The sequence below is a fragment of the Podarcis gaigeae genome (assembly GCF_964106915.1).
Source record: "Podarcis gaigeae genome assembly, chromosome: 16".
In the NCBI taxonomy this organism is placed as follows: Eukaryota; Metazoa; Chordata; class Lepidosauria; order Squamata; family Lacertidae; genus Podarcis; species Podarcis gaigeae.
The window spans coordinates 14,664,108-14,718,821 of NC_139693.1; the positions used below are offsets into that span (position 1 = coordinate 14,664,108).

The 54,714-nt window shown below is 46.7% G+C and overlaps 2 protein-coding genes across 2 annotated transcripts; both read left to right on the forward strand.

Moving 5' to 3' along the window:
* Positions 1 to 7,018: 7,018 nt before the first annotated feature.
* On the forward strand, positions 7,019 to 27,664 carry LOC310833716 (solute carrier family 22 member 6-A-like). The gene is made up of 10 exons (XM_083716478.1): positions 7,019 to 7,644; positions 11,060 to 11,163; positions 13,186 to 13,340; positions 15,908 to 16,076; positions 17,153 to 17,276; positions 18,228 to 18,343; positions 20,451 to 20,665; positions 21,433 to 21,541; positions 22,751 to 22,954; positions 27,258 to 27,664. The coding sequence occupies exons 1-10, from the start codon at positions 7,243 to 7,245 to the stop codon at positions 27,343 to 27,345; spliced, it is 1,686 nt and encodes a 561-aa protein (XP_083572604.1). The 5' UTR covers positions 7,019 to 7,242; the 3' UTR covers positions 27,346 to 27,664.
* A 6,815-nt stretch (positions 27,665 to 34,479) lies between these two features.
* On the forward strand, positions 34,480 to 48,533 carry LOC310833717 (solute carrier family 22 member 6-A-like). The gene is made up of 10 exons (XM_083716479.1): positions 34,480 to 34,924; positions 37,336 to 37,439; positions 40,094 to 40,248; positions 41,271 to 41,439; positions 42,155 to 42,278; positions 42,985 to 43,100; positions 43,999 to 44,213; positions 45,256 to 45,364; positions 46,445 to 46,648; positions 47,632 to 48,533. Exons 1-10 carry the CDS (start codon positions 34,541 to 34,543, stop codon positions 47,720 to 47,722), a joined length of 1,671 nt encoding a protein of 556 aa, XP_083572605.1. The 5' UTR covers positions 34,480 to 34,540; the 3' UTR covers positions 47,723 to 48,533.
* The last annotated feature ends 6,181 nt before the right edge of the window (positions 48,534 to 54,714 follow it).

Consider the following 54,714-nt stretch of genomic DNA (forward strand, 5'->3'; position numbering starts at 1 on the left):
CAAAGCAGCCTTTAGCATCCTGGTACCTCCAATAGATGGGAGCTGTAGACCACCAACATCTGGAGGGCATCAGGTTGGTGCAGGCTGCAAAACTCTAGGGCTGAATGCTGCAACTACATTTGCTGGGCCCAAAGGGTCTCACTCTGGATCCAAACTGAGGCCCACAAGCTGGATTTGGCCTCCAAAGAATAAGAAGGTTTCTGCCCAGTTTGGTTTGTAGGGAAGAGGAAAAAAATGTTGCTAATGCAGGAAGGTTTCTGCAATCCCTTTCAGCTATAGGCACCCAAGGCATCTCACGAAAACCTCAACTGTCTACATAAGAAGAGGGACCCTGCTGGATCAAAGACCAGTGGCTCACCTCGTCCAGCTTGCTTTTCCACAGTGGCCGATCAGATGCCCAGTCTGGGAAGCTTGGATGCAAGGCCTGAGTAGTCCCTTGGGGGTCACTGGAAGGAGGGCTCACATGGGATCATATTCAGAGGCAGAAAAGGCTTTTATGTGCGGGTGTGACTAAGTGTGTGTGTGTGTGTGTGTGTGTGTGTGAGAGAGAGAGAGAGAGAGAGAGAGAGAGAGAGTTGGGGTTTGGTCTTTCCCCTTTGATTTTCAGTTATTGAAAGAGGGTGAGCAGGAAAGCCCTCCTCAAGGCCACCCCAATACATTTTGGCACCTGAGGCAAACCACAAAATGGCGCCCTTCCACCATGGAAGAAGCTGGGAGTGAAGAACTACCTCAGAAACAAGGGGTGGGGGGAAGCGGCAGCAGGTGATGTGTTCCTTAGAGGCCGGATCCTGCCATCCCTGTGGATCCTAAGGTGATTGCCTCACCTTGCCCCATGAGTGGGTCCGACCTGGCTCTCCTTCACACATTTCTGCCTGTTTTGTTACTCTTATTTAGTTATTGAAAGAATTAACATATCACCTTTAAGGTATGGGTGGGTGGCAGCTTTCTTCACAAGAAAGTTTATCAACAGTGAAGCTTACAAATCAGTGTGAGCCCAGGGAGATTTACTCTAAAACCACTCCTATGGAGTCTAGTCCTGGTGCTTCTTGTTTCTTGGATGAATAAAAATTCTTGTTGAGGTGTTGTTTTTTTTAACTAGGGGAGCAGTGAGAGGGAAGACCAGTCAGAAACTGTTCCTTACACTTAGCTAAACATCCCCTTCTGGTTAAACAGTTTATGGAGCAAAGGAAAGAAGGACAGTGTAGAGATTTTATATATATATATAATCTATTTTGTCTGAGGATTTGAAATGAATGACATTGACAGGCGGAAACCTCTTCTAATCCTTGCTTTTTAAAAGTGGCTCAGAGAACATGATTTTGTTGGAGAGCTTCACCACAAAATTTGGAGAAGTGTGTATTTTTGAAGGCCATTTGAGTTTTGGTTGGCATGTTACTTTTAACCCTTCCCAAGACGAATTCTATTTGCCAAGAAACAGACTGGTGATTTTTTATTTTTATTTTAGTAGGTAGCTTTGCATTCCTCAACTACTATTTTGGCATTAAAACCTGCACATGGAATACTTGCTGTGGCCAGCAGAGGGTGCACAGATATTACACATGCAGTGGATTTTGAAGATTACTTTATAAGACAAGCACTTAGGACAACTACAAATGCCACACACCAACTGCAAATTTTCTCTCACATGCCGATTGCAATGGCATGTTCTAAGATGACACTTGCGGCAGCAGATATCTGGAGCATCTGAAAACAAAGAAAATAGAATTTCAGGCTTCAGAAATATTGCTTTTAGGTAAAGGGAGCCCTGACCATTAGGTCCAGTCGTGACCGACTCTGGGGTTGCGGCGCTCATCTCGCTTTACTGGCCGAGGGAGCCGGCGTACAGCTTCCAGGTCATGTGGCCAGCATGACTAAGCCGCTTCTGGCGAACCAGAGCAGAGCACAGAAACGCTGTTTACCTTCCCGCCGGAGCGGTAGCTATTTATCTACTTGCACTTTGACATGCTTTCGACCTGCTAGGTTGGCAGGAGTCCGAGCAACAAGAGCTCACCCCGTCGTGGGGATTTGAACCACCGACCTTCTGATCGGCAAGTCCTAGGCTCTGTGGTTTAACCCATGGTGCCACCCGCATCCCTAGGTAAAGGTAAAGGTAAAGGTACCCCTGCCCGTACGGGCCAGTCTTGACAGACTCTGGGGTTGTGCGCCCATCTCACTCAAGAGGCCAGGGGCCAGTGCTGTCCGGAGACACTTCCGGGTCACGTGGCCAGCGTGACATCGCTGCTCTGGCGAGCCAGCGCAGCACACGGAAACGCCGTTTACCTTCCCGCTGGTAAGCGGTCCCTATTTATCTACTTGCACCCGGAGGTGCTTTCGAACTGCTAGGTTGGCAGGCGCTGGGACCGAGCAGCGGGAGCGCACCCCGCCGCAGGGATTCGAACCGCCGACCTTTTGATCAGCAAGTCCTAGGCGCTGAGGCTTTAACCCACAGCGCCACCTGCGTCCCCTCCCGCGTCCCTACTCCTGTGCAAATTCAACCCATAGATCAGTTATGGGGAATGTCAGGGATGGGGAACCTCAGCTTCAGGGCTGAATGTGGCCCTCCAGACCTCTCTGCCTGGCCCCTGGAACTCTCCCGATGCCACGCCCCTCAGCAGCTCTGCTCCCCAAGAGTTTTTGCCAGACTGGAATGTGTCCTCAAAGTGGATAGAGGCATGTGTCTAGAAAGCTTTGACTGTTGGTTGGCTGGAAGACACCACTGCTTCATCTACTTGTTGTCTTTGGCCCCCTGCCCACCTCTGGCATGATGTCAGTGCAAAGAGGCAACACAGCCCTTGTGGGAGGACAGTGGCTCATTAGCAGAGCAGGCAGAAGCCCTGGGTTCAGTCCCCAGTGGCATCTCCAAGAAGGGTTTGGAGAAATCCCACTGATATCTCACACCAGGTCCTGGGCGCCACTCAGTGTGAAGTCCAGGGTTGCCTTCCCTCTGGTTGGTTTCTGAACCAGCTGTTCAAAAGCACAGTCATTTAGGGTATCTAGAAATCTTGCCTCTTCGTTGTGAGCGGAACACCCGTGTAGCCTTGAGAGTTGCTGCCAGTCCGTGTAGACAATACAACAGTTTCCAGTGCTCCTTTGGGCTGAAAATGCTCCCCATCTTTCCTCTCAACTTTGACCCTGGGCATCGAGGAACTAGTGACCCGATTTAAACTCCAGGATTTGGGTGAAGGTTTCCCCCCTGCCTGCGTGGTTTCCCCGAACTTGATGTCTGTCCCTTCATTGGGTACTTAAATTCTTATTCCACTGACGTTGAAGAGCAGAGTCCAAACGCTGGTCAACGATGCAGACAACTAAGTCATATGTCCCTTGTAATGGGAGCATGCACAAGTAATGAGGATGTAGTTGCAACATTTTGGCACTTAATTGAAATCGGAACATTTTATGTCTGGCTCTCGAGATCAGTGGAACCACTGAGTGCTGCTGCTGACCTGAGGAATTCTTGCTTGAGCTGTGCAGACACCAGAACTCTGGAGATGCTGCACACAAGCCCGCAGAAGCACTCGGACTCTTGCTTTTAAATCACAAAAGTGTTGAATAATAATAAATTATTATTATTATTATTATTTGAAACCCTTGAAAGAAGCTCAGAAGGGGATGCTTATCTCTCATCAAGCATAGCATTAAAGCAGGGGTTGGGAAAAGCTTGTAACCCAAGGGCCACATTCACTTCTACGCAACTTCCCAGGGGCCACACTCCAGTGGGGGCGTGGCCAGAGGCAAAAGAGGGTGGAGCTACTGATACAAATTTCTACACAATGATGTCTACACAACCGCCACACACCTGCCTATCATCCACCTAGACCAGGGTATCCCACACTTGGTTCTCCAGCTGCTGTTGTACTACATCTCCTATTATCCTTAGCTAGCAGGACCAGCGCTCAGGCATCATGGGAATTGTAGTCCAAAAACAAGTTTGGGAAACCCTGATCTAGACAAGTGAGAGGCATGATCAGAGTTCAGTCAGGCAAGAACGTTTGGGATGCATAGCAAGGCCAGCGAGGGGTGTGGCCTACAGAGAGGGTGTGTGGCCTGAGGGATAATTCTGAGGGTCAAATAGAAAGCCCTAGGAGGCCACATTTGGTCCCTGGGCTTAAGGTTTCTCACCTGGGTCAATGGCTCTCCAAGGTTTAAGACAAGAGCCAAATCGGGAGTCCTCATGGATTGGCCACAGGGCCTTCTGCATGCACTATGGCCCTTTCACAGCAGATGGAGCTGTTGGCTCTGCTCGTGTCTTTCTTGCCTTCTGCTAGGGGCCACCTGGCCGAACTTATGGAGGAGGGTCTTATATTTGAAAGGGCATCAGTTCCTCTGTTTTTTTGGGATGCCTGCTCCAAATCTGTTTTAAATAGCAAAAGAACCTTAAGGAAGGATAGCAGAGATGGGGAGCAGGTATTGAGTAGGCAGACTCCAACATCCCACCAATCAAAATCAGGATTTGGTCCTGAGCTCTCGCAGGAACCAGCTGACTCATGAGAGAGACCCAAAAAAGGAGCGTCCTTTGGTCTGCTGCTCTAGTGGGAGTCTGCTAACTCGTGCCAAAATACCAGACCAAGAGATGGATCCAATCAGAAGCCAAGATGGCTTCTGTAATTCCAGGATGTCCCATTCAAATCAGGACGGTTGAGGGGTATGAAGTTACCTGGTCAATATCTTGCTTCCACTATGATGAAATTGGGGAGGGGAGGGGGACCTTTCTCAGCTCACTTCCAGGCGCCACATGCCCTTGGGGGAAGGAAGGTACAAGGAGAAGCAACAAATGTCAGTGTACTCACACGTCTCTCTCTACCTTCCATCCAGCAGTGGGCGGAGTCAAAGTGGGTGGAGCAACGGGGCTGGCTTCTACATGCACGGACCCCTTGTACATTTCTCCATCCTCCAATCGGGTAAGCAAGAGGCAGTGTCTGAGTTCAAGGACACACCCCAGCCTTACAAAAAAGCAAGAAGAAGCAGGGCTTTTGAGAGGCCTAGTCTGAGGATGGAGACATGTCCTGGAAAGAACACAGAGGCATATAGAGAAGCCATAGAGCACAGCCTCCAACATTTCTCCAATGGGAAAAGGGACATCCTATTCCGCAATAATAATAATAATGTTATTTTTTTATATCCCGCCCATCTGACTGGGTTGCCCCAGCCACTCTGGGCAGCTTCCAACATATGTAAAGCATTACAGTCATACCTTGGGTTGAATATGCTTCAGGTTAAGCCTTTTCGGGTTGCACTCTGTGGCGACCCAGAAGTAATGGAATGCGTTACTTCTGGGTTTCGCCGCTCGCGCATGCACAGAATCTTAAAATGACGTCATGCACATGTGCAGAAGCGGCGAATCACGACCGGCGCACGCGCAGAAGCGGGTTGTGTTCACTTCAGGATGCGAATGGGGCTCCGGAACGGATCCCATTCGCATCCAGAGGTACCACTGTAAATGTTTAAAAATATGTGGCGGCAAATATGTTCCAGCAGCCTTAAGGGTTTTCAACGCAAAACCCGTTTCCCAACTCCTGTATGCAGCAAATGTCTGGCATAATGGGGACCTGCCAAAGCTAGATGCTTTTCAGGCAAAATTTCTACGATCTCTGCTGCAGGTACCCAACTGCGTCCCCAACTCCGTACTTCTATTAGAAGCTGGTGAATGCCCAATTTCAACTAAAGCGTGGTGGGCTGCCCTAAAACACTGGCTCAGGATTTCAATGTTTAATCTAGAGAAGGGTTTGTACCAACACCTGACCAATGAGGAATTTGTCAGCAAATGGCAGAAAACCATGGCTAAAAAAGCCACCTCTATTGGTCTGTCTCCCCCCCCCAACTGTATTACCTGGGTTATGAAGGCGCCCAAAAGATGTTAAAGCAAAGATTATGGGATAATGCACACAGTGACTTTCGATCTCGATCGCACGCAGTCTATAGTCCGCTGGCAGTAGGAGTACAATATGGGTATGTCTTTAAGTTAACATCTTACATTAAAAACCTGACAGTACCAAACTATCGAAGGCTTTTCACCAAAGCCAGACTAAATGTCTTTCCTTCTGCAGTGTTGGATATCAAGAGGTCTGGGGAGGGGGGCTGCACCCTCCCCCTGGCCTGAGGTTCCTCACCCTTCATTTAAATCCATGCATATCTATGAGCATATGGGGAAGTTATGCACACCCAGGTCCTCTCTTGCTCTTTCTTTTCTGCTGACTCACTTCTCCTCCAGAAACTTGCATGCACCCAGACCCCCTCTATGCACCATCATACTACATAAGCAATGGTTCGGCACTTACAACTTTGAAGTTTTGTGCCACACAACCACCAGATCCACAGCACTGCGGAGCATCGACTGTTCCGCTAAAGAACACCCTGGTTAGGCAAATCTTCAATCTACACTGTTTGGGTGACCAGTGACCAGCAAGCTTTTTGTGGGGTGGGGCAGAGAATGAGGGGTGGTCGCGGCACATGATTGACACATTCCCAACCCTAAATGAGGACAGTTACAAATCTCTGCCGGCTGTTGCTGCACTTTCTTCCACATCTCTCTGGCTCTCCACTCGCTTTCTAAAACTTTTAGTTAATCCCTTAAAACAAGAGTAAAACTTTAACGGAGTGAGCTGCTTACTGTTTTACATAAATAATCCACTCAAAGACCTGGTAAAGGGGAGAGCCAGTAAGATTCCCTGGCAAAAGTGAGGAGAGAACATTATTTGACCTGTGGCTGCTTCTGAAGTTTTCCTCCTTCACCAAAGAGTGGATTCCTCTTGCAGGATTGAAGAATAAACACCAAAAGAAGCCTGAGTAGTACATGGTGAGTGTGAGAGAGAAGACGCACAGACTTCTAGCAAGTGTGTGGCTCCATTCCCAGACTGGCAGAAGACCCACAGCTTCCCGGAGAGATAATTTGAGCCATTTTTGATCCAAAACGATCCCGCTGTCCTGTTGAAAGCTGTTTGTTAGGTAAATTAAGACACTCCCTTTAGCGAGACGATTTTGTTTGTCTCCTCCACAAGCGAGAGAGCCATCGCCTCCAAAGGTCCTGCGGTCACAACCAGGCTCATATTAAACCAAATCTTTCCAGCTGTGGCGGATTTGCTAAGCTGATCTGCCTTAATTTTCCCACCACAGGGTTTTGAATCTTGCCTTAACGCCGAGAGAATTTGCTTTTTGGGCTCGCAAGGTCTATCTGCCTGTCCATCGCTCCATCGATCTACACAAGCCGCCTGCAACTCCCCAAAGCAAGGAATCTCTTGGAACGCCATGACTTTCGCAGAGTTTCTGGACCAAGTCGGAGGCATGGGCCGCTTCCAGTTTATCCACACCATGCTTCTGTCCATCCCCATTGTGCTGATGGCAGGTCACAACCTTCTCCAGAACTTCACCGCTGCCATCCCAGGACATCGCTGCCAGATCCACATCTCCACCAACAGCAGTGGGTACCCCAACACCACTTGGCCTTTGGAAGCCAGCGACCTGCTCAGAGTTGGTATCCCCATGAACAGCAAAGAGGAGCCGGAAAAGTGTTGGCGTTTTGTCCATCCCCAGTGGCATCTCCTTGATGCCAATTCCACCAAGGCAAACCTGACTGAGGCGGAAACCGAGCTGTGTGCTGATGGATGGGTGTATGATACGACCACATACACTTCCACCATTGTCAGCAAGGTGAGAGGGGAAGAGGGGAAAGGCTAGCTTGGAGGAATGGAAAAGTCGGAAAGGGAGCAGGGACGTAATGAAGCATATTATATGCCAAATGAATGCATATTGATGGAGGGCAATGTTGCTCAAACTTGGGTTCCTCAGCTGTTGCTGGACTACAGCTCCCATCACCCTTAGCTAGCAGAACCAGTGGTCAGGAATGATGGGAGCTGTAGTCCAACAACAGCTACAGACCTAAGTTTGAGAAAGACTGATGCAGGGATTTAGTCTGAGCAGTTCTGGAGTGGTTTCCAGTGCTGCATCTCAGGGTTTCGGATAACTGCATCAGAAATGGGAATGGGAGCAGAAATCACCACCCTTCGCATGTGCGCTCGAGGTCAGGAAGGGAAATTATGTAAGCAAATTGCTACTGTTGGGTTTATTCGGTCCACAAATGTTACATAAATAATCACATTGTTTTCTGCATTGTTTCTGACATCCCCCTTCTGCTGAAATGCATGGAAGTTTGTTATATAGCCATTTACGCAATTAATTATGTTGGTTTCGGCCACAGCAGATAGAGAGACAAATAGCACTGGTTTCAGCAGAAGCTGAGCTGCAGCAGGACAGAAACGCTGCTGATTGCGAGGAACATGGAATGGGACGGAAATGTCTGCCTCCTTACATCCTTAGTTGGAGTTTGGAAAGCAATAATAACAGCATAGCAATGTAGGTGTCGTATGCACAGTTGGGCCACACTGATTGGCTGTGGCTCTCCAGGGTTTCAGGCAAGGAACTTCCCAAGCTTTCCCCAGAGACGTTATTTGAACCCAGGACCTTTTGCATGCAAAGCAGATGCTTTACCACTGAGCTACAGCACTTCTTCCCCCCTTTTTTAAAAAAAGAAAAGGGTAAGGTCTTCATGGTTCTTCAGAATGGCCAATGGTCAGGAATGATGGGTGTTGTAGTCTAGAGGAGTAGTCTGGAGGCCCACCTCTGTGTCAATTGCTGAGCTCCTTTGGAGAGGCCTTCTAGGTTTGAGACTGTCCACAAAGTACCTCACATTATTTTTAAATGCCTTTTGAAAGCCTCGCTGTTTCCTCACTTGTCGCTGTGTAGCTTTGCTTTAACCATTGTCCAACTCCCCCCAAGGTCATAACTTTGCTATTCCCCTCCTCTCCTCTTGAAGTAAACTTTTCGGGTGGTCCCGTCTCATCTTGTTTTAGGGCTAAACAGGAGCCAGTGTGGGATTGGGGCTGGAGGAGTGGTCTTTTCCAGCTATGTTGGCGATTGAATTTGGGGCAGTCTGCACATGCTCCGACCCTTCTCTCAGTCAGCGCCAATGTTCACCGGGTGGCCTTGGGCCAGTCGCTGTCTGTCAGCCCGACCTACCTCACAAGGTTGTTGCAAGGTTAAAATGGGGTGCCTTTTGCTCCTTGGAGGAATGATGAGATGTAAATGTAATTAAGAAAGAAGTTGTTCTCATTTTACAAATAGGAAACTGAGGCGGGGAAGAAAGATGGGGTGAGGTGGGAATAGATAGGTAGATAGATTTGTGCATCAGAAATGAGAATGGTAGGATTTAAATCTGGAGCCAAGCCCAATATAATCTGTCCAGAAAACCAAATGTTACTTTATTCATTACTCCATTTATATCCCATCTTCCAAGGAGCTCAAGGTGGTGGTCCTGGTTCTCCCCCCTCTCCATTTTTATCTGCACATCAGCCCTGTGAGGAAGGCTGGGCTGAAAAACATGCGCCTGGCCCAAAGCCAATCATGTCTGAGCGAGGATTCGAACCCTGGTCTCCCAAGCCCCAGCCCATATCTCTCACTACTGCACCACTACGGAGCAGGCGATAGCCGAGAGCCTCCACTGCTGGATCTCATGAAATCTAGTCCATCAACCTGTGTTCTCGATCGTTTGGAAAGCCCTCAAGCAGGGCAGGCAGTACTCAGTGGTACATTGCTCCTCTACATGGAGGCTCTGTTCTATCTTGAATAATAATAATCAGTAATTGGCCATCTCCATCATTTCTGTAAGTGGATGAGAAATCTCTGTGTGTGTGTGCCTTACAGGGTTCTGTGGGCTTCAGCTTCCTTCAGCCCAGAGCGTAGAAGAACAATTGTTTCAGAGCCCTCCAGGTGTGGTGGGGGGGGCACCTGTATCCCTCCAATTGGACTACAAATCCCATAAGCCCCAGCCGGCATGGCCAATGATCAGGGACGATGGGAGCTTAGCAACATCTGGAGGGCCACTGATACCCCACTTCTGCCCCGCAAGGAAGAGGGAGAAGGTGGGAGAGAGAGGGAAAGTGAGCCTTTGGGACATTCCAGCAAACAAGGGGTTCAGCCACAGGATCCGCATGGGGTGTTTGCGTCCGGTGGATAAACAGGGTGGTAATTGACAGCCCTGCTGGAAAGAGAATAATTCAAAACCAGCAGGCACTGCTGCTGGCAGTGATCTTGAGCCAAGGGAGCAGCTGGTTTTTCAGGAGACAGCAAAATTTTTTGTCCTGCATTCTAGTCCTTCAGCTCCCCCTTCACCCTTGTCATGTTATAACAAGCCACAGGGGTGGGAAGGTGGGTGCTGGAGGCGATTCTGTGCTCTGCCAGGCCTTCTTATAAAAACAGATAGATGTGCAAGCAATCCAGCCAGACTCAGCATTCATTCAGCCTTGCATCTGGGTAGCTTTGCACACCAAAGTTTGTTCTGTACAGAAATCACTGCTGTTATTTGGTAACTAGGGAATGGCCCTCTGCATATGCTCAGAAACACACATGCAAAAGGCTAGCTTCTCAGGTTTGAGAGCTGAGCACTGGGTGTGGACAGAAGCAAAGGGTCCCTTTATCACATACACAGCCCAACAAGACAATGACAAAAATCCACCAACAGCATACAAATCAATATGGCTAACCTGATCCAAAACACCCACCCACCCCACTCACACACGAAAACAAAGACCGCCACAGCCAGCCACAAATGAATAACCACACCCTCGGCCAGCCCCAACGTCTCTCACCACCAAAAGAACACAAGCGAACAGCAAAGAACCTGCACAAGCAACGCTGACACCAAACCCTACATATAGTACGTAAAATAGAAACATCGCCACCCGACCCCACCCTGACCCATCTCCCCCCCTCCACCTCTTTCTCCCTTTTCTTCCTAATGTCTCAACAAACGAAACTGATTTGTAAAAATGTTACATGGGGGAAAAAATACGAGAGACATTGCAAACACTTTCGTAAATCGAGAAAATCTTTAATAAAGAAAAAGAGAAAAAGAAGAAGAAGCAAAGGGTCCCATTGCCTGTCGAGGGTGCAACTGCAACAATCTTGGGTGCAATGGCAACCTTAGCCCCTCCCAAACCCACGGCTCCGTGGCCCAGGATGCTCCTCTCGAGCTTCTGTCCCCTGACCCAGTCTCCTTCTCCTACAACAGTGGGATCTGGTCTGTGAGCGACGGAAGCTTCGGGATATGGCCCAGTCGATCTACATGGCTGGCGTGCTGGTTGGAGCAGTGGTCCTTGGGGGGTTGTCCGATAGGTAAGCTGAATTCGCTTTTTGTGATAAAACAGACGAATTAAACAAGACTTGAAGGTAAAGAAATCTTGGCAATGGCTGAACTGCCCTTGAGCCCAAGAGAGGGTTTAGTCCTTTTTCTTTCAAAACGTATGTTCACTTCTAATTGGTTTACAAAAAGCATGCTCCTATCTACTAACCGCACCAGGGCAACCGATGGTTTTGAACAGAGTTTATCAATTCACTACCCTTCTGCCTCATACAAAATGTTGCTTTTCTGCTATCTGCTACATGAAGACGTGTCCGGGTCAGGAGAATTTATTGTCCTCTTGGCATGGAAGTTTCTGCTTTGGAAGGTCTACAACTTCCTGCCAGGTAATGAGTGAAAGGGCACCGCTTTGCATAGCAAACTCAGAAATGCGTCTTTTGCTCACTAACTGGGGGTGCAGGGACACAAGAAAACGGATTTTTCGATTCTTAAAATGAACACTCGTTGCATTAAGTGTGGAAAACAGATATATAAACATTTCCCAACTAACTAACACACCTGCATCTGGTTTTAGTTTCAAGGTTTTAATTAGCAAGCGGACAGTTAAACGAGGGAAAAGAGACAGAGGATATAAGCATAGGTTTGTGTGTGCTCTGGGTTCTGGCATACTTCCTGGGCCACAACATTCACCTGGGTCCCAGGTCACAACACCCAGGCGTCAGCTTGAAGTCACCGCATTCCCACAGTCTCAGTCAAAGAATAACCAACCAACTGCCAACTGCCACCTCATTTCCCCGATACCACTTATTCTTTGTGAAATATAATACAATATAAGGCAAATACAATACAATACAAATACTAGCAAGTTGGGTGGTACGGCCTGCTTGGGGTTGGCACTGTTGGGGGAGGAAGTTGGAGACAAGATGGAGTTCTGGGGAATCCAAATGATATCGTCCACATTATTAATTAGCTATAGGACTGTCCCAAGGAATCTTAGTCAATTAATCAACATATCTTATGAGGAGCAATTTTCATCCTGCTCTTTAACTGAGAAAAGGCTCTTGGAGCTGCTTAAATGACTGGTAATAAGGCAGTCCCTGCCCTCAAGCAGTTTACAGTGTGTGTGTTTTTTTTAAAAAAATCATTTTATTTATTTAGTAAATCTGGTAGTGGCTTTATCTTCACCAAGGCAACCCAGAGTGACTTACTTCCAACCAACCAACCAACCAGCCACACAAAAACCCCACATGGATACATTAAAACCAAGGGGGGGGGGAGAGAAAAAAATACATTAAAAGCATCTTGCCCATTTCTAAAAGGCCAAAGATAGTTAAATGTCAAAGGCCTGGGAGAAGAGGAATGTTTTCACCTGGTGCCTAAAGATATATAATGAAGGTGCCAGGCAAGCCTCCATGGGGAGAGCATTCCATAAATGGGGAGCTACCACAGAAAAGGCCTCTTCTCGTGTTGCCACCCTCAGGACCTTTTGCGGAGGAGGCACATGATGAAGGGCCTCAGGTGATGACCACAGAGTCCAGGTCGGTTTATATGGGGAGAGGCAGTCTTTGAGGTATTATGGTCCTGAGTCATTTATGAATTTATAGGTCAAAGACAGCACTTTGAATTGGGCCCAGAAATTAATGGGTAGCCAGTGCAATTGGGCCAGGATTTGTATAATATGCTCAAACCGTCTTGCCACGGTGAGATGGCATAAAATGTACGGCAGCCATCTTCTCCCCCATACAATGTCAACAGTTTTGAACCAGCACAGCAAGTACCACTCGAAACAGTCTAAAAATCGGCATGATTCAAGGAAGCCATCGGGCAACCTCATTAAAAACTCACCCCCGTGAATAGGAGGCAGAGATGGGGGGGTCAGTTCAATTCAGTTGTCCTGGAGGGAGAATGGAGAGGGGTGTCTGCAAGTGTGTGTAGAACTCAGCCTACTCTACAAAGGTAGCATTCTTTGCTCCACCCACCTCCACCTGTGGCCACACCCACCCCAACACCACCAATGCCTTGGTAATCCAGCTGTTTTTGCTTCTCTGTGCCTGCAGGTACGGCCGCAAGCCTCTCCTCATTTGGTCGTTTATGCAAATGGCAGTGATGGGGACCTGTGCGGCCTTTTCGCCCAACTTTATTGCCTACTGCATCTTCCGGTTCCTGAGCGGCATGGCACTCTCTGGATTTGGCCTCAGCATCGCCTGTTTGGGTAAGTGAGGAGCTAGTGGTGCTGGCTGGGAACTTTTGCGCAATGTAGAGATTCATCTGAACATTCTATATTTGATTCATTAATGGAGGATATGTCTGTCAATAATTAGTAGCAAAGCAGCCTAGACCAAGGCCAGCCAGTTGTGTGGACACTTCTCAAAGTACAGTGGTACCTCAGGTTACATACGCTTCAGGTTACAAACTCCGCTAACCCAGAAATAGTGCTTCAGGTTAAGAACTTTGCTTCAGGATGAGAACAGAAATCGTGCTCTGGCGGCGCGGCGGCAGCAGGAAGCCCCATTAGCTAAAGTGGTGCTTCAGGTTAAGAACAGTTTCAGGTTAATTACGGACCTCCGGAACGAATTAAGTACTTAACCTGGGGTACCACAGTAAACAGAGGAGTTTGGCCACAGGACACTCTTCATTTGGCCTAAATCAGGCTTCCTCAAACTTGGCCCTCCAGATGTTTTTGGCCTACAACTCCCATGATCCCTAGCTAGCAGGCCCAGTGGTTAGGGATGATGGGAATTGTAGTCTCAAAATATCTGGAGGGCCGTGTTTGAAGAAGCCTGGCCTAGATGGTATCTTGTTGGCTACCTTGGACTAGGGAGTTGGTGGAACTGAGGCAGATAGTGGTGACAATAGCTGAAGCTCTAGCCCTAATACACAAAATGAAAACTGACAAATTGCTAGGTTTGGATGGCATCCACCCAGCATTTCTCAAATAACTCAAATGTGAGATTGCTGATTTTTTAACAGAATTATGTAACTGGTGCCTCAGATCCACCAGAGGATATGAGAAGTAGCTAATGCAACACCAATTTTTATAAAGGGATTCAAGAGGGAACCTGGAAATGATGGGCCAGTTCACTTAATGTTGGTCCTACGATAACTGGTGGAAATTTTGGTTAAAGATAAAGTAGCCAAAAAAACAGAGGAACAAGCCTTGCTGAAGCAGAGTCAGCATGGCTTCTGCAAGGACAAGTCCTGTCTCCCTGGCACTCTTTGAGAGTGTCAGCAAGCATATAGATAGATGTGATCCGGTTGACACAGTGTTCTTAGACTTTCAAAAAGCTTTTGACAAGGTACTGCACCAAAAACTCCTGAGAAAGCATAGCAGCATGGAATAAAAGGAGAGGCCCTTTTGTGGATCAGGAATAAATGGAAAGTTCTCCAAATGGATGGAGAGATGCAGAAATTGGGGTCTCCCAAGGCTCATAATTGGAACCTGTGCTTTTTTTACTTGTCCATAAATGATCTATAGTTAGGGGGGAACAGTGAGGTGGTCTGGCGTGCTGGTGATACTATATTGTTCAGAGTCATTAAAAGAAAGAGAGATTGTGAAGAGTTCCGAAAGAACCTCCCCAAGTTGAATGAGTGTGCAATAAAATGGCAAATGCAATTCAGTGTATACAAGTGTAAAGTGTTGCATGTCAAGGTAAAAAAAAATATTAATTTCACATATATTCTTATGGGGTCTGAACTGGCAGTGACTGACCAGGACTGGAACCTTGGGGGTCCTAGTGGGTAGCGCAGTGAAATGGTTGACCCAGTATGTGGCCGCTGTGACAAAGGCAAATCCCATGCTAGGGATCATTAGGGAAGAAACTGAAAACCAACCTGTGACTATCATAAGCAGTTAGACAAATGCATGGTGCAACTGTGTTTGAAATTAAACATTAGGGAGAACTTCCTGACAGCAAGAGATGTTAACCACTAGAACAGACTACAATGGTGCCTCGCTAGACGAAAAGAATTCATTCCGCGATTCTCTTCGTCTAGCGGTTTTTTCGTCTTGCGAAGCAAGCCCTTTGACAGCTTAGCAGATTAGCGCTACAGCTGTCAAGCGGCTTCCAGCGATCAGCTGTTAAGCGACTTATCAGTGGAACAGCTGATAAGCGGCTTAGCGGCTTAAGAAAAGGGAGAAAAAAGCGAAAAAACCCCGCGGGGGGATGCAAGATTTTTTTCGTCTTGCGAAGCAACCCCATAGGGTAATTCGTTTTGCGAAGCGCCTCCAAAACGGAAAACCCTTTCGTCTAGCGGGTTTTTCGTCTTGCGAGGCGTTCGTCTTGCGGGGCACCACTGTACCTCGGAAGCTCGTGGACTCTCCTCTCTTCCTATGCCCTTATGGCAATGTTGAGCTAGATGAGCCAATCTTCTGATGCAGTAGTGGGAAAAGTTCAGTACAAAATGGGTGGCAAGTATTACAGGGGTTGCCAGCCTGGTGACCATGGGCACCAGTGTGCCCACCAGTACCTCATATCTTGCCCATGAAATATCTCAATGAATATCCTTTTTAAAACCTGCAGTTTGCAGAGACTGTTTTCTCTTCCTGCTGTTTTTCAGTTTGCACTGACTTGGTTTGTTCTCCATGCCTGGCCTCATGGCAGCTATTCTGTCAAAGGCACCCTTGACACTTTCTCAGAATTCCAAATCTACCACTTGCCCAAGAAAGGTCGGCAACTCCTGATGTAGGGTCTAAATTTCATACCGGAAGGCCCAGCCGGATGATCTGTCGGGTGTGAGTGGCAAGGCAAAAACCTGAAAGTGTTTTCCTTTCCCTTCCAGTTGTGGAGTGGATTCCCACCAAGTACCGCACCATCTCCATTGCGGCCACTGGCTTCGTGTACACGCTGGGCCAGATCCTGCTGGCTGGCTTGGCCTACGGCATCCCGGACTGGCAGTGGCTGCAGCTGACTTTCTCGGTGCCCTTCTTTGTCTTTCTCCTCTACTCTTGGTATGTTGTGCTGCCAGTGTGGTGTAGTGGTTAAGAGTGGTAGTCTCGTAATCTGGGGAACCGGGTTCGCGTCTCCGCTCCTCCACATGCAGCTGCTGGGTGACCTTGGGCCAGTCACACTTCTCTGAAGTCTCTCAGCCTCACTCACCTCACAGAGTGTTTGTTGTGGGGGAGGAAGGGAAAGGAGATTGTTAGCCGCTTTGAGACTCCTTCAGGTAGTGATAAAGCGGGATATCAAATCCAAACTCTTCTTCTACTTCTTCTGCTCAGATCAGACCCCTCCTCCTCCTCGGGGTGCTGTGTTGGGATACAAAGAGATGCTGGAATGCTGTTTTCAAATAAATAAGCTTTATATATATATAACAAAACAATTGAAATGTATCCTGTGCTTGGCCTTATGCTCTCACCTGCTCAAGATTACCCCAATGATGACCTCTTGGTCTTTCTATTGACAGCTGCCCATATGGAAATAGCCAGATGTTGGAAAACTGGCACTGGGCTTAATAGCGATTTGTGGTACACCAGTGTATGGTCAATAGAACTGGCTGAGAAATTGACATGTCAAGTCAGAGTGGCAAAGGGCAAGCAGGATCCCTATTCCTTTTATAATATATGGCAAATGTTTACCAAATACATAAATTGTTCGGGCCGTGGCAGGAAAACACCCAGCGCTCATGGAGAAAATGTGGCGTGATCTTTTAGAGTGATCAAATGGAATTTTATTACATAGCATGACAAAAGTCTGTAATTTTATCGGGACAAGTCATTTGTGGTTTACTTTTGTAACAATTGTTTCCGCAAAAGGTGTTTTCTGTACCATGAAAAATGAATAAAAACATTTTTTTAAAAAAAGACCACAGACAGAGAACTGGATTAGAATGAGAAAACAGGGTCAATTCAAATGTTTGCAAGCAAAGTCAAGTCAGGATTCTTTTCTTTTCTTCGTTTTCTTTAATCAAATTCTCCCTCCTTGAGAAAACAACAACAAAAGGATTCAGTTCCATTTTACCACCTGAAGGTTTGTGGATGGATTTTACTGTTGGCCGAGATGACGAGGCTTGGCGTCTTTGGCACAGGTGGTTTGCAGAGTCAGCTCGCTGGCTGCTCCTTTCGGGAAAGGCGAGCACAGCTGTCAAGGTCCTCCAGAGGGTTGCCCGGGTCAATGGCAAGGAGGAAGCTGGAGCCAGCATCACCACAGAGGTATGAAGCCGGTGGAGGGAGGTGGCTCTCCATATCCAGGTGGCTGTAAATCCAGCTGAATCTATGTAGAAAATAGAAATCTTGGGAGCTTCTGGAGAGCAAAGCCTGCTAGAATCAGGGCACCTCCTGGTGAAGGTTTATTTACTCCTGCAAAACTTTAGGGGCAAGTCATACTGACCTGCTGAAATCCTGTAACTCACTTCCCTCCCAAATTTGGACTTTATTTGAGATATGAGGAATACAGTGAGGAAATGCACAATGGAAGGTGTGGGATCACATTTGCTTGACACAGTAGCAACCTAGTTCCCTGCAGGCAAATCAGTGTAAATTCTCAATAAATAGTCGAACTTTGTGGGTGGGGAGAATTAGGATAAATGCTCAATAAACAGACTATCTGGAAATTCCCGCTTTCACGGAAGGGAAGCTGCCTGTGTAAAACAGGCCCTAGAACTTCCTATTTGCTAATGTTAACCCAAATTTCCCTAGGGTAAATCACACGATCAATTCTCACCAAAATCTAGTTTTGTGCTGTGTATTGATTGTGCTTTTTAGGAGGAAGAGCAGCGGCTGATGCTGAAGGTCAGCCTTCCCCAGCCTCGTGCCCTCCTCATGTTGTTGGACTACAACTCCCATCATCCCTGACTGGCAAAGGCTCATTGGAGTTGTAGTCCAATGTTGTCTCAAGGTCTCGGGCTCGGAAAGGCTGTTTAAGGACATGGGCATAGCTGGGGGACAGAGGGGCAGCTGCTCTCCTCCCTAAATCAAGCAAATAAATAAAAATACTTAACTAACTGACCAATTACATCACCAGTTATGTCTGTTCTGCTTTCCCAACATAATGCCTACCCCCCCCTCTAAAATAAATCCTGGCTACGCCCATGCTTAAGGACATCACTGGAGCTCACCCACCTGTTTTTACACAGCCACCTCCTGCCTCTCCTCTCCCCACAGGTTCTGCTTTCCAACATGGAGAAAGAATTGTCCACAGCCAAGGCCTCTTACACCATCTCTGACCTGGTGCGCACACCAGCCATCCGGCGCATTTTCTGCTGCCTCTCCATAGTGTGGTGAGAGAACTTGTTTCATCTGAGCAGACTCAGGATGGAGAGAGTTCCATTCCAACTTTGGGAACCCGAGGAAATGGAGGTTTAGGCACTGCCTGACAATGTGGCCCATTATCAAAGCATAGACAGCAATACTTATTGCTGTAAAATAGGGATGGGGGACATTTTATGTAAGCCGCCCAGAGTGGCTGGGGAGGCCCAGCCAGATGGGCGGGGTATAAATAATAAATTATTATTATTATTATTATCAAGCCCCGGGGTCAGATGTGACCCTACAAATCTTTCTATCTGCCCCTTAAGAGTCTCCCTCCTGAACCACATCTCTTACCAGCCCGGTTTTGCACCCTCTTAGAGTGTTTTGACCTGGCTTGGAAACATGCCCTTGCTTCTTGCTTGCCTGGATGGAGGATGCAGCAGTATGACTGAGCATGTGCAATGAAATATACGCAGAGTCCTGCAGTGATTTCATGCTCGTTATTTCAGCTTGTAAAACAGTGATGAATCCCCCCCCCCCAAACCTCAGGCTTTTATATACATTCTTTACACAACGAGTCCCATCTGATTGGCTGATTCTGCTTCTCTCCTAGAGCCTGATTGGACCGCTACTGCAGGCCAATCAGTTGTTGCATTCTACTATCCTACCAGCCTAATAGGCTGATTAGCTTCCTCCTGGGGTTTGATTGGGCTGCTACTGCAAGCCAATCAGTTGTTGCATTCTAGGATCCTACTTGCCTATTCTAGGATCCAAGCTTAGTACATAACATGCAGAAACTAGTCTACTACACAAAGGCAACATTTTCCTTCATTTCTCTGCCCACCTTTGCCTATGACCCTGTGCATCACTGGTACATGGACCCCAGAAAGTTGTGTGGAAAGCTATTATTATTATTATTATTATTATTATTATTATTATTATTATTATTATTATTAAAATTTGTATACTGGCCTTTATATACTTCCCTATGTATACCACAGGTCTCAGGGCTGGACATCATAACAGAAAACTATATTGTTTGGTTCAACTCTTGTTCATAAAGCTCTGAACTATTACATCTCCAGCAAAATCCACTTGCTGTACCTTAGATCTGAGCTGTGTAATAGCTCTGACTGAGCAATCTTTATGTGCATTAAAATTGCTCAGGACGAGCCTTATAAAGATTTCTCCTTTGAACTAGCAGCTTAGGTCATGAAAGGCCAGCTGAAGGGAAGGTCTAAGATTTGCAAAACAAGGAGCTGCTTTGGAATATAGTCACTGAAGCTAGTTGGTTCACTGATTCACTGAAGCTACCGGTAGTCCCCACTGGTTGGGGAAAAGGAGCACAGACCCCTTTCTCCTCCGTGGAAGGAAAACGTGAAGGTTCATGGAAATGTCAAGGGTTACAGAATTTGTTTGATTATTTAAGAGACAGAAAATCAAGATTTTCTGGACTAAATGCTCCCCTTTCATTTAATTTATTAGTATTAGTATTATTAATTTATTACTTAAACCCACCCATCCAACTGGATTGCCCTGGCCACTCTGGGTGGCTTCCAGCAGAATATAAAAACACCATGAGACATAAAACGTTAAAAACTTCCCAATACAGGGCTGCCTTCAGATGTCTTCGGAAAATTGTGTAATTATTTGTTTGACATCTGATGGCAGGGTGTTCCACAGGGCGGGCGCCATAAATGGGAAGCCACAGTTTAGAGATTGATTTGTCAAAGGCTCGTTAAAATAGTTAATGTTTTCTGTTAGGAAGACTTTTCCAAAAGCATCCCATAAATTATCAATTCACTTATTTATTCAGCCAAGGAGGTCCCAAGAGTGGCTTACGTACGCTCAGTAAAAATAAGGCCTTTGCTGCCTGTAGGCTTGCACTCTAAGAAACATGACAAAAGCAAAAAACTGACAAGGAGGGAAAGGGAAGGCAAGCAAGTTTGGGCTCCAGTTCCTAACATAATGACCCACAGGAATGAAACTCAATGGAGCTGGTCACTCAAGAACTGATGATGTAGCCCTGCTTCACTGCAGCCTGAGGAAATAGCTGCTGTCAGGTGACAGTTAAGAGCAGGAGGAGCCTCTTCTCACGCCTTCTTGAGTCTTTCCTTGTCTCTATCTTCACGTCAGGTTCTCAGTCAGCTTCTCCTACTATGGGCTGGCCATGGACCTCCAGAATTTTGGTGTCAGCATCTACCTCATCCAGGTCATCTTTGGGGCCGTTGACTTCCCAGCCAAGGTGATTGTGACCATTACCATGAGCTACATTGGGAGGAGGATCAGCCTCGCGTCCTTCCTCATCCTGGCTGGCATCATCATCATCATCAACATCTTTGTGCCCACAGGTGAGTGTTGGCTCACTTTCCGCCAGGCTTCACCTTTCACCTTTAGATACACTGCAAGGTGTCCAGCTGGAGACATTTTGGCACAGGCTGAAAGCCCAAAGAGTACCACCTCCCACAGATATGCTGCGCCTCTGATCTCCTTCATTTCCAAGATATGCACAAAGCTAAATGTTGTCACTCTCACAAAGCACGGGGTCCCTTCCAACTCTACAGTTCTGTGATTCCGATTTATTATCAGCACTGCAGCCATTGAGTGGCGGTGCCTCTGCATCAATATTACAGTCACAGCAAGTTTATAGACCCAAAGCACAATCTTTTCGAGCAGGTATAAGGAACCTCAGACCAAGGGGCTGAATGCGGCCCTCAAGACCTCCCTATCTGGCCCTCTGGAACTCTTTCTGGGCTACAGTTCCTCCCCAGCCACATCTTCCTTGATTGTTTTGGCTGGAAATGTGTCCTTGAACTCTGATAATGCTTCTTACTTGCATGGGTGGAGGACATGGGTGGGCGGGCCAATTCATTAGGAGAAATCAGCACTAAAATGTAGGAGAATTTCTGTGAGGATAGACATTAAAATCGAAAATCGCTGCAGAAATGTGGAGAGCCGAGTTTAAGACTGGAAAAAAATGAGAAACCAATGTGTTAGTCTGTTAATTATTCTTGACAAATCTGCACATCAACCCTATAGAAAGCGGGGAGGGAGTCCCTCAGCTGCGCACTTTGTTCATGCCACACTCTCTCTGACCTACCCCACCTTTCCCCCAAAGATTTGCAGACAATCCGGACAACGCTAGCCGTCATTGGCAAGGGGTGCTTGGCAGCGGCCTTCAACTGCACCTTCCTTTTCACGACGGAACTCTACCCCACGCCTGTCAGGTGAGGAGCTGCTTTTCAACACAGTTTCCCCCTTGTTTACCCACTTCTGGGGCTCCTATGGAAATGGAGGTGGCTTTAAAGCAGGGGTCTCCAACCTGGGGCCTGTGGGCACTAAGGTGTGCCTCTCGCTACCTCCTAGGGTGCCCTTGAACGATCTCAATAAATACCTGTCATTGAAATTCTACTCAATATTGATCCAGAGCAGATTGCAATGTATAGTTAGCAGAGTAAAAACGTTGCAGGATCCCCCCAAAAATAGACAAGATGGCATTTCATCCAGCAGAGCTTTACTGATACTGAAGGCAAATGAGCATAATGGTCACAAATCCAATACATTCAGGATTGGCCCTGTCCATAAGAAATTCAGTTGCAGCAGACTTGACTTAAACTTACAATAAGACAAAACCTTAACACTATACAGTGGTACCTTGGTTCTCAAACTTAATCCATTCCGGAAGTCCATTCCAAAACCAAAGCTTTCCAAAACCAAGGCATGCTTTCCCATAGAAAGTAATGCAAAATGGATTAATCCGTTCCAGACTTTTAAAAACAACCCCGAAATCAGCAATTTAAGATGAAACCGTAACGCTATTTACAGAACATCACACCAGGAAGAAAGAGAGTCAGAAAGAGAGAGAATGAAACACAGGCTCCTCCTGGCCTCACTATTATAGTCAGCATGACCTTGACAGAAGAGATAACAGAACCAGTTGTTTGTTTGTTTATATTTTAAATATAACAGAACCAGTTTAAGCCAGCTGTGCTCAGCTTCTCAGAAGGAATAACCCAAACATCACGAACCTTCTGCTTGTTTCTTTCACACAGAGAACCCTCTTGAATTAAGTAGAATAGGAAAGATCTCTACACATCAGGTCAATACTTTCTGCACTAAGAAATGCAAACGGACAAAAAGCCTGAATGCACAAGAGGTTGGGTTTGCTCTTCCTGCTCACATCCTCTCTGTGCTGGCTCAGCCTCTCCTAGAAGGAACATACCCCCTCAGCAGATCTGGCCTGATCATGGGGCATGGGTAGGTGGTTGCCACAGGATGGCAGACTCTGGACCGCTTGGAGGTGTGTCACTGCTGCTGCGCAGCCGTTGGTGGCGATCGCATGGCAGGTGCCTTTTTCTTGAGGTTTGCCAGAGATCCCTTGACCCAGCCGTATCTCTGGCCCGCTTTTCTTTCCCTGCACCCCACCCCCATCCTAGGCAGACGGGGCTCGGTTTTGGCAGCACCATGGCCCGGGTGGGAGGCATCATCGCCCCGTTGGCCAAGATGATGGAGGACTACTCTGCCGCCCTGCCGCCAATCATGTACGGAGCAGCTCCCATCCTTTCTGGCATCATCGCTTGCTTTCTGCCTGAAACCCTCAATGTCCCCCTTCCAGATACCATTGAAGAAGTAGAGAACAGGTAAGTGACTCTGTTATTTGTGGCAAATACACTTTTATTTATATCACTGTACTAATACAGTGGTGCCTCGCAAGATGAAAAACTCGCTAGACGAAAGAGTTTTCCGTTTATTGAGGTGCTTCGCAAGACGAATTTCCCTATGGGCTTGCTTTGCAAGACGAAACGTCTTGCGAGTTCTTGCGAGTTTGTTTCCTTTTTCTTAAAGCCGCTAAGCCGTTAATAGCCGCTAAGCCGCTAATAGCCGTGCTTCGCAAGACGAAAAAAACACAAGACGAAGAGACTCGCAGAACAGATTAATTTCGTCTTGCGAGGCACCACTGTATTCACACAGATATTATTTGTTGCAAAGTATTTATTTATCTTTAATTACATTTATATACTGCCCTTTGTCTGAATGTTGTGGGTGGTTTACAACATAAAAATACGAAATGAGAACACAAAATATATACAAAAAACCCCAAGAGCAATAACCTCCCCTTCCACAAACTTTTAAAAGGCTGTATATTCTTTAATCAGCCAAATGCCTGGTTATAGAGAAACATTTTGGCCTGGCGCCTAAAGATATGCAATGAAGGTGCCAGGCAAGCTTCCCAGGGGAGAGTATTCCACAAATGGGGAGCCACCACAGAAAAGGCCCGTTCTTGTGTTGCCACCCTCCCAATTTCTTGTGAAGGGGGCACATGAAGAAAGGCCTCGGATGGTGATTGAGGGGTCCAGGTTGGTTAATAGGAGAAACATGGTCCTTGAAGTGTTTAAGGCTTTAAAGGTCAAAACTAGCACTCTGAATTGAGTCTGGAAACCAATTGGCAGCCAATGCAGTTGGGCCAGGATCAGTGTAATATGTTCCCAGTGAGCAACCTGGCCGCTGAATTCTGCACCAGCTGAATTTTCTACACCACCTTCAGAGGCAGCTCCACGTATAACATATTGTAGTAATGTAACCTAGAGGACCTATTGTAGTAATGTAACCTATCATAGCATAAAGGTAAAGGTAAAGGATCCCTGACAGTTAAGTCCAGTCACGAACGACTCTGGGATTGTGGCGCTTAGGCTATCCCTGACCAAATACGGGCACAGCTGGGCCACCAGCCCAAGCTGGTGGAATGCTCCACGCCACCTGAGCCTGAAGCGACAGCAATGGATTCAGGAGTACCCCCAAGTTGCTCATCTGCTCCTTCAGAGGTGTCGTAACCCTATCAAGAGCAGGCAGCGCCCCATCCATCTGGTATAATAATAATAATAATAATAATAATAATAATAATAATAAAATTTTATTTATACCCTGCCCTTCCCGGTTTAAAAACCGGGCTCAGGGCGGCTAACAGCAAATAAAAAACATTGATTAAAATACGACTTAAAAACAGCATAAAACAGCATAAAATGCAACATAAAATGCAGCATCAATATCAATAAAATTCAAAAATTCAGGGGTCATTTTGGGAAAAACAAAACAAAACAAAAAACAGTCAGTAGACATCAAATGATCACCAGGGCTAACTGGTCAAGTTGGTCCTACTAGGGCCAGCAAGGAGACCAGGGAAGAATTTAAATGTGGGGTCCCAGAAAGGGTTTCTTCATAGAAGAGGAAAGGGGAAAGGGAATAGAGGATCAGGCTAATTCAAATTGAAGGCCAGGCAGAATAGCTCTGTCTTACAGGCTCTGCGGAAGGAGATCAAGTCTAGAGAACTGCCCACTAACAGTCCCTCAGTTTTATCTGGATTGAGCTTCAGTTTGTTGGCTCTCATCCATTATAAGGCAATACATCAGTCCAGCACATCCACTGCCTCACCTGCAGATGTAAAAGAGAAGTAGAGCTGTGTGCCATTAGCATACCAGGTACCTCAGTTGGTAAGAGCATGGTGCTGATAATGCCAAGGTTGTGGGTTTGATCCCCATATGAACCACTTACACATTCCTACATTGCAGGGGGTTGAATTATATGACCCTCAGGATCCCATCCAGCTCTAGGATTGCTGATAACATACGCCAAAACTCTGGATGACCCCACTCAGTGGTTTCAAAGTAATCCATGAACCTCTAACAGCTCAGCAGAACAGGACAGGAGCATTTTATATCATATACGCCTCAATACAACGAAGTGTTCTACCTCATGCATCCTGATGGATCACATTGTTTCATATTCTTTTATAACTTTACCATAATGGTTCCACAAGGCATCTGAATGTGTCAAAGCACTGTCAGTCCATAGCCTGTTTCAGGCAACTATCTCTTCCTGTTATAATAAGAAATAACATTTACCCATCTATCTACTTCTCAAACAGTGCGCTAACTTAGCATTTTTGTGGCCAATTCCCACTGTTCATCATTCCAGTCTTGGACAAACTGTATAGTAGATTACCTCCATTTTTCCATATAAGGAACCCTTAGCTGCTGCTAACAGCGTGTATACTTTTGAATAAGATAATTCAGAACAAAATATTTGTGTATCCCATCCTTGGAATTTTCATGATGAAGGGTGGCAGATTAAATGCATGTTAATCAAATGCCCATCAGTCCTGCTGCATTCCTTGCAAAATTGATTTTTGCGGAGCCTGTGGAACAGAGGGAAGAAAAAGCACGGCATTTTGTGGTTTAGGGGGAAGTGTTGAGTCATCGGCTTTTGATTTCAAAACACTGGCCCTTCTGGGAGGAGAGAAGGTAGAGCTGAACTCCAGAGCTCAGTTTTCATGCTTGGGCTTGAAATCATAGGAGCAGAGGGTTTGAAGTTAGGGAGAACTCAGATTCGGTTCACATTTAAAGGTGAACTTACCTAATTCACACATTCCAGAAGACCATAAGAATTGAAGCCCAGCCTTCCTTTGGAATTCACACTTCCTTGGCTCTTGCTGTGCAGGTCTCCAGCCAAGCAATGTCAGCAAAAATGCACACAGCATCATAGAATTTTAGAGTTGGAAGGGGTCCCGAGGGTCATCTAGTCCAACCCCCATGTTAGAGTAAAGTGTGCATAAAAATTCATATATCAGTGCAAAATGCACTAATGCATTAAAAAAATTGCTTTGCAGAAAGGTGTATAATTGCATACAAAAGTGAGAATATTAGGAGAAATTTGCACCGAGATGCTGATGAATTGTCACGAGGGCAACAAAAACCACCCACCCACTGGTGTGGAAATGTGGAGGACGGAAAGTAAGATTAGAAAAATGATAAATGGAGAGAAACTGAAATTCTCATTCCACACTTTCTGCTTTATGGTCCTGTCATTTCCCTTCTTGCAAAAAGTCTGATCTAAGGGGCAGCAGGGCTCCCTTCTGAAGAGCTCCAAATCGACTATAATTGTACAACCTGAATTTGCAGATTATGTGACTGAATTTCACAGTGTTATGGAAAAATCTAGGTGCAAGGCTGCTCAGTCACCCAGCTCGTCGGGCAGAGCCCGCGGGTCCCTGCGGAATAAAGGAAGGAGTCCAGCCACCAACCGGAGCAAATAGCTGTAGACCAAAGTTTATTGCGCAACAGGTTCAAGGAGGAATTTTGAACCCCGAGGATGGGGTGACAAGGACTTTTAAATGTTTCCCACCATATCCCAGAATACAGTTCATACAGCATCATTGCTACATCATTGCTACATCACTGACATGTCACAAAAGGGGAGGGGTAGACAGGGGTTACACTAGTTCAACCTTGGCAAACATGTCCAGACAAGTCCTTGGTACAAGATTAGCATAGGCAAAACATGTCCAGGCACCTCTCAAGTACCCATCATCAAAGGACAATAGAGCTCTCTGTACATTCACAACCTGGTGCAAGTCCGGTGATGGGCTTTTGGAAACTATCTGCTCAGCAATTGTTACCCCTGGGTGGGGTGTGTGTATCGTGTCCTCGCGCTTGAGGGATTATGGCCGGGAAAAGAGTCGTTTTTCCAAAGGCAAAATACTGTTGAAATGGAGGAAACTGGCAAAGGAGTTGATTTTATATGATTGTTAAAGCTTTCCTGAGCTGTCAAGTCAAAAGGATACATTTATGCATAATATTTGTAACATTTAAGAACTTTAAAGATGTGCCCTCCCCCCAATTTCAGTAACCACACCGATAACAGTGACTGCCTGGAAGCAAATCAAGTGACTGTTCAAGCAAATCAAGATTAATTCTGAATGAACAGGAGGTCTGGAGGACCCAGAGGCCACCAATATCTGGGGGTTCTCCAGACCTGCCTTATAGCAATGTTTACATATATCTGAACATAGAGGGGAACCTTCAAAATTTATTTCTGTGCTCTAAACATGATTGGGTGTCCCAGATACTGAGCCCCATTGCTGATCTTTCTTTCTTTCCCCCCTGAAAGGTCCAGAAAGAAGACAGTGGAAGAAATAGCCCAGGAGAAGATTTTGCTCCAGAGCCCAGACAAGGCCCTGTTCAAAGAGGCTTGCTGATCCACAAAGGCCTCCGACCTTCCATTTCCCCCTGATGCTTGATTCTGGGAAAAGAAGTCTTCACGATACTTTGCTGACTGCTTGTTTTGAGCTAATCCCGGGGAATGCTTTACAAAGGGGGAAACCGTGAAGGTGTGGGAAGATTCTGGGCATTTTTGAAGGCACTTTTTAAAAAGAGAGAGAGAGAGAGCGCTAGCATCTTATAATTTTATAATTTCTCCTTTTATACCCCAGGGGGGGTAAAGGGAATAGGACTCTCTCATTTTCAGTTGCTGGGAGGACTCAGTGCAATAACAATAAAGATGAGGGTGCCTCTGAACACGTGCAGAGTGCATTTCCTCATTCTAAGGGGCCCACTTGTCATTTTAGAAAGCAGTCCCAACCTACATCTATCTCATACCTAGAAACGGAACAAACTACCATTGCTCCTTCTAGGGCCACATTCATACCATAGATTAAAAGCACTATGATGCCCTGGCTTTCCCCAAAGAATTCCAGTATTTTTAAGGGTGTTGAAAGTTGTAGAAGATCCCTACTTCCCCTCACAGAGCTACAATTCCCAGAGTTCCCTGTGAAGAGGGGTTGACTGGACTCCATTAGACTCACCATGATTTAAGAGAGTCCACTACAGTGGTACCTCGCAAGACGAATGCCTCGTAAGACGAAAAACTCGCAAGACAAAAGAGTGTTTCGTTTTTTGAGTTGCTTCGCAAGACGAATTTCCCTATGGGCTTGCTTCGCAAGACGAAAACGTCTTGCAAGTTTCAATGCATTCCTATGGGAATTTGGTTTCAATGCATTCCTATGGGAATCCGTGCTTTGCAAGACGAAAAATTCGCAAGATAAAAAACTCGCAGAACGAATTAATTTCGTCTTGCGAGGTATCACTGTAACCACTTCTAAGCTTCCCTCCAGATTAGTGTTGTTTTTGAGGGTGTTTTCTGCAGCATGTTGCTGATGCAATAAAAGCGCATTAGGGGTATTCCGAGCCATCCACATACCATTTTGTGATGCTTCCCCAATATTACCACATTATTGCTATCTGGAGGAAGGACTTTTTCTTTTTTCTTTCTTCTTCTTCTTTGGCGATCACTTGTAGCTGAGTAAGATTGTCTTCCATAAACACTGTTTTAACAATGAGTCCATAAATGAGTGTGGAGGCCAATTCCGGAACCACACATCCTTCCACAATGGGGACATTGGTTTCCGGGCGGGAGTTGATCACGGTGTGGATTTGCCAAGCATGCCTTCCTCTTAGCACGTTTCCCCCTTGCATCCTGAGTTTGAGTGTCTTCAAAACCCATGACACCTTTGGTAAAGGCTGTTCTCCAGTTAGAGCACTCGCAGGCCAGTGTTTCCCAGTTGTCAGTGTTTATACTACATTTTTTCAGATTTGCCTTGAGACAGTTTTTAAACCTCTTTTGTTGACCACCAGCATTTCCATTTTTAAGTTTGGAATAGAGTAGTTGCTTTGGAAGACGATAATCAGCCATCCACACAACATGACCAGTCCAACAAAGTTGATGTTGAAGAATCATTGCTTCAGCACTGGTGATCTTTGCTTCTTCCAGTACACTGATATTAGTTTGCCTGCCTTCCCAAGTAATGTGTAAAAATTTTCGGAGACACCACTGATGGAATCTTTCGAGGAGTTAGAGAATTCTGTGGTGACCTATGTAACATTTGTAAGCTTCTTTATATCATATTTTGTGTTTTAGCTTATATTATTTAACTCCAATTAAGATTAAACTCTTAACTATCATCACCTTCCCTACAGTAATACTCAAGAAACATGCCACAGGTAGTTTCAATGCTTTCTTTTTATTACGTTTTGAAATATGTGACCCATGCAAAACTTTTGCAACCTTGAGAATCTTATCTGTAACTTGGATAAGTGTTTTCTCTAAAAGTATAATCAGAGCTTTCCATACTTTTCATGCTGGTGGCACACTTTTTAGACATGCATTGTTTCCCAACACAGTATTTCAGTTCTACTAGCAAACTGGAGGTTAAACTAACCCCTTTCCATTTCCGGGAGGAACACGGGGAGCCTTCGCGTGACACAACTGCACACTGCAGCGGACACGCTAACGTGTCGCAACATACAGTTTAGAAAGCTCTGGTATAAATCACCTGTGGAAATATACATAATGAGCTAATGTTTCATGGGCAAGTGTCAAACTTATGGTAATATTGGAAATTGGGAAATGTGGGGGGGGGAGAGCTTTTCTGGCAAATAACTTGTGACCAATGTAACCAATGTGAAAATTCATTGACAGACACCCACAAATAAATGCCTCCAAAGAAAGACCCTGTGCGTGCGACATTTTACTATGCATTCAACAAGTTGCAGGTCAACATCAAGATCATGTGGGAAGTTTCAATGCCTGTGGCAATTTACACTTAGCTATGGCAATACCCATATGATTTGTCTGTTTTCCACCCAATTTTTATCATTTGCAGGGAAGACGAATGTCACAGAAGTCCCCATCTTTAAAAATAAGATTTCTTACTAATGAATATCATATTGGCTAACTGCTTTCTTTTCAATTTCCTAGTCTCAAATTCAACAATAACAAAGCTACCAGCTGACACAAGTACTTCTGCAACTGTTCCTGATTCTGCATTTTATTTCAGCACAATTACATTTCTTATCAGGACATTATTCTCTGTCTTAGTGGTGTTTGTTTTAAACATTATGTTAAAATTCATTCACACTTTGTGTTCAGGCCTGCCTTCAACCTTTACCGAGGTGGTATTGTTGCCTGAGGCAAGGCAAGAGGCCTTCAGCTCCTGAGGTGAATTTTTGTATCCCTAGATCAGGAGTGGGGAACCTCCAACCCATGGACCGGCCTTCCCCATTTGACCCATGAGGAAATTTGGGGCAAGCCATAAGTAACGGCAGAGCTTGACTGAAAGAGTGGCGCTAGCCCAATGCTGCTTTGTGCAGCTCCCAAAGAGCCTGACCAACAGCACCGCACAAAGCGAGGACCTAGCGCTAAGCAGGATCGATCCCCCTTCACACAAGCTGACACAAAGAAAGAGGGATCCTGTTGAGTTTGGGTGAACATCCAAACTCAGCCCTAAGCAGGATCACACCCTGCCATCAGAAGAGCAGGTAGACATAACACCACAAAATACATTGTTTGACTGCCAGAAGTTTAATGCCATCCGTTGAGCTAGGGTTGCCATATTTCAATAAGTAAAAACCAGGACACCCCAAAATTGTTGAGCTTTTTTTTAAAGATCCAGGACAAAGCACTGCCTGATAGAAAGAAAGATGCTTGATCTGTGATGGAATCCAAAGCTGAGACTAAGGGAGAAGGAATATTTGAGGGGATGCTGCGAGCCCCTCCATTGAATGCTCAGGTTATGTGTAAATGAAACCATATAGCCTAAAGACACCACAGTCTCTGCTCACCTTCATTCCAAGAAAATGTGTTACTTCTATCTGGAGGGGCACTTCTGCATGATAGCTCAACAAAAGTGGGGAACATCCCACCAGTGGCCTAGGTATTTATGTTATACAAAATCACAGGATTTCAGCTGGAAGGTACAGGAGATGCACTGATTGGAGATGAAGCTGTTTGTCTACCTCAAAACTACTGGACGTGTCTAACTGCCCTGATATACCATCATGAACACAAATGATCATGAATGCAAAATAAAAAGGATGTCTGAAGGGGCCCCTAGACTGGTCTTTAGTGAGCATTTGTTCTGACATGTTTGCAGGGCACTAATACAACAATAACCATTTGTCCTGTGTTCGCCCTAACTTGCTTGCAGGGTGTTTACATGTCTTCCTGTTAACCATTCGTTCATCCCCTACTTTTCAATGTGCTTCCCAGTCACTTTCCATAACTGCAAAAAGTCTATTTTTTCCATTTTTAAAAAGCCGGTTTGTTGCAATAGGATGTCAGAGCAACTTTAATCCATGTTGACTGCGCAAAGATAAATTTCCCATATGCTCTTGAATCTTCCCTGCAAAATAGTGACAGTCTAAAAAACACCCCCAGAGATGAAAGGGAACCTCTTCTTCGCAAACACAGTGATCGGTTATTTTATTCTGAGTATTTACTTACCACTTAATGTTCAGAATTCAAAAGCGGTGAATTGGGCATGATAAATTTGTCCTTCAGGACCAAAACCTTTATCCAGTGCTGGAGATCTTTTGGAAGTTTTTGCTAGAGACCAGGCTTTAGAAACAATTATAACTCAGGAGAAATAGCATTCTGGCCAGTAAGGTAAAGGTAAAGGTACCCCTGCCAGTACAGGCCAGTCGTGTCCGACTCTGGGGTTGTGCGCCCATCTCACTTAAGAGGCCGGGGGCCAGCGCTGTCCGAAGACACTTCCGGGTCACGTGGCCAGCGTGACAAGCTGCATCTGGCGAGCCAGCGCAGCACACGGAAACGCCGTTTACCTTCCCGTTAGTAAGCGGTCCCTATTTATCTACTTGCACCCAGGGGTGCTTTTGAACTGCTAGGTTGGCAGGCGCTGGGACCGAACAACGGGAGCGCACCCCGCCGTGGCGATTCGAACCGCCGACCTGACCTTGCAGCACCATAGAAATAAATATTGGGTTAAGATAAGGGTTTTTGTTTTGTTTTTTTACAAGCACATCCCTGTTTTAATCTGTGAAATGTTGATGGGTAAAAAATGCTGCCTGGCCAAGATGTTTGCTTCTGTTAATACTGGCAGAAAGCAGGAATCTTTATCCTTAAAGGAAGCACTGTTGTTTTTAAAAAAACACACACCGTCCAGCTGGTTTCTCCATTCTGACATAAAGCACTGCAAAGGCTGGCTCTGAAGGCCTGTGTCCAACGCCACCTGTGTGGCTTAAGGAAGGATGGAAGGAAGGAAGGATAACAGGACTGCTGGGTTGGATTGCAACAGTAATAATAATAATAAACCCACACAGAGTAAATGCTTGTTGCTCTTTTCCAAAATTTGGAACCAGTTCTCAAGTCCCCTTCCCAACTGCAACCTCCTTTCCCTGCGGGTAATTACATCTCCCATCTCCATAGCAATGGATAAGGCGGCCATTTTATGTCTGTCAGGGGAGGGAAGGGGAGGGCCTGGGCCTGCCTTAGTTTCCTCTCATATTGTCTATGAAGTGCAAGGAAAGAGAAGAGGGAGAGGGGAGCATATGAGAAGGGAGGCAGTGGTCATTTGTCAAGAATCACAAGGCGGAGGTCAGCTTGCCCCACCTGCATTTCCCCACATCTTTTCCCTCCAGCCCCAACTCGGTCAGTTTTTTCAGACTGAGGTCTAGCAATTTGCCTCTCTGGAAAAGGGGAGAGGGACAAGAGCAATAAAACAACAGCCCCTCAGGAAAGCTGAGGAAGCAAGATGAGGGGGAGAGTAGATGGGGAAAGTGGAGTCATGAAGCTGCAGGGGCCCTTCATCTCCCTGGCAGGGCTCCTGTGCCCTCCACAGATGCTTGACAGGCAGAAACCCAACAGGTGAAGTGCTTCACTTAATTCCCATGCCAGGGGGAAATCAGAGGGATTTGGAGTGTGTATGAAGAGAAAATAGATATGTACGAAGCAGCACGAGTTGAAAGAGGGAGCTTCTGAAGCCCCTTTGTGGTATCTCGGTGAGCCAGTAATAAAAAAAACGATGCAGACAAGCATCTGCTAAAAGTGAAATTAAGTCTCTTAGCTTAACTTTTAAGAAAAAAAAAGAGGGTGGCGGGATGGGGGGGAGAGGGAAAAGCTTTTCAAAATAGAAATTTACCGTATGTCTTTAGCCTAAGGAAACCACCAGGATCAGGAGGGGGAGCTCTGCTACAACTGATAGGTGAAGCTTGTAACTGGAAGAAAACATTATACCTGGCAAATGTGTTCCCTTTTAGTTCTGCACACACCCAAATCAACTTGAAAGGTGCCTAGAACAAAAGTCCCTGGACCTATTTATATGCAGTTTAGCAGGTTTCTTAGGCAGATTCATATTTAAATCTGAACTGAACTGAAAATTAATGGACTTAAATCCGCCGTGTCTGTTGATGCCAGTGCGTCTACTCTGAGTAGGAGTTGAAAAGATGCAGCCTAGTGGCACAATACCTCTGCTTGTAATACACGGAAGGTGAAGAAAGCTTGTTTTTTGCTTCTCCGGAGGGTAGGACTCAAACCAATGGATTCAAGTTACAAGAAAGGAGAGTCCAACTAAATGTTAGGAAGAACTTTCTGATGGTAAGTGGCAGTGGAACGGACTCCCTCAGAAGGTGGTGGACTCTCTTTCCTTGGATGTTTTAAAGAAGAGGTTGGATGGCCATCTGTCATGGATGCTTTAGCTGAGATTCCTACGTTGCAGGATATTGGACTAGATGACCCTCGGGAACATTTCCAACTCTACAATTCTGTGATTCTATGACTCATTAAAACCTTGGAATGTCTGTCAAAACGAGAGAGTTGCGTAATGAGTCATGTAATGAGGGAGCCTTGGTGGGGAGGGTATTGAAGATACGGTATGACTTCCAGAGCAGCCACCTAATTGCTACAGGGCTGCAAAGTCTGTGGGTCACTTCAGCCCACACCCTGGAATGGCAAGCTGAGGGGTGGCTCTCAGGACAGCCTGGATCGGTCCCAGTTAAAGTTAATCCCTAACACTGACGTGTGAATCATACACTCAGCCTCGTGAAATCAGGGTCAGAAGGAGCCCCAGGCGCACTTTGTGCTAGAATACAACCCAGATGTTTCCTCTCAACTCTCCCCCTTTTAGCACTCTCTGACCCCCTCCACCACCACCAAACCGCTGTCATCCTTTAACCAGGGCACTGATGATGGACTTTAAATATTGCCCCCAAGTGATGCTTCATCCCCAGCTGGTTGGTTGGAGGTTGAGACTCATGGGGCAGAAATAAAGCCCAGCCCCTTTGAGAGGCTCTCAGCAAAGGTTGCCACCATCAAGTAGGCTTCTCCCATGGGATGTACCACACTGCCCTGAGTCGGAAAGATGTTTATCTCGTGATCCAAGGAGATCAATTCCAACGCACCTCTGAAGGAGGCCAGGAATCTCCAGTTTTGTCAAGGTTTTATGGCAACCTCCAAGAGCCATCTTAGTGGCCAACGGGTGTCTAGTCCCATTGCTGTGTTGATTGCCAGGCATCCGGTTTTGGTTGCCAGTGATTGGTAGACTTGTCATAAACTGATAACTGCATCTTAAACCACAGCATCGTGCTCTCCAGCCAGGCGCAATGGGTTTTGCCGAGCTCCTGGAACACGTTGGCAGCATGGGACGCTTCCAGATCATCCACGTGGTCTTGTTGTCCCTCCCCATTTTCATGATGGCCAGCCACATGATCCTGCAGAACTTCACCGCAGGTACCCCAGGCCACCACTGCTTGGTCCACCACCCCAATGGCACTTCTGGGAACCAAAGCCTGGAAGCAGAGGCTCTCCTCAAGGTCTCCATCCCCATGGATGAGAAAGGGCAGCCCGAGCAATGTCGCCGCTTCATCCACCACCAGGGGCAGCTCTTGAATGCCACCATAGCGAACTGGACCGAGATGGACACGGAGACATGCAAGGATGGGTGGGTGTATGACAAGACGGTCTTCCCAAGCACCATCGTCACCGAGGTGAGGACCAGCGTTGCTCAGGGCCAGGCTGCTGAGTTGGTGGGTGTTGTTCTAAGTCAGGGGTGAGCAGTGTTTTCTCCATGCAAGGGCCACACTTCCTTTGAGGCAATCCCTTTGGGGCCACATGGTGCTAATGGGCAAGGCCATCGAAAGAGGTGGGGCCAGATTCAGAAGTGGGAGGGGCTACCAGGCTGCAGCTCATTTGGTAGAATCTCAAGGTTGTGGGTTCGATTCCCACCTTGGGCAAAAGATTCATGCATTGCAGGAGATTGGACTAGATAACTCTTGTGGTTAGGGCTGGGAGATATATCGCTATATCATCCCAAACCAATTTGAAGTGATATCGGCTTCATAATTTTTGACCCGGCAGTTTATCCACATCTCATGATATGTGTGTGTGTGTGTTGTGTAAAAATCACAATGTGGGAGAAACTGTGAAGTCAGCCAATGCTTTTCTCGATTCCTGCAGACCCTGTTATCTCTGCTGGCTAAGATCTCCCTGTCTCCTGCAGGGGGGCAGAGAGTCACAAGGGCAGGTGCTGGCGAAAAGCACAAGTCATGAAAAACCATGAAGCCAGCCAATGCCTCTCTTTAGCTCCATGCTTACTTCAGACATCGTGATCTATTGGCATATCACGATGTTTAGCTGGGGATATGTCACAATGTTGAAAACCAGATATCGCCCAGCCTTGCTTGTGGTCCCTTCCAACTCTACAGTTGTAGGATTCTATCCCCTCTTCTCTTTTCCTACCATCCTGCTCTTTCTGTGGCCCCCTCTTCTGTCTTTCCCTTTCTGAAGTCCTCTTCTCTTTGTATCTTCCTCCCCATCCAGCAGAATGCCCCGAGAGGGACAGATCATGCTTGCCATATGTCCAATCACCCACAGAGAGGGCTTTTGGCACTTAAGATTCAGGACAGACAAAAGAAAGTCCTTCTTCGCACAGTGCATAGTTGGAACTATGGAATCCGCCCCGCCCCCCACAAGAATTGGTGATGGCCACCAACTTGGATGGATTGAAAAGAGGTTTAGATAAATTCATGGAGGTAATGGCTATTGGGGGCTACCAGCCATGATGGCTATGCTCTGCCTCCCTGCTCAGAGGTGCTATGCTTCTCCTGGATAGCTCAGTTGGTAGAGCATCTGACTCTTAATCTCAGCGTCATGGGTTCGAGCCCCGCGCTGGGCCAAAACATTCCTGCATTGCAGCGGGTTGGACTAGATGACACTCATGGCTCCTTCCAACTCTACAATTCTATTATTCTACCAGTTGCTGGAAATTGCAGGAGCAGGGCTTCCCAGAGGCAGCTAGTTAGCCACTGTGAGAACTGGATTAGATGGGACCCCTTTGGCCTGATCCAGCAGCTCAAGCTCCTATTGTGCTCTTACGTTCTTAGATCAAGGGCTGCAGGAATTTAGGCAGGTTGCCTGTTCCTTTACTAAGCACACCAAGAGGTATTTTGAGGTCAGGGCTTGCGTGTATCGTGGACTGCTGAAGCTTGCATCACACACCAGCACAGAGTAGGGTCCCAGGTAGGTGCAGAATTTAGCTTTCTTGAGATCTCAATTGGCAGGCATATGTCTACCCACTATGCCTGTAGTAGGCAAGCTAGAAGCACCTCATGTTGTGTAGTCACAAGTCTAAGGAGAACCCTACTGGATCGGAGCAGGCTTCAGAAGGAAACAACAACAACAACAACTTATTTATACCCCACCCATCTGGCTGGGTTTCCCCAGGTACTCTGGGAGGCTTCCAGCACAGCCTGAAGACAAAAGCCCTTCCCTCTTGCTGATCCCTCCCTGCACATTTGGTAATTAATGGTAGACACCTCTTGTTCGTGGGGGCTCCATTTAGCTGCCCTATAATCATAGAACCATAGAGTTGGAAAGGACCCTGAGGGCCATCTAGTCCAACCCCCTGCAATACAGGAATTGCAGCTAAAGAATCTCTGAGATGGCCACCCAACCTCTGCTTAAAAACCTCCCAAGGAAGGAGAGCCCACCACCTCCTGAGGGTGTCTGTTCCGCTGTCAAACTGCTCTTATTGTCAGAAAGCTCCTCCTGATGTTGAGTTGGAATCTCCTTTCTCATAGCTTGAATTTATTGGTTTATATCCTTACCCTCCAGAGCAGGAGAAAACAAACTTGCTCCATCTTCCCTAGTTCAGTGTTGTTGATAGAGGCCACAACATCAGAGCATCAAAGGAGCACACTAGATCAGTTGAAAGACACGTCTAGTCCGGCATCTTTCTTCTCACGGTGGCCAATCAGACTCCTGGAGGAAACCCAGAAGCAGGGCTTGAAGTCACTAGGCTTTGTGGTCTAACTAAGGAGGGAAGAGATTCAACACCACCCAGTGCTTTATGAATCGTTTTGTTTTCTCTTCTCTGCCGCCCCCTCCCGCCCTGTTGCAGTGGGACCTGGTGTGCTCTGCGCGAGCTTTGAAGCAGATGGCTCAGTCCCTCTACATGGCTGGCGTGCTGGTGGGAGGAATTGTCTATGGAGGCCTCTCAGACAGGTGGGGAGAGCCAGCAAATTGTTTGTTTTCATTCATTTATGTTATTTCAATGGTTATCCCACCTTCCTTCCAACATGGAAGCCAAGGCCATGTGTTTAAGTTTCCCAGGTCTTCGTCCAAGCAAACACACCAGATCCAGACCAGCTCAGATTCAGCAGAGTGATGACCTGATGTGCCCTTAGGCCATATTCTGGGCCTACTGGAATTCTCTAGAGATGCTGAGAAATGTCTATGGAGCATGTACAAAGTGCTGTTCTGCAATTGACAGAGCAGCCTTAGCTTGCTTGTTAACAACATACTTTAGAGGTGACTGCAGTAGTACGCAGAGAGAGTATATAAATTGTTTAAATGACTATAAATAAATGCCTTCACAGAGCTACACTAGTATTGCATTGAAGATATGCCTATTTGTTTTATTTTGTTTTTATGGTGTTTTATTGGCTTTATATTATGCATTTCTCTCTTTTTTTGCACTTCTAGGGTATCCTAAGGTTGTATGTTAGTGCTGCTCAGAGTAGACTCACAGAAATTAAAGGGCATGACTAATGTAGGGCTGTTGCTTTGAATGGGCCTACTCTGAGTAGGTACAGCCTTTGATGTTTAGTGGTCTCAACATTTTGTAAAATCATCATCATTATCATCACATAATTAAATTTTGCACACATCTGAAAGGTGGCAGCATTTTCAAAGCCAACTTTTAGAATTTCAGCCACTGTTGGTGATGGTTTTCAAAACTCAGCTGTGAAGGATGCTTAAATTGCAGGATTCCATACTGCTTTTGATGCCTCCTAGAAATTGTTTTTGCTTAGACAAGCCTATCCAGATAGCACAAAGCTGACATGTATTTTAACATGTATCAAATTAATTATTGTGTTTTAAAACTTTTTTTTTAAATTATCTTGTTTTAAACTCCAAATTTTATTTATAATGTATATTTTATTTAATGCATACAAATCCCATTTTACACACACACACACACACAATTTAAGGGCTCTGTGGAAGGACACATGCATTCCATTGCTGAAGTTTCCAGGTTCAATGCTGGGCACCCACAGTTCAAGGAAAATATAGGAAACCATTGATCCATCTAGCTCAGTACTGTATACACTGACAGGCGGCAACTGTCCTCAAATAGTAGGCAGTGGGAAAGACCCTTTCCTGCCCGAGTTCCCAGAGAACCAGGATAGCTACTGCCAACCAGAGCAGACAACACCAGGCCAGACAGAGAAGCAGCCTGTCCTGCTGTGAGGGAGGTCAGAGGTGGAGCATTTGCTCTACGTGTGCCCAGTTCTGGGGGAGCTTGAGGCCCACAGGCGAAATCAAGGCAAAGGCAGCACCTTGGACAGCACCAGGGACAATGTCCTCCAGCTGCAGATACAGAAGATTGTTGAGTTTTCTTTGGAGGGTGTGCTCTGTGAGATGTAATTGACCCAATGGCAACACATTAGCGGTGACTGTCCACTGATCAGCTTAAAAAAAATTTTGCTGATTAATTTATAACACATCAAAACCAATTTAATATTAATTTAATACATCCCCCCCCAAAAAAAAAACCTGGTTTCCCACTCTCTCAGATATATTCCAATTCATCCACTTTTACATACATCTCTTTTTTTGCAAATTCCTCATCCTTCATCTGTCCCTCTACCACCTTCCCCAATAAATAAAATAAATAAATAAAATGGAGTGTTTGTGGTATGAGAAGAAGAAGAAGAGGAGTTTGGATTTGATATCCCGCTTTATCACTACCCAAAGGAGTCTCAAAGCGGCTAACATTCTCCTTTCCCTTCCTCCCCCACAACAAACACTCTGTGAGGTGAGTGGGGCTGAGAGACTTCAGAGAAGTGTGACTGGCCCAAGGTCACCCAGCAGCTGCATGTGGAGGAGCGGAGATGCGAACCCGGTTCCCCAGATTACGAGTCTACCTCTCTTAACCACTACACCACACTGGCTCTCAGTGAGATGGCTGGCACGTGTGCCTGAACTCTGATAACGACTCTTTGCTTGCCTAGACAGAGTCTAGAGAAACATGTGTGTGCATGTGAGCCTACAAGTACCAAGGTCAACTGTGCATCCATTATTGCTCCCGGTTTTGCCTCTGGTCACACACACCAAATGACAAGTTGCCCCTGGATGGTTGCCTTGGGGAAAATGTGGCCCTCCAGCCAAAAAAAGGCAAGACAGACATAGCCTTCGAAGCTGTCTAAGGGACCTTCCAGGGACACAGGTGGCGCTGTGGGTTAAACCACAGAGCCTAGGCCTTGCCGATCAGAAGGTTGGCGGTTCGAATCCCCGCGACGGGGTGAGCTCCCGTTGCTCAGTCCCAGCTCCTGCCAACCTAGCAGTTCAAAAGCACACAGTGCAAGTAGATAAATAGGTACTGCTTTGGGGAGAGGTAAACGGCGTTTCCGGGCACTGCTCTGGTTCGCCAGAAGCGGCTTAGTCATGCTGGCCACATGACCCGGAAGCTGTACGCCGGCTCCCTCGGCCAATAAAGTGAGATGAGCGTCACAACCCCAGAGTCATCTGTGACTGGGCCAAACGGTCAGGGGCCCCTTTACCTTTAAGGGACCTTCCAATGTCCCTGCCAGGAGTTGCTTCTCAAAAGTCTCTCTCTTTCTTCCTCTCTTCTCCCTTCCTCTGCTACCTCGCAGGTTTGGACGGCGGCTGATTCTCATCTGGTCCTGCCTGCAACTGGCTGTCACAGGGACGGCGTCCGCCTTCTCCCCCACCTTCAGTGCCTACTGCACCCTTCGCTTCCTGACAGGGATGGCCTACTCTGGCACTGTCCTCAATATCTTCTCTCTGTGTGAGTTGGATTCCCCTCCCCTTCCCGTTTACACCCACTCCTCACTTTAAGCCAGAAATGTGGCCCTTCAGTTCTCTCTGCCTGGCCCACAGGACTCTCCCCAGGCTATGCTCCTCACTGATCCTGCCTGCCCCCCACCCCCTGTAAATGTTTTGGCCTGTCTGGAACATGTCCCCGAACTCTGATAAGGCTTCCTGCTTGCCTGGATAGAGAGGGGTGTGAGCAAGCAAATCAAGTGTGTAGAAACTAGGCTGCTGTAGAAAGGTAAGATTTGCCTTTTTCTGGCTGTGTCTGCTTTTGCTTCTGGCCCCACTCACCACTGGCATGTGGGCCCCAGGAGGTTATTATTTATCATTTTCAATTTATTAAATTTATATACCGCCCTTTGTCAAAAGATCTCAGAATAGGAATAGGAATAGGAAAGGTTGCCCAGAAGGAAATGCGTACCTGTCAACTGCCCTGGAAAAACTGGGACATCCTGGGTTTTTTTTTCCTGTGAGAGCATGGCAGCCATTTTATTATGTGAGCTGCCCTGAGACCTCCAGGTATAAGGTGGTATATAAATTCAAATAAAATGAAGAAGAAGAAGAAGAAGAAGAAGAAGAAGAAGAAGAAGAAGAAGAAGAAGAAGAAGAAGCAGCAGCAGCAGCAGCTTGCTCTCTTGTGAGCCAAGATCTCACCCCGAAAAAAGCATTCCCCCCCCATCACATGACCCAGAAGATGGTGTCTAGATTTTGACCACGTCATATTGGAGGGTATGGAAACATGACCCTCATGCCAAAAAGTGGGGTGGGGGGACTGACTCAGGATAAATGAGTGTGGCTGCAGAGGTAATAGTCTGAGGTGAGTCCCAAAGGGTAGGTAGAGGGGCTTGGAGGGCCACATTTGGCCCCTGGGGACTGAGATTCTCTTTCCTTGAGGTACATGAAGTGAATAGCAACACCACAATCCAGTAAGGTGTCACCTGGAGGGGGCAGACTGCCTCCCACAGCTTCCGTTTCTCTCCCTGCTCCCCCCGCCAGGTGTGGAATGGACGCCCACGAGGACCCGGCCCTTGCTGTCAACCTACAACGGCTTGGCCTACACGATTGGACAGATGATCCTGGCAGGATTGGCCTACCTCATCCCAGAGTGGCGCTGGCTGCAGCTGGCTGTCTCCTTGCCCTATTTCCTCTTCTTCATCTACTCCTGGTAATGTCTTTGCATAGCTGTGGTTTTAGGGTGGAGAAGGGAAGGAGCAAACCTGTCAAGTTGGGTTCCTCTCAGTTTCTCATTGTCCTCCCCCCCTCCCAGTCTTTGGTTCACATCCGTCTGCAATCTCTACAATAAAGATTCCGCAGCATTTTAGTGTGAATTTCTCCTGACATAGGCAAAATTATATACAAATATGCCTATCTTGATTAAAAAAACAAACAACCATGCACAGATTCCTCTTAGCTCTTCATTTGGGTACCTGAGAAAGAGAAGTCTCTGACCTTATGAGAGCCACAGAGTCCTCTGCTGACACGCAGAATTCAAAAGATTTTTAATGCATAGTCCCATCATATGAAATATAATGTTCACTTCCTCAAAATGAAGCAGAAGGTACAAGGAAAAGTTCTCAAAAATAAACCGTCTATATGGCAGCACTTTCCTGTTCTGGCAGTTTGTGGTCACAGGTGAAAGCAGGAATTTCACACTTTTTTTTATAGCTAGCTGTCAGCTTCACCCTCCTTCTCATTTTCGAACTAGGACAGAGTCCATATCTCCAATCTAACTGATTTATCTGATACCTAAAAGGCACATTTTCCCATAGCCATGACGCCTCGCCTAAATGTCCCTCAGTCTGGAGGGGCCCTTGTTGAATCTGGAATGTGTACCTCATCTTTATTTCCCTTACTTCACTGTCTTGCACCCAACCCAACAGGTGGTTTTCTGAATCAGCCCGCTGGCTGGTGTTGGCCGGGAAGCCAGAGCAGGCAGTGAAGGAACTGAAGAGGGCAGCCAGGATGAACGGGAAGCCTGAAGCCAGTGACAAGCTAAATGTTGAGGTGAAATTGGGAGGACGGGGACACACACACACACCAACTAACTTGTTCATGTATTACATTTGTAGCTGACCTTTCCTCTAAGGAAACCAAGGCTGTGTACACAATTCTCTCCAAAATTCTATCCCCACAATAACCTTGAGTGGTAGACCAGTCTGAGATAAGGATGGGGAAGAAATTTGGCTGGGTTTGCATTTTGATTGGAACTGACCTGATTTGCACTGTTTGCAAATAAATTTCCCATTAAATAATGCTTTTTTGTAAACCATTTTCACTAATGTGTGCATTTCTATGGACACCTTATGCATTTTTTTGTACAAATTACTTGTCTGGAGAAGCGAATTGCAATATTTGGAGGTGCGAAATTCAAAGGAAGGCAATGTTTTTGCTCACATATTGTTTCAGAAAATGTGAATCAGGTAGATTTGCCTTTACATGAGAACGGAATCAAATGTAAGTTTCTTATCTGCAAAATAGATTTGGCTAACAGTACTCTTAGCGCAGGCAAAGAGAGGAAATGGCCAACTATTTGATTCTGGCAAAGATTCAAGAGCCCATAGTGGTTTCTATCTTCTTGCTATACCTTCAAACCTTCCAGCTTTGATACTTATAAAAACTGGGAGTGGGGAGAAGCAAAACCTCATTTCCCCTTCCAGATATTTCCTGCTTGTGCCCAGTAGCCAGAGAATTCTTTTTTCCTCCCTGCCAGCTCTTGAGATCCAACATGAAGGAAGAAATGGCATCCCTGAAATCCAGCTATACCATTGTGGACTTGGTGCGGACTCCAACCATGCGCAGGATCTCTTGCTGCCTCTGCTTTGTGTGGTGAGTTCTGACAGGAGAGATGTCCATGGGCCGTGCAATTCCACAGTTAGTGGAGTCTCCCTTTGCTGTGCAGTTTCTAGTAGTGTAAAACCACACTGAAAGGCTCCAGCCCTCAAATCATGAAATTACATTGAATGGCAGTGGCAGGGGTAGAATTCTCAAAACCTGCACCCACCCACTGTCAGTACCATGAAATGTGGTTGTTAGTTAACAGTTGCAGATATAGGCAAAGTGGGACTTGAAAGAAAATGCTGGAGGGTGGAGCATTCTGGGCTCATCATTCCAGCTAGCCATGTCCTTCTGTACGTTACCAGAGTGGTAGCCAAAATTTCACCCTCCAAGTGTTGTTAGACTCCAGCTTCCACCAGGCTTCTAGCTAGCATAGCCAACGACAACAAGGATCATTAGGATGAGAATGGTGATGATGAATTCTTAAATTTGTATACCACCCTATAACCACAGGTCTCAGGGCAGTTACAACATAAAATCGCAATATAAAAACACAAAATACATAACGAAAACAACCAAATAACACCCACCCACGACACACATTTTAAAAGAGCATTGGATGTCAATCAGCTAAAGGCCTGGTTAAAGAGGAACGTTTTCGCCAGGCACCTAATGGTGTATAATGAAGGTGCCAGCTGAACCTCCCTGGGGGAGCATTTCACAAAGGGGGGGGGGCACTGCAAAAAAGGCCTGTTCTTGTGTTGCTGCTCCCAGATCTCTCATGGAGGAGGCACACAAAGAAGGACCTCAGAAGATGATCTCAGGTTCCGGGCAGGTTCATATGGAGAGAGGCAGCCCTTGAGGTATTGCAGTCCTGAGCCATTTGACGTGGGGTTGGGCTAAATGACCCTTGAGTTCCCTTCCAACTCCTTCATTCTTCCACCCCCAGGTTCTCCACCAGTTTTGCCTATTATGGGCTGGTCATGGACCTCCAGCACTTCGGCGTCAACATCTACTTGATCCAGCTGGTTTTTGGGGCGGTTGACTTCCCAGCCAAGTTTATCTCGGTCCTCACCATCAGTTACATTGGGCGCCGCTTCACCCAAGCTGCCACACTCGTCCTTGCAGGGCTGACCATCCTGGCTAACATCTTTGTTCCACAAGGTCAGAGAGGAGGTTCTTCTTCTGCCTCGAGGTGTGGGTGGTGCTAAGAATTATCTGAGCACACCACATCAAGCCAATTGGCAATGGATGGTGTGGAATGGAGAATTGCTGTGTTATCTTGGAGATGGAACAACGGGGGTCTCTTCTGGGCTTGAAGTTGCACATTGTGTTCATCTTCAGGACCTCAGACAGTTCCCCGTGGAGAAGGGTAGATTTAGAATGGATACAGAAAAGGAATTGAGGTAGCCCAGCATGTAGCTCCAGCAAGGATCTGGAGTCAATTGAGGGCTGATGTTAGGGGTTGGGGAGCCTATTCACCCGGAAGGCCGCATTCTTCTCTGGGCAGCATTCCGGGGGCCACATTTGCAGAGCCAGAGACAAAAGTGGGTCAGAAGCAACAGGAAGCTACCTTACACCAAGTCAGATCATTGCTCCGTCTATGTCAACACTGACTACACTGAGCAACAGTGGCTCTTCAAGGTTTCAACCTTTCCCAGTCCTACCTGGGGATGCCATTAGGGATTGAACCTGGGACCTTCTACATGCAAGGCAGATGCTCTACCACTGAGCTACAGCCCCAAAGTGGGGGCAGAGCAACAGATCTGACCCTTACCATTTCACAATAGGTGGCATTCCAGCCACACAGAAGCTGGGAGTTTCCACACATACACACGTCTAACAACCAGGTAAGCAGGAGACATTAGGTGGTAGGCAACTAATTCTTCACCCAGAGTAGGCCATGGATTTCACTGAGACTACTCAGTTGACGACCACCCATGATCCCAGTTCCAGGGCATAGAGAGGAATGGAAGGCCTCATTCAGCCTGCACAACGGAGGCCTGTAGCTCCATGCCAGAGTGCAGACAGTTGCAGGTTCAATCCCTCATGTCTCCACATAGGTCCACGGAAGACCACATGAAGAGCTGCTGCCTCCCAGCGTAGCTTCTGTCAGTCACGGAGAAGAGTGCGAGGCTTCAATCCAGGAAATGGGCCAGTGGAGAACCCTTAATGTATCACCAAGCTTTTCCTTCCTTTCCCCCAGATATGCCCACCACGCGGGCTGCCTTGGCTGTCTTTGGGAAGGGGTGTTTGGCTGCCGCATTCAACTGCATCTATTTGTACACTGGAGAACTTTATCCAACGGTGCTCCGGTAAGTGAGGAGAATAGGTGTGTGAGAGAGACATGTCTTCTAGGGAGCTTGCGAAGAATAGATTGGCCTCAAAAAGCAGGGGACACCTGTGGGCTGGGGGTGTGGCCCTTTCACATCCCTTACTCACCTCCTCCTCTTCAGTGCTACCCTTTTCCTCTAGGGGTGGGGAAGCTTTTTCAGACCAGGGGCCACATTCCCTTCTGGAAAATCTTCTGGGGGCCACGTGCCAGTGGTGGGTGGAGCCAGAGGTAAAAGTGGGCAGAGCAATGAATGTGACCCCCCCCCTTTGCATGGTAGGTGAACTTCTACACACACAACCTTCTCTGCCAGGCAAGCCAGGGGCATTAACAGAGTCCAAGGACACATTCCAGCCAGGCAAAGGCACTCAGGATGTGAAGCCAGGCCAGTGAGGGGGGTGGTCTGGGGAGATGGTCACAATTAGCCTCTGGGGCAGAAGCCCCCCACCCTTGCACTAAACTAGAATGGAAGGTTTTGAGGTGCAAGAGCTCACTGCAGCCAAACACTTCACAAGAGTCCAAAAATTCCGTCTGTTATTATTATGTACACACCAAACAGCAGCAGTTACCCAATTTGTTAGGATCAGTGATGGTCACAATCCTGTGCATAGTTTTGCAGGAGCAAGCTTCACTAGCCTCAATGGTACTTTCGTCTGATTGCATGCTTTGAAATACAAGGAGCTTTCAGAGAAGCACCACCATTTCAACTGCTAGCATGAAGCAGGAACCCCATCAAAGAAAAGGGCAGCCAGTCTCTGTTTGGTTCCTTGCTTCATTTGCTGACTTCCTCTATGGCTAAACCGTCATAAGCAAAGTTGAAGGCCTCATTATCACTGTGTTTGGGCAGATGACAACATCACACCTGCTCTGAAGGTTAAAAAAAGGCTGGTAACTACCCCCTGTCGAGGGGGGACTGAGCCTTTATTCTGCTGGGTACCTTGAAGGGTGTGGGTTTTCCAGTTCCTGTTACAGGAAGTGGGGCTGCATTTACTGTGCCTCCTTTGCGGATGCTGGATGGGTCCACTAAGCTGTGTGGATAATACTTTTGCTTCTTGGCTTGTAGGCAGACTGGCATGGGTCTAGGCAACACCTTGTCTCGCTTGGGTGGCATATCAGCCCCCCTGGTGAAGATATTCGGGGAGTACCTCCCTTACCTGCCACACCTGATCTACGGTACTGCCCCCGTGGTGTCTGGGATCGCTGCCATCTTCCTGCCAGAAACCCGCAATGCCTCGCTGCCAGAAACGATCGAGCAAGTTGAGAACAGGTGAGTGTTGAAGCCATGAGGACACTTCCCAACATTCCTCATAGGGGGATGGGAAGCTACCTTATCTTCTTCTTTGGCGATCACTCGTAGCTGAGTAAGATTGTCTTCCATGAACATGGTCTTAATGGTGTGTCCATAGGTGACTCTGGAGGCCAATTCTGGACCCACATATCATTCCACAGTGGGGACATAGGTTTCTGGGTGGGAGTTGATCATGGTAAGGGTTTGCCAAACATGCCTCTTAGCACATTTCTTCCTTACGTGCTGAGTTCAAGCATCTTCAAAGTCCCTCCAACTAGAGCGCTCACAGGCCAGTGTTTCCCAATTGTCTGTGTTTATACTACATTTTTAAAGATTTGCCTTGAGAGAGTCTCTAAACCTCTTTTGTTGACCATCAGCACTATGCTTTCCATTTTTAAGTTCAGAATAGAATAGTTGCTTTGGAAGACAATAATCAGGCATCTGAACAACATAACCAGTCCAAGAAGTTGATGTTGAAGAATTGCTTCGATACTGGTGATGTTTGCTTCTTCCAGTACACTGGTATTAGTTCTCCTGTCTTTCCAAGTGATATGTAATTTTTTTTGGAGACACTGTTGATGAAATCTTTCAAGTTGGAGATGGTGTTTATAAGTGGCCCATGTTTCACAAGCATACAGTTAGGTTGGTAGTACAATAACTTTGTATACAAGCATTTTGGTTTCCCAAAGGGGTGCATGGGTTGCCAGTTGTGACATACATTGGCATTATTTTCAGCTCTTACTCCACTAGATGCTCTACCACTGAGCTGTGGACCTTACATACACACACACACACACACACACACACACACACACACAGCACCCCCTACTTATGTGAACAGGAGAAACAAATGGGTTTGCCCCATTTGATCTACAGAGTGCCGTCAGATGCACAGGCATACATTATATCAGTATTGGGGGGGAGTAACAAACTGTATTTCATGGACCTTCTGTCTTGTTCAGATCTCAGGCCAAGAAGGACCCAAAGCAGCAACAGCAAATGGAGGCCCTTCTCGACGCCACCAAGCCTGAAACCACAAAAGATGCTGTTTAAGGAGAGGAGAGAATGGCTTGTGGACTGACTTTGGGGGATGTTCAGTTCTTGCTGCTTGAGGTTAATCTTACCCTTTGGAAAAAGGCTGGCATGCTCCGTGCTCTGTGTTCAGAAAGGCAGACTGGATGGCATCACTCAAGGGGGCAAAAATCTGGACTTCCTGTAATGGGTGGATTTGATGGTATTTGGACTCAGATGCTGTTTTGCTTGCATTCTTGACCTGCTTTCCTCCAGGTTGATGAAACTTCATTTCTAAAATGTGAGGTGGAATATAGGAAGCTGCTTCTTACCAAGTCAGATCCTACTAGGTCACTATTGTCTACACCAGCCTTTGCCAAGCTGGACACCTCCAGATGTTTGTGGCTCCAACTCCCATCAGCACAGCCAATGACCAGGGGCAATGGGTGATTCAGAGTCCAAAACATCAGGGGGGGCGCGCGACCCAGGCTGGTGAAAGCTGACCTACGCTGAAGAACAGCAGAGCTACGGGGCTTCCTCCCACCCTCAACCTTAACAGGAGATGCCGAAGAGAGCTAGCAGAGGAAATGAATATTGTTTGCCTTTTAATGAGATGCTGGCTGAAGTGTATTCAGTGGCCAGGGAAATGCAAAGTGTGGGACGAACAGATGATTTACTGGAAGACATATAACTGCCATGCGAGCAAATTGGGATGAATGCAGGACCTTGTATAACCTCCCTGTGGGCAAATAATAATGAATGCGCAATAAAGATCTGCAGTAATCTAAGCTCTGCTTAAGCTTTGTGCAGGCAAGTAGGGATAAATCCTGAATAAACATATTTTCTGAAGGAACCCCATTGTCCAGTCTTTTTTTAAAAAGCAACAACAACAACAACAACCCAACACAATTTTTATTGGTTTTTAAACAAATACAAACACAATAACCACAAAACATTTACCCAGCAGTACATCTAAGGGTGCTTATTTTTTCCTATTGTCTTTCTTCATTGAACATTCGTCCTGTTTTGATTTGCATTCATACGTCTTCCTGTTCATCATTCAGTCCATCCCACATGTTCCAGCACATTTCCCCATTGCTTTCCTCACTGTAAAAAGTCTCATTGTTTTCTTCTTGTTGCTGTCAGTGGATTTGTTGCGCCCAAGCAACAGAGCACTTTGATCCACTTCAACTGTGCAAACCTGGAGCCATCCAGTATGCACTTGAATCCCTCCTGCAAAACAGTGAGCCCAATTCTGCCTTCCACCTCTTTCCACCTGGGCCTCTCCTTCCACCTGGAAGTTGCTTCCTAGGCAGCAACCTCCACATTCATTTTCTTCCCTCCCAGGATCTGCTTGTCCTTCATGAAAACCTGGAACAAATAAGAACACAGTTCAGCTTAGTCTCTGGCCCTGTTGCTCTTGGCTGGTGGTTTGGAGACTACAGAGACGGAAATGCAATGCAAGGGGAAAAAATGGCTCAGTGGGGTTTTTTTTTAAAGGCTCCAAGGCACTTCACACAGATCAGTTAACACCCTTCCTTCCTCTCCCCTCTGCCTTCCCTTTGTTTTCTTGCGCTCTTGCGTTATAGAACAGCAGGGCTCTCTTACACAGCCATGTGACTGAGGCTGCGAGTGTCTCAGTGGGGACTCCATTGCTTGCTTGCTTACCAACCAACTTTAAGAGATCCAAAAGTGAGATGCTCAGGCTCCCCCATCTCTTATCTGAAGCCCGTGCTGCCCAGTCACTACTCATGAGAAGGGGCGGAGGCAGTGGCATCTTTGCATGGTGGGAATGCGGTGCAGGGGCAAGTGAGATCAGTGGGGTGGAAAATTCCATCTGCCAATTTCAATTTCTCCCAGTTTCTCCTCCCCCCCCACTCTTAAACTCGGTTCTCCACATTTCTAAACAGTTTCTGAATTATTTTTTAAAAGTCCTCCTGAAGAGTTCATCAACATTGCAGTGCAATTTTTTCCTCATACACAAATCATTGGCAAGCAATTTCCCCTAATGCAATGCCTTTTGGTATGTTACTTTCACTAATATATACAGTGGTACCTCGGGTTACAGACGCTTCAGGTTACAGACTCTGCTAACCCAGAAATAGCACCTCAGATTAAGAACTTTGCTTCAGGACGAGAACAGAAATCATGTGGCGGCATTGCAGTGGCAGCAGGAGGCCCTATTAGCTAAAGTGGTACCTCAGGTTAAGAACAGTTTCAGGTTAAGAACAGACCTCCAGAACGAATTAAGTTCTTAACCCCAGGTACCACTGTATGCACTACATATGCATAATTCTTTTTGTACACATTACTTGGCAAGAGAGCGTCATTGCCTAATTTAGATAAGTGCACCTTTCAAGGGATGCCAGCTGTGAGTCAGTTTGCATGTTTCTTTGGGAAGTGCAAAGAAATGGAATCACCTTTCTCTCCCCCCCCCCCCCCGCCTACACTGGGCTCCCCGATTAGGAGCCTATGGGGGCCAGTGCCTTCTCCAAGCCTTTGCCACGAGGGGCCCAGGTCCCCAGGCTGAAAAGGAACAGGCTTGCAGCCTTGAATCAGCCGAGAAAGAAGAGCGTTCTGCTCTGAGGTACGGGACACTCTTGGAAAAGGCCTCTAAGCACTTTCAGAGCCCAGATTTTCCTTGCCACTGCAGCAGGCTAGGAAAGGATTAAATTCTCCCTCCCCTTCTGCCAGATCCGGATCATTATCAGCCCCTCCAGCTGCTGGAGGCAGAAAAAAAACCTGCATGTGAAATATGAAGATGCATTTACTGTCACATCTACTGTGGTTCTCGGATATCTCCAACTGGCAGAAGTAGCTTCTAAGCATGGGAGCCAACTCCTAGGGGCTGAGGTCCCTTCGGCCCCCTCAAGTAAAATTTTGGAGGGGGCTGGACCCCTCCCAAAGTTTATAGACTTTGCCATTCAAATGGTGCGCATGTGCCGCATTTTGCGATTGATCATGTGGGGCAGGGCTTATCTGGCCTCCCCAATATGCACCATCAGCTGCAGCCAGCATGGCCATAGAGCAGGATGATGACCAACTGGGTCTAATTTCTCCCCCCATGCTTACTCTGGGTTGGCATTGGGAGCCCCACAGGTGTGTATGCCCCTGTGGGGCTGCTGCCACCCCACAACTCCCCACTCCATCCTTCTTATGATGAGCGTAGTGTTGTCGCCAAGAGGCTGCCGCTGCCCTTGGCCTCCACCCCATGAGCCACCGCTGCTGCCTCCTCTGCTTGGGTCATAAGAAAAGGAAGCACAGGGTTCTCCCGGCGAATCATTCAGATCAGATCCCAGCCTTGCAAAACAGTGCAGGGCTGGCAGGGTGTGATGTGGATTCAAATGTGCAGTGTCACTCAGAAAAATGCTCCCAAGACCATCAGCAAACTCCACCCTATACCCCTAGCTACAGTTGCATTCTCCACTGCAGATTCTGCACTGAGTAGAGCAGCGGTTCTCAACATGTGGGTCCCAGATGTTGTTGGACTACAACTCGCATCATCCCTGAGTTCTGGCCTTGCTAGCTAGGGGTGATGGGAGTTGTAGTCCAACAACATCTGGGGACCCACAGGTTGAGAAAGGCTGGAGTAGATGGTTAGACTAGCTGGAGGTCCCTTCGTGAAATTCTATGATTCCATTCTGAGAATGACTTTGCCTTACCCTCCATTGGTAATCACAACCGGCCTGTGAGCTGAGAGATGATGGCTGGCCTTCCAAACAGATTGAGTACCCTGCTGTACAAGGATGGGGAATCTTTGGCCCCTGAGATGCTTTTGGACAGCAGCTCCCGCCATCCCAGATGTCTGGCCATGCAGAGTGAGGCTGAAAGGAATGGGAGTCCACCAGAACCCAAAGGGCCTCTGGTCCCCATCATTGCTGTTCTGGGAACTAAGCAGTAGATGCTCATCCCACCTGCCCCTTCCATGCACTGAGTGCCACATTGCGCCCAAACTTGGTGGAAGAAATGGCTGATTCCTGATTTTCCACTCCATGCCCAAACCACTGATCCGCAGAGCACAGGCACAGCTCGCTACGCATGAACAGATGAGTGCAGATGAGCTGCTCCTTGAACCCGTGCCATGCATTCCAGCAAACATTCCTGGCTAAAGGCCGCCATCTTGTTGAGCTTGATGATTGGGTAACTGAACTTTGCCCACAGTCTCCAGGAGGGAAATGATCAACCCAACTTCCTTCCTTAGGGACTGTAGCCAAGTTATAAAAGTTGAACTCCAGGTATTTAACAGATTTTATTTGTCACTGACTTCGCTTATGGGTCAGGTCCACTAGCTTGGCTTCCTTCTGTTTCCTGATAGATTATTGATTTAGGTCAGGGGTGGGAAACGTCAGGTGCGCAGGATGAATGCAGCTCTCATGCCTGATCTTTATTTGGCCCCCAGGACTCTTCAAGGGCCACACACCTTCCCAGGATTCACCCCTCACTGGCCCTGCCCCATGTTCTCCGGCAGAAGCACTTTTTACAATCCTACAGCAAAGTCCTCCAAGGCCCAGTTTTGTTTTGTTTTTGGACTACAACACCCATCATCCATAGCTAGCAAGACCAGTGGTCAGGGGGAATTGTAGTCCAAAATCAGCTGGAGACCCAAGTTTGGAAAACACTGGGTTATGGATAGATTCTAAAGATAGCTCAGTTGGTAGAGCATGAGACACTGCAACGCACAGTATTGGTTTAGGTCAGTGATGGCCAAACTTGGCCTTCCAGCTGTTTTGGGACTACAATTCCAATCATCCCTGACCACTGGTCCAGTTAGCTAGGGATGATGGGATTTGTAGTCCCAAAACAGCTGGAGGGCCGAGTTTGGCCATCACTGGTTTAGGTGATCCTCGTGGTCCCTTCTAACTCTGTGCTTCTAATGAAAGCTGGCTCTGTGCTGCTGTCACCATGAAACGTGGGCAGCCTATACTCTTCAGATCATATAAATCTATGAAACGTGGGCAGCCTTGTTCATATTAAATGAGGACTCCAGGTGGTTACAAGCGCTGGCGCAATAGGTGCCGTTTAAGGTTTTACAGTTGGGCCCATGAAGATTTTGGCGGTGCGTGTTCAGGGCAGGGCAATTTTATCACCATCTTAGAGCATGTTACTAGTGTCTGCAAGTGACACTGAAGGCACCAATGAAGAAAAGTTGCACCTCATGAGAGGTGTGTTTATGCCTGCGAAAGAAAGACTTCCGATGAATGTAACATCTCAGGACTTCTTACCAGTAAGATACAGTGATACCTCGGGTTACAAACTCTGCTAACCCAGAAGTAGTACCTCAGGTTAAGTACTTTACCTCAGGATGAGAACATAAATCGCACGCTGGCGGTGGCAGGAGACCCCATTAGCTAAAGTGGTACCTCAGGTTAAGAATGGTTTCAGGTTAAGAACAGACCTCTGGAACGAATTAAGTTTGTAACCCGAGGTACCACTGTACATTCCTTGAGGAAGGGTGGTAACAAAGACCACTTTCTATGGTGGGCTAAGTACTGGTGACCTCTGGCCCCATTGTAGGCATTGATTTTGGTGCTCTGATATCCCCTTTGATATGTATGTTTTATTCTGATACCTCTTCCTGTTTTTAAGAAAGGGAGGTGTGTGGTATGACGTCCCTGTAAGATTAATAAACAGCTTGCCAGCACAGGTGAAAAGAATTTCAACAGACAAGCTCATTTCCTCATGGTGTGTTATGTTTGTACCTGCTTATCTCTGGATATGTGAATAAACTTGCATGCCATATTTATGATGCATTTATTAAATGTGTATAACTGCCCTTCATCCAAAGATCTCAGGGAGGTTCATAGAATACAAATACAAAATAAAAACACAAAACACATAATAAAAACAAGAACATGAACAAAACAAGAACCCTCCGTCCCACAAACACATCTAAAAGGACACAGCCAAAGGCCTGGTTGAAGAGGAACGTTTTCGCCTGGTGCCTAAAAGTGTACAATGAAGGCGCCCAGCAAGCTTCCCTGGAGGGAGCACGGCACAAATGGGGAGCCACCACAGAAAAGGCCTGCTTTCCTGTTGCCGCCCTCAGAACCTCTCATGGAGGAGGAGGAACATGAAGAAGGACCTCAGGTGATGGTTGCAGGGTCCAGGCTGGCTCATATGGGGAGAGGCAGTCCTTGCGGGATTGCCATTTGGGAAGCCTGGGCATTATTATTTTTTTTAAATAATGTTTATTAAATTTTTGTTTAACAATAAAGACACATAGTAACATAACATTTTCCAATATCCACATTTCATACACTTCCTTGGACTTCCTCACGCCTCTTGTTCCTGCTTTCTAAACTCATAAAAATTTTGCCAGCAAATTATTAACTTAATTTAGTATATATAATAAAATTTTCCACTATTAATATCTCAAGTTTTGAAATTTAACGACTCTCTTTTACTAATTTGTTGGAGCCATGTTATTACAAATCTTACATCTTTCTTAACATTCATACAATTTACAATGTTTTTGTAGATAATCCTTAAATTTCTTCCAGTCCTCCTCCACCAGTTCTTCTCCCAGGTCTCGGATTCTGCCAGTCATCTCAGCCAGTTCCATATAGTCCATCAGTTGCATCTGCCAATCTTCCAGTGTGGGCAAATCTTGAGTTTTCCAGCATTTAGCAATGAGTATCCTTGCTGCTGTTGTAGCTTACATAAAAAAGGTTCGATCGGGAAGCCTGGGCATGATTGAGTTGGTTCCACGGAACCTTTGAGAACCAGATCTTGAACTCTGACAATGCCTCTTGCTGGAGGATGGAGAGGTGAGTGTGCCCTGTGTACATTGAACCCTCTGGCATTCCCATGGCCGCAAAGTTGCCTATGGGCAAAAGGAAGGGTCACATCCATTGCCCCACCCACTTTTGCATCTGACCCAGCCCCACCACTGGAATGTGGCTCCTGGAAGGAAATGCAGCCCCCTGGCTGAAGAAGTTTCCCAACCCTTGATTTAGGTCAGCTTTCTCCAGCCTGGTAACCTGAAGATGTTTTGAACTACAATTCCCAGCAGGCCACGCCAATGTGGCCAATGA

Excerpts from the sequence above, each read along its gene's own strand:
- LOC310833716 (XM_083716478.1), top strand. The coding sequence starts at position 7,243 with ATGACTTTCGCAGAGTTTCTGGACCAAGTCGGAGGCATGGGCCGCTTC. Across the intron at positions 7,645-11,059 it reads CTTCCACCATTGTCAGCAAG|TGGGATCTGGTCTGTGAGCG; the intron begins GTGAGAGGGGAA and ends CTCCTACAACAG. Across the intron at positions 22,955-27,257 it reads ATTGAAGAAGTAGAGAACAG|GTCCAGAAAGAAGACAGTGG; the intron begins GTAAGTGACTCT and ends CCCCCCTGAAAG.
- LOC310833717 (XM_083716479.1), top strand. The coding sequence starts at position 34,541 with ATGGGTTTTGCCGAGCTCCTGGAACACGTTGGCAGCATGGGACGCTTC. Across the intron at positions 43,101-43,998 it reads TGCTGCCTCTGCTTTGTGTG|GTTCTCCACCAGTTTTGCCT; the intron begins GTGAGTTCTGAC and ends TTCCACCCCCAG. Across the intron at positions 45,365-46,444 it reads CTTTATCCAACGGTGCTCCG|GCAGACTGGCATGGGTCTAG; the intron begins GTAAGTGAGGAG and ends CTTGGCTTGTAG.